The sequence below is a fragment of the Cynocephalus volans genome, chromosome 5 (assembly GCF_027409185.1).
Source record: "Cynocephalus volans isolate mCynVol1 chromosome 5, mCynVol1.pri, whole genome shotgun sequence".
Lineage (NCBI taxonomy): Eukaryota > Metazoa > Chordata > Mammalia > Dermoptera > Cynocephalidae > Cynocephalus > Cynocephalus volans.
In genome coordinates, this window is record NC_084464.1 from 18,893,581 (window position 1) to 18,965,669 (window position 72,089).

The following is a 72,089-nucleotide window of genomic DNA, read 5'->3' on the forward strand; positions in this document are numbered from 1 at the left end:
TTGTTCTTCCTGATGATGTTTTCCAGGACGCCTGTATCATAAAATTCCATGAATTGTTCTAATTTACCAACATTTGATTTTATCTGTCTGTCCATCTATATTCCATTTACCTACTATTTATCTATCTGTCCTCTGCCTACCTACCGATCTAACTGATGGAACTATTAATATGGACATTTCCAAGACACACATGTAATTTTGGCTTTGAAATCAGTAGCTACATATCCTTCTTGTGTGATGGTTTTCCTGTTTCCTATTTATTTTGAGTAGATTATCTGGCTTTTTTTTTTTTCTTTTAGCTAATTCTGCTATAATGTTTTGCTGAAATAGTGAAATATCTTGTTGGGGTAGTGTAGTGGATTGAATTATGTCCCCCCCAAAACTCACTGATGCTTAAACTGTGTCCCCCAAGTTGTATGTATTAGAAACTTCGTCCCCACTGTGACTGTTAAGAGTGTGGGAAGTCCTATTCCGGTAATTGAAAGGTGGAGCCTTGAAGAGGTGATTAGATTGTAAGACTGTGCAGTAGTGAATGGGTTAAAAATGGTGGTCAGGGGTGTGGTTCTGAGGGCTTTAAGAGAGAAGAGAGTCTGTTTCTCTGCTCTCTCTGCTTCCACTATCTTGCAATGTGAGACCCTGCATCACTGTCGCCATCATCAGATGGACTTTGGACTTCCCAGCCTCAGAAACAGTAAGCAATAAATTTCATTTATTTATTTACCACCCAATTCTGTATATTTTGTTATAATCAACAGAAATGGACTAATACAGGCAGTCTAGGTATGCTGCTAAGAAAATAACTGTCTGGCCAGCCACCAGAAAAAAAAAGACAGTAATTTATATGAACATGTGACTTTCTTTTTTTTTTAATGAGGTATATTTTATTTTAAATACACAGTTCTTTATGAATGTGAATGAAACCTGTGATAGACATTTAATACATTTAACATTTAAATTAATACACCTGCCTCTAAAATACCACAGGGAAACAGTTCTGCTTTCTCATGGGCTTTGTCAGTGTTCCCTCAGACCAGGCCCAGTGTTCAGGCATACACAAATGAATAGCTCCACTGTGGTGGTTCACAGAATCAATAAAGTTCAAAATTAAGAGAGGCCATGTTTTCATGTATACTGCATAGGCCGTAAAATAGAGTAATTAAGAGTATGGGCTCTGCCACCAGGTGGCCTGATTCAATTTCAGGCTTTAGGGCTGGCCAGTTAGCTCACTTGGGAGAACATAGTGCTGATAACACCAAGGTCATGGCTGTGGAGCCCTGTACTGGCCAGCTGCCAAAATCAAAACAAAACAAAAATTCTGGCTTTCTCCATCACTGTGTTACCTTGGACTAGTTATTTAATCTGTTTATGCCTCAGTTCCTCATTCTTAAATGATGGTGATAATAGTATCCAACTCATAGGATTCTTGTAAGGATTATGTGAGTTGATGCATGTAATATGCTTAAAATAGTGCCTGGTACCTAGAAAAAAAGTTAGCTATGACAATGACATACTTTAGCTACGACAATGACATACTTTATATTGAGATCATATTTAAAGTCGTGGGAATGGACGTCATTACTTAGGGAAAGAATAAAGAGGAGGGAAGAAAAGAGCCCAAGATTGAGCTTTGGTGAACTCCAACTTGTTAAACTCACTTTTTAAAACTCATAATCTAAGCTGTTTTCAGGAGTCAGGTTTGTAAGTAAATGCATGAAGTGACACAAATGCAAGTGGTGGGGACGTGTATGATTGGAGCGTGCTTATTAGAGCTCTGTACTGTGATGCGTTCCTGGAGGTTGGATTCTGTAACATTGGGCTGTGACCCCAGATTTAGAAGTCACTTTATCAATATAAATAATGTGTATATAAATATATTATTCATTGGTCTTGCTGGAGGCTTTTAGGAGCTCTCAGGCTTTTGCTTCCTTTGTGTGGTGTGGCATGTACTGACTGTCCACATGTAGGCCAAGGAGACCATTCCTAAACAGTTTCTGGTGATAGGAGAGAATCTCCAGAATGCCTGAGTCAGATTACATGTTCTAGAATGGGGCTTGCTAGTGAGTCTGAGAGGATGGGGACACGGCTCTGGATCTACGCATCTCAGGCAGGCCTCAGTTGTTGAGCATGAAACCTGATATCATAAAGAACCTCCCAGAGAAATGATTCTATTAGGAATAATCTCTATTCAAGCCAGCTTCTCATTAGCCTTCCGAATGAGGCAAGGCAAAGGAGCTGAGGGAGCTACCCTCTGAGCGGATCCTCTTCTAACCTTGCCAGAAAGAGTGATGAACCATCCTGGTCAAATGAGGAGGTTGGAAGCAAGCTGGTATTAAAGCATTATGGGGCAAATATATTGATAAGGGAAAAATGTAAAATATAAAATTGGATGTGCGTTATGATATCAAATTTGTAAAATTTAAGTATGACCTAGAAGAGAAATTTCCATATGATTAACAGTGGTTATTGCCAAATGACAAGGTAAGCGATAGTTGTTTTCTTCTACATACTTTTTCTTTTTTTTTTCTTTTTTTTAACTTTTATTTTGTCAATATACAATGTGGTTGATTATTGTGGCCCATTACCAAAACCTCCCTCCCTCCTCCCTCTCCCCCCTCCCCCCCAACAATGTCCTTTCTGTTTGCTTGTCGTATCAACTTCAAGTAATTGTGGTTGTTATATCTTCTTCCCACCCCACCACCACCCCTGGCTTTTTTGTGTGTTTGTGAGAATTTATTTATTTATTTTTAGCTCCCACCAATAAGTGAGAACATGTGGTATTTCCCTTTCTGTGCCTGACTTGTTTCACTTAGTACAGTGCTCTCAAGGTCCATCCGTGTTGTTGCAAAAGGCAGTATTTCATTCATTTTTATAACTGAGTAGTATTCCATTGTGTAGATGTACCACATTTTCCGTATCCACTCATCTGATGATGGACATTTGGGCTGGTTCCAACTCTTGGCTATTGTAAAGAGTGCTGCGATGAACATTGGGGAACAGGTATACCTTCGACTTGATGATTTCCATTCCTCTGGGTATATTCCCAACAGTGGGATAGCTGGGTCGAATGGTAGATCTATCTGCAATTGTTTGAGGAACCTCTATACCATTTTCCATAGAGGCTGCACCATTTTGCAGTCCCACCAACAATGTACAAGAGTTCCTTTTTCTCCGCAACCTCGCCAGCATTTATCCTTCAGAGTCTTTTGGATTTTAGCCATCCTAACTGGGGTGAGATGGTATCTCAGTGTGGTTTTGATTTGCATTTCCCGAATCCTGAGTGATGTTGAGCATTTTTTCATATGTCTGTTGGCCATTCGTATATGTTCCTTAGAGAAATGCCTACTTAGCTCTTTTGCCCATTTTTTAATTGGGTTGCTTGTTTTTTTCTTGTAATGTTGTTTGAGTTCCTTGTATATTCTGGATATTAATCCTTTGTCAGATGTATATTTTGCAATTATTTTCTTCCACTCTGTTGGTTGTCTTTTAACTCTGTTAATTGTTTCTTTTGCTGTGCAGAAACTCTTTAGTTTGATATAATGGCATTTGTTTATTTTTCCTTTGTTTGCCCGTGCTTTTGGGGTCGTATTCATGAAGTCTATTTCCAGTTCTACTTCCTGAAGTGTTTCTCCTATGTTTTCTTTAAGAAGTTTTATTGTTTCTGGGTGTATATTTAATTCTTTAATCCATTTAGAGTTGACTTTAGTGTATGGTGAAAAGTATGGGTCTAGTTTCATTCTCCAGCATATTGATATCCAGTTCTCCCAGCACCATTTGCCGAAGAGGCAGTCTCTTCCCCAGTGTATAGGCTTGGTGCCTTTGTCAAAGATCAGATGGCTATAGGTGTGTGGGTTAATTTCTGGATTCTCTATTCTATTCCATTGATCAGTGTGTCTGTTTTTATGCCAGTACCATACTGTTTTGGTTATTATAGCTTTGTACTATAGTTTAAGGTCAGGTAGTGTTATGCCTCCAGTTTTATTTTTTTTTCTGAGCGTTGCTTTGGCTATGCATGGTCTTTTTTTTTTTTTCCTTGTGGTTTTTTTTTTCGTGACCAGCACTCAGCCAGTGAGTGCCGGCACTCAGCCAGTGAGTGCACCGGAGGATCCGAACCTGCGGTGGGAGCATCGCTGCGCTCCTGGCGCCGCACTCTACCGAGTGCGCCACGGGATCGGCCCTGGCTATGCATGGTCTTTTCTTATTCCATATAAATGTCTAGATAGGTATTTCCATTTCTGAGAAAAATGTCATTGGAATTCTGATGGGCGTTGCATTGAATTTGTATATCACTTTGGGTATTATGGACATTTTCACTATGTTGATTCTTCCAATCCAAGAGCATGGGACATCTTTCCATCTTCTTGTATCCTCTCTAATTTCTCTCAGCCGTGGTTGGTAGTTCTCATTATAGAGATTTTTTACATCCTTGGTTAACTCACTTCCGAAGTATTTTATTGTTTTGGTGGCTATTGTAAATGGGCATGCTTTCTTGATTTCTCTTTCTGCATGTTCCCTATTGGAGAATAGAAATGCTATGGATTTCTGTGTGTTGATTTTGTATCCTGCTACCGTGCTGAAATCATTTATCAACTCAAAGAGTTCTTTTGTAGAGGCTTTAGGCTGTTCGATATATAGGATCGTGTCATCTGCAAACAGGGACAGTTTGACTTCATCTTTTCCAATCTGGATGCCCTTTATTTCCTTCTCTTCTCTGATTGCTCTGGCTAGTACTTCCAATACTATGTTGAATAGGAGTGCTGAGAGTGGGCATCCTTGTCTAGTTCCTTTTCTTAAACGAAAAGCTTTCAGCTTTTCCCCATTCAGGATGATATTGGCAGTGGGTTTATCATATATGGCTTTAATTATGTTGAGATACTTTCCCTCTATACCCAACTTATAGAGGGTCTTTGTCATGAATGAATGTTTTATTTTGTCAAATGCTTTTTCAGCATCTATAGAGATGATCATATGGTCCTTGTGTTTGACTTTATTAATATGGTGTATCACATTTATTGATTTGCATATGTTGAACCAACCTTGCATCCCTGGGATGAATCCCACTTGATCGTGGTGAATAATTTTACGTATGTGTTGCTGTATTCTGTTTGCTAGTATTTTAGTGAGGATTTTTGCATCTATATTCATCAAGGATATTGGCCTGTAGTTTTCTTTTTTGGTTGTATCTTTACCTGGTTTTGGTATCAGGATGATGTTTGCTTCATAGAATGAGTTTGGGAGATTTGAGTCTGTTTCAATCTTTTGGAATAGTTTGTAAAGAATCGGTGTCAATTCCTCTTTGAATGTTTGGTATAATTCTGCTGTGAATCTATCTGGTCCTGGGCTTTTCTTTGTTGGGGCCTTCTGATAACAGCTTCAATCTCCCTTATTGTTATTGGTCTGTTCAGATTTTCTACGTCTTCATGGCTCAGTTTTGGAAGCTTGTGTGTGTCCAGAAATTTATCCATTTCCTCCGGATTTTCAAACTTGTTGGCGTATAGTTGTTTATAGTAGTCTCGAATGATTCCTTGTATTTCAGATGAATCAGTTGTAATATCGCCTTTTTCATTTCTAATTTTTGTTATTTGAATCTTCTCTCTTCTTTTTTTTTTATTAGCCAATGCTAATGGTTTGTCAATTTTATTTATCTTTTAAAAAACCAACTTTTTGATTCATTGATCTTTTGTATTGTTTTTTGGGTCTCAATTTCATTAAGTTCTTCTCTGATCATAATGATTTCTTTCCGTCTGCTAAATTTAGGTTTGGATTTTTCTTGTTTTTCTACTACTCTAAGGTAAAGTGTTAGGTTGTTCACTTGCCATCTTTCCATTCTTCTCAGGTGAACATTTAATGCAATAAATTTCCCCCTTAGTACTGTTTTTGGAGTATCCCACAGGTTTTGGTATGATGTATCATTATTTTCATTAGTTTCAATAAATTTTTTGATTTCTTGCTTGATTTCTTCTTAGACCCATATGTCATTTAGTAGAATGCTGTTTAATTTCCATGTGTTTGTATAGTTTCCAGAATTTCGTTTGTTATTGATTTCTAATTTTAATCCATTGTGGTGTGAGAAAATACATGGGATAATTCCAATATTTTTGAATTTGTTGAGACTTGAATTGTGACCTAATATGTGATCTATCCTGGAGATTGACCTATGTGCTGATGAGAAGAATGACTATTCTGAGGTTGTTGGATGGAATGTTCTGTTGATATAAAGTCCAATTGGTCTAGAGTATTGTTTAGATCTTGTGTTTCTCTGCTGATTCTTTGCCTAGGTTATCTATCCAATATTGACAGTGGAGTGTTCAGGTCCCCTGCTATTATGGTATTAGTGTCTATTTCCTTCTTTAGGTCTAATAGAGTTTATTTTGTAAATCTGGCTGCTCCAACATTGGGTTTGTATATATTTATGATTGTTATGTCTTCTTGATGGATCAGTCTTTTATCATTAAGTAGTGTCCCTCATTGTCTCTTTTTATGGTTTTTAAAGTCTATTTTATCAGATATAAGAATAGCTACTCCAGCTCGTTTTTCTTTTCTGTTTGCATGGTAAATCTTTTTCCATCCTTTCACTCTTAGTCTATGTGAGTATTTATGGGTGAGGTGGGTCTCTTGAAGGCAGCATATAGTTGGGTCCTCCTTTTTAATCCAGTCAGCCAGTCTGTGTCTTTTGATTGGGGAATTTAAGCCTTTTACATTAAGAGTTGGTATTGAAAAGTGTTGATTTATTCCTAGCATTTTATTGATTATTGTTTGGTTGTCTTAGGTGTCTTTTGTTCCTTTCTTTCTGATTTACTGTTTGTTTTCCATATTTTTTAGTTCCTTGGGTTGTAGATAGACTTTTTGTTTGTTTTCTCTTCATGAATGCCATTTTTATTATACTAGTGTGTTTAGATTTTTCTTGGGTTTTTATGGCAGTGGTAGTTATTTTTCAGGAACCAAACCCAGTACTCCCTTGAGAATTTCTTGTAAGCGTGGTCGTGTGGTGGTGAACTCCTGCAGTTTTTCTTTGTCTGAGAAATTTATTATTTGCCCTTCATTTCGGAAGGATAGCCTTGCAGGGTAGAGTATTCTTGACTGACAATCTCTGTCTTTTAGTATTTTGAATATATCATCCCATTCCTTTCTGGATTTTAGGGTTTGTGATGAAAAGTCTGATGTTAGCCTGATTGGGGCTCCCTTATAGGTGATTTGATGCTTCTCTCTTGCAGCTTTAAGATGCTCTCTTTGTCTTTGAGTTTTACCAATTTGACTATAACATGTCTTGGAGAAGACCTTTTTGGGTTGAATACCTTCGGAGATCGTTGAGCTTCCTGGGCCTGAATATCTGTCATTTTTTCCTATACCTGGGATGTTTCTGCCACTATTTTGTTGAATATGTTTTCAATGCAATCTCCTTTATCCTCCCCTTCTGGAATACCCATGACTCAGATTTTTGAACACTTAGGGTTGTCTGATATCTCTCTCAGATGTTCTTCAATGCCTTTGATTCTTTTTTCTTCTTTTTTGTCTGCTTGTGTTATTTCAAACAGCCCATCTTCAAGTTCAGAAGTTCTCTCTTCAACTTCCGCAAGCCTGCTGGTTAAACTCTCTGTTGTGTTTTTTATTTCACTGAATAACTTCTTCAGTTCGGCAAGTTCTACTACATTTTTTTTCAGGGCATTGATTTCCTTGTACATTTCCTCTTTCAGGTCCTATATACTTTTCCTCATTTCATCATGATGTCTAGCTGAGTTTTCTTGTATCTCATTCTCTTTCTTTAGAATTATCACTCGAAATTCCTTGTCAGTCATTTCAAGGGCTTCTTGTTCTATAGGATCTAGAGCTTGAGAGTTATTATTCTTTGGTAGTGTACTTTCTTGATTTTTTGTATTTCTGGTATCTTTTCTTTGATGTTTATTCATTGTAGCATGGGGTTTCATAGTCCACAGGTTTGACACTCTTGACTGACTAAGATGTTGCTGTGGTTGCCAATTTGGCATGGCTACCACAGTGACTGCACATTTGGCCACTAGTGCCTTGCATGTGTGGCCGCCTTGGGTTTTGGGCCTCTCCAGGGAGCCACCTCTCTGGTCAGCTTGGACTCAGCTGGGCTGCTGGATCACAGGGCGGTACTGCAGGGTGTGTGGTCTCTGTTGAGCTTCCACCTCCCGTTCTGGACTTCTCCCTGTTTCCTGTGCTCTGAGCCAGGCTGCTGGGATGTGCAGAGGCACCGCAGAGCATGTGGTCTCTGGGGAGCTTCCCCTTCCCCTGCTGGATGTCTCCGTGCTCCACGTGTGCTAAGCCGTTCTTGGGATGGAGCCAGGTGGCAGTGGTGAAGCCTACCTGCTGCTGGATTGCATGGTGGTGGCCCCCCCATAAGGTGTGTGGACTCTACGGAGCTTCTATCTCCCTTGATGGATGACTGTTCTCCGTACACATTGGGCTGGGCTGCTGGATCACGCGTCTGCATGTGGTCCACGTGGAGTTCCCGCCTCCCCTGCCTGACGTCTCCCTGCTCCGAGTGCACTAGGCCTGGCTTGGAATGGAGCCGGGTGCCTGCGGTGAAGCCTACCTGCTGGATCACACAGTGGAGGCCCCATAGGGTGTGCGGTTTCTGTGGAGCCTCTGCCTCCCCTGCTGGACGTCTCCCCACTCTGTGTGCACTGGGCCAGGCTGGGAATCGAGCTGGTGGCGGCAGTGAAGCCTATCTGCCAGATCATGTGACGATGGCCCCGCAGAGCATGTGGTGTCCGCGAGCTTCTGCCTCCCCTGCTGGACGTCTCCCCATTCCGTATGATCTTGATGCTATGTTTTTATAGTTTAAATCATTGATTTGTGAGAGAGAGTGACGCTAGGGACCGTCTATCGCGCCATCTTGACTGGAAGTCTCTACATACTTTTTCTTTTTCCCCCAATTTTTATGAGCTTTCAGAGCTGTAGATGGTAGTGAGCTCTCGGGAGCCTAGGAGTTCTCTTCTTGGCTGTAGTGAGAGCAGTTCAGGGTGAGCTTCAAAAAGGTGCGGGAGGACTCATAGAATTGTGGGGGCTGGCAAGTCAAGAATTCAGGTAAAACTTGATGTTGCAGTCTTGAGTCCAAAGGCTGGAAACTCAGGCAGAACTTCTATGTTGCAGTCTGGAGGCAGAATTTCTTTCAACATGTGCCTTTCTATTCATTGTGGAGACAGCACCATCCTAGGATAGATCTGATTGTACAGTAGAATCATGTGAGAAGTTTTAAAAATGCTACTGCCTGAGCCCTACTCCCAGAGATTTTGATTTAATTGATTTGGGAGGGGGTGAGTGGGAGGCTCAGGCATCAAAAGTTTTTAAAAGCTTCTAAAGATCAGAATCAGTTATATAAACAAACCTGAAAAGGAAAACTATTATAAATGAATGCAAAGAAGCTGTTGAAAAATCCCCCAAATTTTGAAGATTAACAGATATCGTACTACCAGTTGAGTATTTTATAAAAAACTCGTGACAAAATATTTTTAAAATTGGTAACTTGAATACTGTACTGAGTCAAAATAAATTAAAAATTAGAATATTGCCATAAGAGAAAAGAAATTTTGGTATAGATAATATGAAAGGTATCTGTAACTTTTAACTAACTTTTTCACTGATTGTTACCCAAAATTTGCTCTTCTACAAATGACAACCTGAAAAGTTAGTACTAAATTTATTTTTATAGAAGACAATTTAGATAGTACTGGTATTAATCATAAAGAGAATTTATATTTGAGATTAAATCAAGAAGTGATACTTAAGTTTACAAGGTCAGAAAAGTGGTTATTTGTTCAACAACATTAGAATAATTTGATTTGGCAAAACCTACTTGAATATGAACATACTAGTAAAATTTTCCTCTTTTTGTTTTCTGACTTCCCATTAAAAAAGAAATGTTGTGGGGAAAAAAGTAATATTATGATTTATTTGCAGAGCCCAGTTGGCCATTATCCATTAGAGATGTAGGTAATTTTCCACTAATGTTATTATTTGATAAACAATAATAGACATTTTCGCCGTCTGTGTATTTCACAGGGGAGTGGGTAAGTCTTATTAATGACATTAGTAGCAGTATGCAAGATGTGTCATTTTCTAATTTAAGGCAGAATAAGTAGGAATGTAGGTGCTTCTCTTTCATGAAGATGAAAACAAACAAAATTCTTATCTGGAAATCCCATTTTTCCTCATGTGTAATTCTAAACTATGTGGATTTTTCCAATGCGAGTTTTCTCAGATGCAAAGTTTCAGAACAAATAAATGCTGGAGTTACTAAAAAAAAGAATGACTTGGAATTAGGAAAAGAAAAGACAGGCAGTGCAGAGACAAAACAGAAAAGTGGTTTTTGCAATGCAGCCTTAGAAGACATTAGAGGAAACATGTCAACCCAGGTAAATCCTGACCATTTCCCCCCGGGTGGGTCAGTCAGTGGTAGGAATCTGCCACAGTCAAAGAGGGGCTGGCAGAACCAGGGCACATGGCCTCATTATGACCTCACGTGCTCTCTCATGGTGATATCAGGGACAGTACTGGGGAACATCACCCTGAGCATAGGAAGAAAGCTGCAGACAACCTGGATTCAGCCCCCTTTGCACACGTGTGTAAGGATGCAAGAGGAAAAATTATGCAGGAAAGAGAGACTATAACTCCTTTCCAGAAAACTTTTTCTGTCAATTCCTCACTTTTCAGAATATTTCGTTTCTCATATGATTGATTATTGTCTCCAAGCAAGTTATTATAAAAATTTTAAACATGGAGAAAAGCTTCAAACAATGCATAACAATCCTCCATTCATTTACCACTAGATTCTATAATCTTGTCATCTCTTTTTGAACTTAAAATATTATTTCTTGGAGATAGTAAATACTCAATAAATATTTGCTAATTCCATCCCACTACGAATGTTAGACAACAGTGTTATCTGGAAGAAGAAAATAAAGAAAATTATAGATTGAAACAAGAAAAAAACTAATACATATAGAGCAAATGGCCGTATCTGAGGGAATTATGTAAATAGGTTAATATAAAGAAATGCATTTTTCATAATTCACAACCAAACAAAAGGTTCCGAAAACAGAATTATTGACCTTTTCAATTCTTCCAATTGTCTCATTGTTCTAAAGAAAAATTACCTGCATATGTAATATTGTCAACATTTTAGATAACAGATTTGTTTCTTAATAGGTGATTAAACTTCCTTATATTCAGATGAACACAAAAACAAGGAAAGCCACACTTGGCTTTCGCCTGAATTTTCAGTTTGTTTAATGGCTAAAGCAGAGAAAACAGAATCAGGCATCAATAATACAGCTGACTCTGCAGAGAAAGAAGCAGAGAAAAACACCTGTGCCCCAGTGGATTAAGAAGCTGTGTCTGCCCCACACTCTTCTCAGGGTTGATTGACTTTATTTCCCCCCAGGATTCTATTGCTAATGTTTCAGTTTGTGTTATATAAAACTGGGTAAGAAGTATTAAGTCTTTGTCAATGTTAATATTAATTATTTAATATTATTAATATTAATTATTTTATATACCATATCACTTAAAAAGAACGTAATCATTGACAGGAATATGAGTTTTCACATCACATCGTCTGTTACATAAGTAAATATAAAATTACTTCCTTGAAACATGAGTCTTTCACTACGGCCTTAGTATTTTAAAAATATGGACTTTTGGTCAAGATGGTGGAATAGATGGTCCCCAGCATCACTGTCTCCCACAAATCAACCAATTACAACTGTAAAGAAGCAACAACAGCCAAGCTGGGGCACCTAGAGCTCAGGGAAAAGGAGGAGAGACCCACGGAGTGCCCGAAGGCCGGAGAAGCCACAATGAGAGAAAGAAAGAACCGCTCTGACTGTTTTGAGCCGCAGCCATGTCCGGGCTGGAGCTGCTGAGTGCATGAAACAGGAGCTGGCAAAGGCCAGAGCTGGGCCCTTCAGATGAAGTTCTTGGAGGCAGCAGGGGAGAAGAGGGCCTTGGTGGCCCCCAGGCCAGCAAGACAACTAACAGGGTTCCTGTGAACCCACATAGGACAAAGGAGCAACAACAACTGAAAAAAAGGAGCCACTCAGAGGCTGGTGAGTCATTGCAAGGGACTGAAGCATGGCCCATCCCATGGGAAGTGTTTGCAGCACAGGTGGGGGGGGGAATGGGCCCACTGGGGGAACACTGGGTGGGGCACAGCAAGGACAGCTGATCTGCACCCCACTCAGCACAGGACCACTCAGAGGAGACTGGTCAGGAATATAGAATTGCAAGGGGTGCAGTTTGATGAAAAGACTCAGGCCCAGACCAGAGTTTCTACACAACCCTGATATACAGGATCTCATGAGAGCCAGAAGTACCTGTAAAGTCATCCATTAAACCCTGAGCTGCCCAGAAAGCCTTCCCTAGAGAAACAGCAGCAAAGCAGCAGTTTAGCTCAACCACACAGCTCAAGTACTGGTCCCCACAGGAAGATCCCCCATTGTAGACGTAAGCAAAGGACAGCAAATTAGTTCCAGTGCTGAGTTTAAGTGGTGGGAACAGCAAATAATCCAACACAGAAATGAAAGTAAAAACAAAGTACTCACAACCAGAGACAAAGTTTCATATTAACTAGCAAAAGTCCCATTTCATCAAAGAATACCTATAGCACCTAGAAGGACCGGAAGTCCCCTGAGATACCAAGCCAGAAATGGGGATGGCCAGGGGCCTCAGCCATGCCACCTGACACCCACAACTAATCCTGAGGGTGGGGGCTGAGGGCCTCGGCCACACTGGTCCGACATGCACAACCAGCTCAGTGACAACCACTGACCACTGAGTTGCAGCAAGAAGGGCCCAGGGTTCCCGAGCTGGAGTGGTGGGGGTGAGGGCTTTTGCCACACCTCTGGACATCTGCTCCCAGCCCAGCAATGACCAAGACACTGCAGGAAGCCACCTGGTCTCCCCTATGGTAATGCAGGGGTGGTGTGACAGGCCTCAATCCCACTCCTCCTCTTTCCTCCTTCTTCTATCCCATTTCCTTCCCCTTCCCCCCCACCAACTGCTCCACAACAACATCCTAGAATATTAAAAAAATGATATTAATAAAAAAATAAAAATATGTTTTTTAGTTTTTTGGGTTTTTTTTTTTTTTTTGGATAGTTTGACTTCTTTTGGTTCTTATTTTTAAATTTTAATCTTTCTTGCATGCTTGCAAGATTGGTAACCAAAACATGGCCACGAAAGAAAATGTTCTCAAAAGAAAGTTCTCAAATAATGTAGTTAATTTTATTATATAGTTCTTTGTTTTCAAAGACTGGTTTAATCAAGCACTGAATAAACAAGTAAAGTTTTAACAAATATTCCATCTATAAAAGTTCCCCTTTATAGAAGAGATATATTAGAGATTGTTATCTTTTTCACAAAAGGGTTATTTCCTTTATGGAAAGATTACAAGTTTCTTTAAGGAGGTGGGTCCTCTAGTAGCAATAGTAGGGGATAGATTGGCAATGACTGCAGTAAAGGAACAGATGTAGTGCTACCCGCATAGCACTGCCACTGCAAGTATTGCCACTGGTAATAAGCCCTGGAGTAAGCCTTTAATTTTATTTTTGAAATTATCAAATATTTCAAACATGTCATACAGAAAGTAACATAACATACACCAGTACCCAGTTCCCAGCTTTGCCAGTTTTTACTATTTTACCTTATTTGCTTCACATCTTTTCTTTTAAAACACGTCTTACATGTGATTAAGTCCCTGTGTGAACTCCATTCCAAGCCCTCTCTGATTTGTGACTGATAATTTCCATCTATATTTGAATATGTTTTCTGTATATATGTAATCATAAACAATGTATAATCTTTTTATCATTTTAAGCTTTATATAAATGTATCATACTTCACACCTTCTGCAACTTTTATTTTCTCGGAACATTGTCTTTGAGACTCATCTATCTCTATACCTGTCTCTTTCTAGTTTATTGATTTTATTGCTGTATAGATGTCCTTTGCATGATTGTAACAAAATTTATTTATTCTTGTGATTTACGTTGTTTCTGGTTAACTCTACTGTAAGCAAGGCTACGATGATTATTCTTGAGCATGTCATCCTGTGCACACAGGTGAGAATTTCACTAGAGAATATACATCCAGGAGAGGAATCCCTGAATCCCAGGGCACACATTTTCTAAAAGTGACACCGCACTGTGCCAAGAGATGTGTCAATTCTTTCCTAACAGCTATGTAGGAGAATTGCTTTGACCCACACCCTTTCCACCCATGTACTGTCAGATTTTTTAAATTTTGCCAATGCAATGAAATGATATCTCTTTAATTAGAATTCTCCTAAATACAAGCACATTTGAGCTTTTTTTGTCTCGCCCGCACCATATATTTCTGTTAACCATTTGGGTTTTATCTTCTGTGAATTGCCATTGCCTGTTCCTGTACTGTGTCCATTTTTTCCTTTGGGTCATTTTTTTTTCTTCTCATTGATTTGTAAGAGTTCTGGCGGTAATTTTTGTCATTTTTCTTAGGAGGAGTGAGTGGAGGGAAACACATTTTTTAATTTAATTTTTGATTGTTATTGATTATCCAATAATTCCATTTTTTAATTGAGTTCATATTTTAAAAAATGAGCTGAGTTGACTTGGTCATGGCATTATATTATATTTGTAATTTTTAAGCTTATTTTCTTCAGTTAAAGTTTTATTGAACAGACAATACATTCACATTGTTCAAAATAAAATCTGCCTCCACTTCTGCCTCTCGCTTCTGCCTCTCAGCAACCTAGTTTTCCCTGGAGGAAACCAGTGTGTTTTTTGTGTATTGTTTGATAGGTGTTTATGTATCTATTTAAAAAAATAAAAATATTATTATAATTTGGAAATACAACTAAATCTATAGTTACGTTCCTTTTTTCATTTCCAACATTGATTAATACTTGCCTTCTTTGCTTCTTTTATTAGTTTTGCTTCATTTGATCTTTTCACTCATTTTTTTCAACATACATCTGCTGCACTTATCTCCATGAAACCACTCCACTAATTTTTTTTCTGTGTACGATTTTGCTTTCTCATATTTATCTTAGCTTTTTTATTGGCCTACTCTTATTTTCCTCAGGGTTACTTTTTTAATCTTTTCGATTATCTCATTTCGTTTATCTTCAGTCTTTTTTATTTGATAAATCACCAATCATGTCTAGATCTGTTCATTATAATTATATATTTTTATATTATATCTGTTCATTATCATTATAATTCTGTCAGATAATGCTTTAGAAATTTTAAATCCATCAAGTGTGTACAAGTTTATAATTGTTAGAGTTTTGGGGATGTTATTCTTTTCATATAGATGTCGTCTCTTTCTTTATGTCTATTAATGCTTTTGAATTTACATTCTATTCTTCTGATATAAATACTCCCACATGAATTGTTTTTTCAAAGGTATTTTAATATTATTTTTCTGCACTTTATTTTAAAACTTTAAAATATGTCTATGGTACTGTTTGGGTTTGTCTTAGCAGCATGAATCTTGATTTTATTTTTATATTCAAGACAAGTAGATAATGTGTGTTTTTAATTGATAAGTTTAAATTTTTTGAAATTATTCTTGTTACTGTTGTATTTGTACTTGTTGAAAACATCTTCCTTACTTTGGTTGTTTTTGTCCTTTTGGTGGCTGGCCAGCACAGGGATTGAACCTTGGACCCTGGTGTTATCACCACCACACTCTAGCCAATTAAGCTAACTGGCCAGCCTGAAAACATCTTCTTCCCATTTTATATTTATCATCCTATTTCTTTGCTTTTTTTTTTTCAGTCCTAGCCAAAAATTTATTTATATGTAGACACTGTGAATAGAAAGGGTGTTATAAATCAGTGTAGAATAGATAAACTATGAAAAATTGTAAGGCTAGCCATGGAGGAAAAATACAAATATATATCCATACTTCACATCATACACAAAAACAGATTAAAAACATTAAGTGTGAAAATCAAAACTTTGAATACTTAACAAAAAAATATTGAAAACACTGTTACAATATTAGTATTAGGGAGAATTCTTTAAAGCACTATTCAAAAAACCCAACCCTTAAAACACTGATGATTGTGACAGATTAAAACCAAATCATGTATATGACCAAAAAAAAAAAAAAAAAACGGTAAAAATGTGTGAGAGGGTATTTGCATTAGATACAGCAGACAATGGATTAATGTGCAGACATATAAAGAAGTCTTACAAATTAATTAAAATTTAAAAAGGGTCTAATGGATTTGAAACCTGGTCCAAAAAACAAAAGCAAAAATGTTTAACATCACTAATAAGCAAAAGGTGCAATTTAATACCATAACCAATTATCACTACACATCCACCGAATGGCTGAAAAGATGCTGCTAAGGCCAAATGTTCACAAGGGGTGGGAGTGCAAGTTGATACAAGCTCCACGGCAATTTGGCAATAGCCCGATTGCTCTATATTTCTGGCAGGAGAAGCTCTGGCTCACGTGCTTAAGGACCTGTGCATTGCCTGCAAATAGCAAAAGACTGTAAAGAACCTAACTGCCTCGCCACTAGGGAATGGATAAACAAACTTATTTTCTCCCCTATATGAAAGAACTAAAATGAATGAATCAGATCTACACTATATGGAATATGGCTAAATTTCGAAAACTAATGGTAAGTGAAAACATTAAGTTGCAAAAGGTTACAATATACAACTTATATAAACTGTCAAAGCCCACAATATAACCATATAGTTTATGTATATAAATGAACATAGTAAAATTTTAAAATTATAAAGTGGCATGCTAACCACAGACTTTTACTACTTCTGGGGAGAGTGAGAAGAAAAAGAAATAAGGGCTCGATTTAGTCTCTAATGTTTTATACTTTAAAACCTAAAACAAAATGGTAACTCATTGATGGGAAATTGTTAATATCACTTTGAGAAAAGCGTGGGAGAAGATGTTTGCCTCAGATGTAACTGGCAGTGAGTGCTGGGTAATGATAATTTTCACCATTAAGATGAAAACATGAATATTAGAGCACATGAGGAGGAGAAAGCAGAGTCAGTGAGGTAAGGGGACCCACTAGGCAGGACGTAATTTACATACTGAAATAAAATGCAGGCCAATTTGATCTCAGAAGGTAACTTAGACACTGAAATAAAATGCAGATCAAGAAGAAATGCCTTCAAGGACCAACTATAATCCATTGATGCAAATCCCAATTCAACAGAACGAAATAAAACCCAGCAACCTATCACATTCCCCCTTTCTCACCACATAGCCCCCACAGATTTTCTAGATGACAGTTAGTTGTGTGGGTGAAGTTCACATTTCTTTTTTATCCTGAGCAAAGTACTGACACCTCATTTCCTGGTTAATTTGCATCACTTCCCCCCAAAACAACTATACCTATCACTCAGTGAATAAAACATGTGTTGAATCTCTGAATATAAACAGCATTTTGCTAGGGATTATGGAGGAAAACAAGACAATTAACTTTTCTTCTGGCTCGTATAATCTATATAACAAGCTATAACATAGTTATTATTTATCCCATTTAACAGAGAAAGAAATTGAGATTCAAAGAACTTAAGACCTAGCCCCAAATCACCATGCTGGCGAGTTAGCATGAGCCATAACTCAAACCTGGTTTTTTAGACAACCTCAAAACACACCCACTTTTCACTATCTATAATGCTCTCTCAAAGCCTGGGGGAGACCTTCTAGCTTTCCTACTCTTATTGTTCTGTGAGGGCTGTACTCACCATACCCGTCATATTTTTCTATAAAACCATAAAATGGAGCCAGACTAGAAAAATACAGTCGTAACTTTTCAACCAGTAATTGCTCTTCTAGCAATGATTTAGAAGATAATTAAAGAAGAAGAGGAAAAAAAAAAAAAAAAAGCAGCTCCAGACCAAGGAGAATAAAAAAAGATTTTTAAAAAGTTTAAGGAACAAGTGCTGGCCCATGGCTCACTTGGGAGAGTGAGGTGCTGAGTCAAGGGTTAAGATCCCTTTACCGGCCATCTTTAGAAAAAAAAAATTTTTTTTAAGGAACAAAGAACTAAATCCTCCACACCAAGGACCATGCCAAGAACTATATAAATTTCCATACATAATTATCACACTAGCACACATAATATAGGCATCATCAGCCCATTTTACACATCAGGAAATGTCGGTACACAGGCTAAGGAACCTACCTCAACTCATATCTGAACCCAGGCAGTCTGATTCCCGAGCAGGCTTCGTTAATCACTTTGCCACTGTTTTATAAACTTTTCTGGGACCCACAGTGAGAGATTAGATTTTACATCATGATCCAATATACATACATACATATACGCACATATACACAAAGTAAAGCAACTTCTAAAACACACCACCTTAATAACATGTAGCAAAAACTTTTTTTAAAGATACTGGTTTTGAATTATAAAATTTTCTCATGTCCTACAATTTAATAAACTCTGCTTACCTGCTTCAAAATACAGTATTTATTATAACTACAGTAGCAAAAAAAGAAAAAAAATGGAAATAAGTCGTCAGCAACAGAGCTGAGTAATTGTGAATATAAAAAAATTATCTAGAGAAAATATATTATGTACATTATAAAGACTTTTATTTTTGCTCACAAACTGAAGTAGTCAAGAGACCAGATAATAGCTACTTTGCTTTTATTTTCCTGGCACCAAAGCAATTTACTCGTGTTCTTTCCTAAATATCTGTTCCAGATCATAGTACAGTTTTCCAGTTACTAAGCTAGCAAAAATTTTATACCAAAAAAGGTAAAACAAATCAAAACAAAATAAATGCTCTTCTAATCTGTTTATAAGTGAAAATTTGGAACCAAACAACTCACAATATTAAACAAACAAAACTCTGCCAACACATCCTAAAGCTACACACATTTAGGCGTTACAGAAATATGCTCCCTCCGTCCCTCCTATCCCTAATTCCTTCAGCACTGTGTCTTTGGGTCCCAGACCCTTGTCCCAGGAGTCCCTCTGAATCCATTTCAGATTTCAAGAGGATGGGGCTCGGCCACTAGGCCCAGGCGCAGGTCGGGCCCTCTTCTCCTCATCTGACAAAGCTTCACAGGCCTCGGGGTCTTGATTATGCACTTTGGCCACAAACTTGAGAACTTTCATTTTGCTGGTTTCTAGGTTGGTTCGCGGGCCCCACTGGAATTCACAGTCTACAGGATCAGTGTGGGGTATCCGCCGGGACTCCAGGTAACGCTGCTGCACAAAGTCTTCAGTAAGGAGTTTCTTTGGATCCCCCCAAATTAAGTGCTTCTTGGTGGGGTACACCCCCAACCGCCGCAGAAAGTCCCAGACTTCGGTCTCCTTGATAGTGTTGCCCTTCATAAAGATAAGCCCTAGAGCCATCCTCAGGAGGCCGGTGGTGGGTGTGCCCTGATCGCCCCTCACCTCGGCATCCTCCTCCACGGGTTCCAGGGCGTCCATCAGGATGTAGGGGTTGCTCTCGGGCTCAAGCTCCACCAGCTGGTACCCGAAGACGTACTGGAGGCGCTGGGCAGCCAGTCTGGGGAGGTCCGGGAAGAGGTCCTTGTAGTCTCCGACGACGTGCTTCATTACGTCGGTCCGCCTGACCGGGATCTTCTTCCGGTCCTTAACCAGCAAGAACTGCACCAGCTCGGCGGCCTTCAGCTCTAGCTGCTTCTGGGTCCTGGGACCCGCGGAGGGGGCGGCCTGCGACGCGGAGCCCAGGGCCTCCTGCGAGCCGCCCGGCCCGCGGGACGTGCTCGGGGCCTCCTCAGCGACGCCACCGCTTGGGACCCGGGGGACGCGGCCGGGGCTCCGTTCCTCGTCCTTCTCGGCCTGCGCGCTAGAGCGGCCCCGGCGCCTCCGTTTCTGCAACAGTCACCGGCGCCGGCTCGGTCTCCGGAGGACGCGCGGGCGGCCCGGCGCTCGCCCTTCACGGCAGCGGCAGCAGCGGGGACGGTAGGGCGAACCTATTTCGTTGCTTTTGAAAAACACTTCCTTTCCTGACTTTCTCTTTAACCCCAATTTTTCTTTATTTTGTTTAGCTTCTTCTGTTTGTTATCTGTAGATTTTATTTTATTTTTATTGGATATTATCCTTAATTTTCTCATCTACATATTTAACTATAAATTATCTTTAAAAACTTAAGTTCATTCCATATTTTTGTTCTCTCCCTGGAATGACAAAGACTTTTAGAAGCTTCAACTACCCACTAAACAATTCCTCTTACTCTTGCTATTGTTACCTATGCTGTCAATTCCACTTTTCTATTAAACACAAAATTTAGGAATTTTTTTTTTTTTTTTTTTTACTCAATAGAAAATTAATTTACTGACTCGTATGATCCGATATCTGTGCTTTATAATATTTTAAATATGGCATGTCTTCACTCTGGTTCCATTTTTCTGCGTGCCAAAATAAATCTTTAGCAATTCATTTGGAGTTTGGATCTCTCTTAGTCCTTGTATGGCTGAAAGTGGGGGTTTTTTTGTCCCCCACTTTTGATAGATTGTTTATTTATGTATAAAGTTTTAGGTTAGTAATAATTTTCTCTTACTATTTTTTCCACTGTCTTTTTGTGTCCATAGTGGCTGTTCAAAAATCGCTCTATACTGGGCAACCACTGGAGGATCTTCGGAAGGGAAATGATATATTTTAATTTCTATTTTAGGTAGATCTCTCTGGTAGCTTTTAAGAGGCTTTATTTGAGGATGGCGAGTTGAGCACCAGGTCAGTTAGGAAAAGTTTAGAATAGTCAAAGTAAAAGATGAGGTCCTCGATTAGGACAGAGAGTAAAGTTGGAGAAGAGAATATAAATTCATAAAGTATTAAAGAGGTGCAATGGAATGACCATAAGAATAAGAACAACACTGTTGATTGATTGGATATGGATGGCAAGGAATCGCAAAGGATGATTCCTAAGCTTTTAACATGGGCAGATGTGGATATCAACCAGCGGGTGATAGGAAATAAAGGAGGAGAGAAAAGATTAGAGGAAAAAACATGAGCTTGATTTTGGACCTACTGGGTTTGAGGTTTCTGCATTATATTCAAATGGAAATGTTCAGAAGACCATTGGGAAAATGGATGTGAAGCTCAGGAGAGAGCAGGAGAGAAGGGAAGGACAATTTGTCCATAAAGGCAGCATAAGCATGGAGACTGTAGCTGAAACTGCTATGTGGTTGAGTCCGGCCAGGCAGAGTGTGTGGAGTGATGAGTGTGGGGCTGAGGGCACAGCTCAGAGAAACAGTGATGCTTTAGGAGAAGGATGCTGGGTCCCTATCATTATGACCAGATCCAAAGCCTACACTGCTTGTTTTCCTGGATGACATCTGCCTTTCTGTCTTGTTCTGCCGATCAGATGGCAGCACAGAGCTTCATAGAGAGTGAGAGATATTTCCTAAGTTGTGATTGGAGCTTTCCAAGTCCCTTGGAGATTATGCCTTGTTGGGCCAAACACAACTCCACTGATCACCAGGGTTAAGTCCTAGAACTCTTGCTTTCATTAGAAGCAGGTCTCCTATAAATCTCAGGATTCCTTCTTCACACCTGACCTGCTTCCTTGTGTGTAAGTCAACATCATCAGCTAACGATACCACCACATTCACCTTCAGACAGCTAAATATCATATGATAGACTGGTGTATACCTGGAAATGTTGTGTTGAAATTTTATACACAGAATACATGTATATCAAATTATGTCACTGGCTTTAAACAAATATTTGTAAAAATACATTAGAAATGAGATATATCTTGAAGCTTGGTAATAAAGGCCCGAGTGATAAAACAACTTGATCAAAGCATATTGTTTCTCACACTTTACAACTTGGATTTGATTTACTTGTAGCCAGAGGAGAGAGGAGGTGACCAATGGCGTGGTCTGGTTTTGGTGGGTAATGAGTACAGCTAATTGTCCTCAAAATGCACAACCTTAAGCTGACTTTAAACATTTTATGTTGGAATTTAATAGATTTAAGGCTTTAGTTTTTTTTAAGGCAAATATCTGAGGTGGATCACAATGAGTGTCTCAATATGCTTAGTGTGTGTATTAGTCCGTTTCTGTTGCTTATAACAAAATACCCGAAACTGGGTGATTTATAAGAAAACATAATTTGCTTACAGTTTCTGAGGCTGGGAAGTCCAAAGTCCATCTGGTGGTGATGACAGTGACCCAGAGGTCTCACATTGCAAGATGGTGGAAGCAGAGAGAGCAGAGCAGAGAGTAACCTCCTCATTCACTCTCCTTTTAAAGCCCTCAGAACCATGCCCCTGACCACCACTTATAATCCATTCACTCCTGCCTGGTCCTACAATCCAATCACCACTTCAAGGCTCCACCTTTCAATTACCATAATAGGATTTCCCACCCTCTTAACAGTCACAGTGGAGGCTAAGTTTCTAATACATAAAACTTGGGGGATACAATTCAAGCTTCAGTGAGTTTTGGGGGGACACAATTTAGTCAACTACATTCCACCCCTGGCCCCCCAAACTCATGCCCTTTTTACATACAAATACACTCATTTCATCCCCAAAGGGGATGAGGCAAAGGTGAGAGGGTGGGGGCATCATATAAGGCCAAGGCACTTGATAGTTCAAAAAGGAGCAAAGGGTGCCATAAATGGGCCCTAAGCCAGAGACCACCAATGTAAGATTTAGCCTTATTCCGCACATTTTCATGGGGCATTTCTGTTGAGGACATTCACGGACATTGTGGTTAAGCCTCATTCAGTTGTCTCTGCAGGAGAATGACTTTTACACCATGCTTTTATGTTCAGTCACATAGTCAGGCCTTCCAGCGTGAGGGTCTGGGATGTCCTCATTCTGCAAAGACAAATTACTTCAACATCAGCATATCGTCTGTGCAGCCTGGGAATCTGCAGTGTAAACGGGGAAGAAAAAGTCCAAAACTTTGCTGATGATTGAAGATCATCTTCCTAAGACAAAGTTAATACATCGAGAAATGCAAAAGGCATGATTATGGTTTCTCTAAAAATGATGAAAAACATGCCATTGATTTTTGTTTAAATATCAAGTTCAGAAGTTTTCCGCAAAGTGCTATAGGAGACATTGTAAAATATGTGCATTTACAAAGTCTATTTCTTTCTCTTTTTTTTTTCCCCAGTGTTTTTGGATTAGACATGGAGCTAAAAACCTTATTTTAATTTTTTGAACTTTTGAGAAAGTGGGTTGTGACTTAACTAATAATATTTTAGTGTTACTGACATTTTAACCTAGTTTTAGATTATGGAGCATAAGATTAGAAACAATTACTCATAGACCATTTTTTACCAGATCATTTTGCTTTCTAGCCTTTCCTTGGGGTAATGCAGCTATATTTTCGACACCTACTGCACTGGGCTTTTAGAGCATTGCCCCCAGTTCTCCTGAAAGGAGGACAGGTCCCACTCTAGGAAACATGAATACTGATCCGCTCAGTATGAGAACAGTATATACGATGATAGGAAAAATTTTTTATGCTTTAGGAAAATGCTTTAGAAAAAACTGATTTTTCATTTGCTCTGCTCTGAGCTTGGAGAGTGCTTCAAGACTCCCATTCAAAGACTGTAGAGGGACCTTCTGCTCCTATTTTGAAAAGATTTATAGAAAAATGGAACATAAAAATCTCTTTGAATACATTTCTCTGCTATTGCTTATATTTATTTATTTTTCCTAAGCATATTATTAGCAGTTAATATCCCCCATGGGTTTGTTTTCTAATATATCAGAGCTGTGATACAGTATGCTGTTTCTGCCTTGGATATGTTGCTAAGAGATTTAATAATGGGTAAACAAACACAACATATGGTAATTCATTTCAAATTAAAAGTTTATTAAACTCTGGCTTGATGGCTTTCTGGCTATTTACAATTAAAGGAGCAAACCTTAGGGAAGGGGTGACCACGTGGTGTGCTCGTGGCTACAACGTTTCTATATGAAAAATGTGTTTATGATCTTGCACAAGCTGTCCCTCATTGATAGGCTCCATACTTAATCTGTTGAATCTATTACTGTCCTCAAATCATGAAAAAGTCACTTTAATGTTCACTTACAAGCACACACATGTATGCACGTGTGTATATGTGTATATGTGCATGTACACCCATGCACACATATAACCACACACACCGCAAAAGGCTCCCAATTTAACCCCATGGTTGATGTTTTAAGAGGTGGTCTGCCTTACAAATGGGTGGATGCCTGAGGTCCAAAAATATTTATGAAAGCTGGGAAGAAAAGGTCCATGATATAACTTTTGGGTTATTACTAACTTTTAGGCTGTTTTACTTTTTAGGGGGCAGACTAAGGAAATATTTTTTATACTTAACAATTTTTTTTGAATATGTCTACATCGCATGAACAATGGTGCCTGACAAGGTCTATGTATATGTTCTGTGATTCAGAATTCAGTTCAGAACAGTTTTTTTGTGCTACCATGAAGAGCAAATCATGCTGCTAAATGCTGTGAGATTATAAATCAAAACAACATCCAGTCCTTGACCTCCATAGGCTTACATGAGCCCATGCCTACTCCAACAGGAGATACCTGTATGTCCACATGTCCAATAGATGACGAGGGGACAACCCAGCACTCTGTTTACATAAAGGACCAGCAGGCCTCTGGGAAAAAATTCAAACTTGGAGAAAAAGTGAAGAGATGCAACTGGCTAAATAACAAAGATTTAGTTGTTAAGTGAGAAGGGCAGTTGTGGGCAATGTTTGTCTGCCCAGTTATTCCACAGTGGGATTCCCAGGGAGAGAGGGATGTGCGTGGCAACTCTCCCCAACTGCTAAAAGAGAGAATCATTTCACTGAAATTCTGTAAGACTGGAAAGTATATTAATACATTACAGCGCATACTACCCTGCAAGACAATGAGGCATAGCATGCACTTATACCATGTTCTATATACTACAACTCTACAATCCAGGGTGTTCTGGAGGCCACTGTGGGGCAGTAGACATGAGCAGAAATGAGTGCTTCATGGGCTCATGTGAAACATGCCTCTGTACTCCCAGAAATAAATGGCTGAGCTTCTGGAGGCTTTAGAAATGTGTCTGAACTGCTTTTTAATATAATTTCATTTTTAATCCTATATTGGCATGATCTGGGGAAATGTGTTTTAATTTCACAATTTTGTTCTGGCTTTAGAAGGATAGTTTGGAGTTCGAAAGGCAAGTGTAGATGGAAATTCTTTTGACTAAAAGGAAAGCTGAGGGCTAAGTTAAGAAGTTAGAATTTTACAAGGCATGTTTAAGGAAGTGTAAAAAATCACCGGACTTATACGTACTGGGATGGATTTGGGCAAGGAGAACTTGAAGGCAAGAAGTCCGTTAAGGAGGCCATTGCACTAACCCAGAAAAGCAATGGTAAGGGCCTGAGGTGGAGCTTGTACGGGATGCATTCAGGAGTCATGCTAAAGCTGATTCAACAGTTTTGGAAAGTGAATAGTTGTGTCATAATGAAAGACATGAAGATCATAGGCTAGAATATTTTTATCTCAGTATGCAAAAAAAAAAAAAAATAGTGTTGCCTTTATCAGAGATAAGGAACCCAAAGGAGCAGGTTTCAGATAAAAGTTAACCAGTTGGTTTTGGTGAAACTGAATTTAAAGTGCTGGAGAAATTAAGAAGACAATGACTAGCTTGGAGGTGAAAAAATAGATTTAAAGCTCAGGAGGGGCATATGTGTGTCTTCCTGTTAGGGGTGGACACTAAAGCCACAGGAATGAATGAGTTTACCGGTGAAGAAAAGAGTGGACCAAACTGTGGGAAAACTTTAATTTAAGGGCAGACGAAAGAAAAGGATAAAGGAAATTGCTAAGGAGCAATCTGAAAAAGCAGGAGAAGAAATAGGAGGTGCAGCATCATGGAGACCATGGAGTATACTTTAGAAGTTTACATTTTTTTTCTCAGTTGTCAGACGGAAAAGGGTTCAAATATACTTTCACCAAAGCAGTGCAACCATTCCAGAAAATTCCATCATTTGACTGGAAGTACACATTGTCAGGGGTATAGATATTGGAGGAGGCCAGGCTCTCTCTTTTAGAGCTTTCTCATCAATTCTTATAATATAAACACTATCAAGTATAAGAGGAAACAAATCGCCACTATTGATTATTGCATTATGTACCACATTTGTGGAAATTAACTGATGTTAGGTGAGCTTTTCAGTATAAAAACAGACCACCCAAACCTAGCTAGCATTAAAAAAATGTTGTTACATTCAATTCTGAAAAAAGCCTATTCATACTTAAGTTTGTCTATTTCTGTCATTGAACAAACCTAATAACACAATGCTTCTTAGCCTTGCTGCACCATTAGAATCTTCTGTGGAGCTTTTAGCAGATACTGATGCCCGGGCTCTGCCCCAGACCAAGTGAATCAAATTCTCTGTAGGCAGGGCATGGACATTAATATTCTTAAAAAACTTCTCCCAGTGATTCCAAGTTGTGAAACACCATGTGAAGCTGTTGAGTGCTTTGAAATTTCTTGAAACAGAGCAAGGTGATTTCTACCTTAGGGTATTCTTCCATGCTGTTCAATCCATCTGGAAAAGCCTTTAACAGCCACTAAGTTTTTGTCCTTCCTAACCCAGGTTAAAATTTCCTTCTCAAAGAGGCCTCCATGGCCCTCTTCAATGCTCTTTCACTTTACAGTAATTATACACTCATCTGTGTGTCTCCCATCTAGAATATAAGCCTCACAAGGGTAGGAAGCAGGTCTACTTGTTCCACCCCTGTGCCTGATACATATCAATGGCTCAAGAAAGATTTGCCAAATCATTGAGTAGATTAATATATTCTTTAGACAGAAAGCAATCAAGCAGACAGCTTATTTATTTTTATTTTTTAAGTAACATACAGTAAAAATAACTTTTCTTGGGTGTACGGTTCTACCAAATTTAGCACATATATAGATTTGTATAACCAGAAAAAAGAACCATTCCATCATTCCTGAAAAATTCCTTTGTGTTATCTTTGTGTAGATACAGTCTTCCTCCCTGTCCCCTGCCCTTCATCCTATGCCCTGGCACTTTACTGATCTATTTATCATCACTATAGCTTTGTCTTTTCAAAATTGTCATACAGTATGTAACCTTCTGTTGAGACTGGCTTCTTTCAGTCAACATAACACCCTTGAGATTCATCTGTGTTTTATGTATCAACAGTTCATACCTATTCATTGCTGAGTAGAATTCCACTACCTGGATGTACCACAGTTTATCTGTTCACTTTGGATTGTTTCCATTTTTGGCAATTATGAGTAAAGTTGCTACAAGTTTTTGTGTGAACATAGTATTTATTTCTCTAGGATACATACTTAAGAGTGCAGTTGCTGAATTGTATAGTATGTGTATACTTAACTTTATCAGAAACTACCTAACTGTTTTACAGAGTGGCTGTACCATTTTGCTCTTCTGCCAGCAATGCATAAGAGTTTCAGTTGTTCCGCATCCTTGTCAGCACTTGTTGTTAGCAGTTTTTTTAAAAGTTTTAAAGTATAGTCTGTGTGTAGTGGTATATCATGAAATCAATTTGTGTTTATTTAATGGTTAATGTTATTAAACATCTTCATTTGTACTTAGTTGCTATCAATATATCCTCTTTGGTGAAGTTTCCATTCAAATCTTTTACTCAATTTTTAACTGGGTTGTTTTCTTACTGTTGAGTTACGAGGGTTCATATAAATTATGGATACAAATCCTTTCTAGGATATGTGATTTGCGAGTTCTTTCTCCCTGTCTTTGGTTTGCCTTTTTATTTTCTTAACGGTGTCTTTCACAGAGCTAAAGTTTTGAATTCTGGTTAAATGCAATTTATCAATTTTTAAAGTGGATTGTACTTTTGATGTCATCTCTCTCAACTCTTTGCTTGACCCCAATTCACAAGATTTTACCATATGTTTTCATCTGAAAGTTTTATAGTTTTAATTTTTGTTTAGATTGCTGCTATATTTGGAGTTAGTTTTTTAATGGAGTATGAAGTTAATGTTGAAGATGTTTTTTGTTTTTGCATGTGAATGTCCAGTTGTTCCAACAGTAATTATTGAAAAGACTGTTCTTTCACTGTTGAATTGCCATTGTACTTTTGTAAAAATTCAATCGGCCATACATGTGTGGTTCTAATTCAGTGACTTATTAGATGGCCTGGTGAGAGGACTCTGCCCAGCACACACTATGTCCAACATACACCATGAAGTAGGAAGAATGGAGGGCAAATTAGTTAGCAGCAGTGAGAGCAGTAGAGGCACAGATGGAGAGTAGCTGATGGCCCAGGGACAGGCACGCATGGAGAGATGGTCGCCAGAACTTAGTTGGTGTGCCTAGTCATTAAGAGACCTACTCTGTGGCTGTGGGAGCTCGAGCATCTGTGGCCAGTTTTAGCCAAGTCTCCGCATCATATCCCCTGAAGTCCTTAGGCCATCCTTCCCACATGTGTAAGATAAAGAAAGCAAGTTTTTCTCAGGCACTGTTAATTATCCCAGACCATAGAGATATGATACCTATTTTTAGTTAATGATTTGTCAGTCAGTTACCCTGGAAGTTTCCAGTGGAAGAATCAAGAATCTCATATTTGAAAATAGTACTCAAGACTTTGCTGTAGACAGTTGCAGCTGAGTTTGGGGACAGACTGTTCCAAATAATTTCATGTTGTGTATATCTCTCATCACTTTCAGATAGCTTTTAAGGACTGAGCACTTCTATAAAATATATCCAAGATTTTAAGAGTTTGGAATGGCCACTTCAGAATCACCATGTGGTGAAACATTGAGACATTTTTTTAGATTTTAACTATGACATTTGTTCTTTTGGATTTTTTTTTTTTTTCTAAACAGCATAAGTGGATCTGAGTCCTTCATCTGAGTGCAAAATTGAGCCTCAGGGAACCACAGTATGTTTCAAAGTGATTAATCTGCATAAAAAGCTAATTACCTGCAATTTTAAAATGCCTTTATTTAAGATATGGAAATGCATCAAAATACTGTGTCACAGAAATGCTTCCAATTATTTTAAAATAATTTAAATCTTTTCAAAGTCATCAATTGGTCAGCAAATTCCTTTTTTCTTTTTCTTTCTTTTGTTCAGAGCAATGAAGTTGTCACCTTGTAACTTTATTTACAAACTGAATAAGACTTCCAATAGCTACGACATTAAATTCCCCAAATTGGGGCTTAGCTGGGGAAAATTCCACACAGATGTTAATTGGAGATATAGTAAGTATTGTACTGTTAATGGGTTTCTTTTAAGACATTATTATAATCTGTTTTAATCTATGGCGTATTTTGTGATGTTCTTCAGCATCCATCACAGTTAATGACAACTATGGGTTTTTCGTTTGATCCACTTCAATCTCAAGTCATTTCTAAAAACTGCTGGAATTGAAAAAGCTTTAAACAGTCACACAGGTCTTTCATTGTAAATTAGCTTTGACAGGACTACGATGCAGAGTCCTGCCCAGCTCCAAAGTGATGCTAGATGACAGCCCCTCACTGCTCCGGGAGCAAAGGGACATTGGAAAGAATTGTTCTTCTACATCTCACAGCTTGTCATTTCCTCTGCAGGGCAGCCCCTGACCCCTCTGAGAGACCCTGACACCCATAAGGGAAGCGTTCCCACTGATGTAAAGGAAGTGGAGAAGCAGTTTAACACTAAGAAGGAAGGGAAGAGGGTGTGTCAGAAAGATCTGGGATGGAGGGACGCGAGGGGCTTAAAATGTTTCCAGCAGGCTAGAATCCTTGCTGCATTGTTTCCTTGGGCAAGTAAACACCAAAGATCTGTTTATCTGGAAGGGTTCAAAACGTTAGGGGGGTTTTAAGCTACCTTTTTAAAATTTCTTTTTTTCTTAAGTGAGAGCAACAATGAATGTGTCACATGTGAATGATCAAAATAAAAGTTTGAGGAAAAGGTACAACTACATGCTCTCTGCCCTATTCCTATGTGCTGGTGCAGAGGCATGTTTCTAATTACAGGGTGTGTGTGACTAGATCAACAGCATCAGATGACAGCTTGTATTTTCAGGACATTCCACACCCTCAGCGTTTTATTTAGTCTCGCATATTCATCACAGTTAATTATTCCTCTGCACTTGTGCTATTGAACGGTGCAGTAAGGAAACAGGACGGGCCTTTGGGTTGTACTGTCACTGAGTTTGGTTTGCCATTCTTTTCCAGTGAATAGACATAGACGACTGCAAAAGTCCTCAAATTATTAATATTTCAGGAGCTTCTAATAAAGTCAGTTTTCAAAGTACTTCTTTTCCTTTTGAAACACTTGAAAACCTTTCTAAGAATACACACTTTTCTGAATGTACTCTTTAAAGCAGGAGCAATAAAGACTTACTTTCTCTCCACATCCCCCAAACCTATTGTGTGTGTATGTGTGTGTTTGTGTGTGTGTGTGTGTGTGTGTTTTCTAGGGTGCTTCAAAAAGTTCACAGAAAAACAGAATTAAAAGCTAAGAGTCTTTCCATGAACGTTTTGAAGTAACCTTGTGTGTATTCCTTAATCTATTGCTGTGAACATGTCAACAAGAGAAAGCATGCTGTGTGCATTCAGCAATCACTCATAATAATGTACGATCTGTGAACAAATTACTATTTTTCTTTGGCCAGTTTCTCTCATTTAACCTGTGGATACTCAGTGCCTTTGAAGTAGACAAACGTCCTTGCAAAATGATAGTGCAGAAGAAGATATTGATGACAATAATATTGTAGTTCTTGACTGAATATGATCCACTGCAGTTGACCCGACAGGTTAGGAATATTGGAGAACTTCTCAATAGCCCCAGGAGCAGTGCTGGAGGAGGAAAGAGCTACTGTGGAGCTATGACAAGACACACTCATCTTTGGCCCCAGTATTCAATCTGGGCATTCCCAGAAGTACCCATAGCTCAATACACATAGTCTGGATAAGGTGGAAATAAGGGACGGTAGGGATAAAATGTACTTTTAGTCTATTTTTAGTAATATGTGAATTATGATGAAAGAAATCATGACTGGCTGGTGAGAATTTGCTCTTCAGACATGACAGAGTAGCAGCCTATCCAACTTGGCTTTACAATGGCTCCAGTTTATATTTTTGGTTTCTATTGTAGGCTCTTTCTGCAAGTCCACAGCAGGTAGCATCTCCTTTGGTTCAGTACTGACCTCAAACTGAGGAAGCTAGAAGTGGGAATGAAAAATAAATAAAATTGCGAGACCTCACATGAATAAATGTGCTCCTTAACTCTTTCTAAACACGAGGCTGGCTTTGGATACTTGAATGGTGTGACTGAGTTCTCCCTTCTCCAGTATCCTACTTGTAAGTAGGCAATTGACTTTGTTCAGTGTGGAAGTAATTGAAATCAAAATTGGCAGAAATGGACAGTATTTTTATCCATAATTGCCCACAAAATCTAATTAGATGAGCCATACGGAATAGGAAATAGGAAATTCAAATTAGAAAAACAGGATTTTGAGTAAAATGGTTAAAGTTGGTGTCCTTTGGCATGAGGTAGGAGAAAAATCAGTCTATTTTAAAATTGTAATCATTTTCTTAGATATATAAGTCTGTTCTTGAATGCTGATACCTTGGCAATGATGCATATAAATAGTTCATGTTCTGCAGCACTGGTACATGACACACGGTCCTTGAATATTTTGCATTAGTAGAAGACAGAAGTTTGGCCCACCTTTATTTGCAAAGCCATAGCCATTTTTTAGATTATTTGCTGTAACTTGTTAAATGAGCACCATACTGTAACTATTTCATCATAATCTTGAGCATTTATTTATTTATTTATTGCGACCGGTAAGGGGATCGTAACCCTTGGTTGGGTGTTGCCCGCACCGCGCTCAGCCTGTGAGCGCACTGGCCATCCCTATATAGGGTCCAAACCCGCGGCCTCAGTGCTCCCAGCGCCGCACTCATCCGAGTGAGCCACGGGGTCGGCCCAATCGTGAGCATTTATAATTTTGTAAGTTTGAAGTTTCAGTGACAATACGTGGCAGTGCATTGGATGTGCTTAGGAATAAGTGTATAGGAGGCATAATACGAGTCTCAAAGATGTCAGTGGCTCCTCTGATATAGTTGAGAGAAAAAGATTATGGAAACATAATTTAGTGAAAATCAACACCAAACCCTAAAAAGCACAAATATTTCTCTTTACATTTTATTCACCTTCTCTCTCTCCAGATTCTTATTATTTTGTTTCTCTGTAATTAGGTTGGCATATTGTCTTTGTTAGCAAGTGCATCTTCATCAGCATTAAAATTAAATTAATTACACAAACACACACACACATGCACTCACACACACAGGTAAAACTTCCTAAGGGCAATTATTTGAAAGATGTAATCATCCTCTTAAAACACTGTGGCATTTTCTTCTTGAACCGTAACTAATAGTATCTCCATGTACCTTCTCCTAGGTTTTTAATAAAACATCTTTTCCCCACCTTTTTCATACTTACAGATCAGGTGTCATGTGTGTGACTAATTTCTATGAAATAAAGTTTTTGTCAAGTGTGGTGAACTAGTTGTTGGGAAAACCAAGAATTCATTATTTTCACCCTCTTTTTCTGCACAATCCACGTCACATTCGATAAGACCAATAGTTGTTGGATATGTAGTTTGCAAATGTTTTCTGCCAGTCTGTAGTTTGCCTTTCATCGTCTTAACAGGGTCTTTCACAGAGCAAAGATTTTTAATTATAATCAAGTCCAATTTATCAATTTCTCTTTGTATGGATCATGCTCTGGATGCCAAGTCCAAGAACTTCATGCCTAGTTCCAGATTTCTTTCTACTCTTTTTGTTCTAAAAGCTAATGCATTCCAAATTATTTTTTATGTAAGGAGTGATGTTTAGATAATTTTTTTCCAATAAATGTGTAGTGGTTTCAACATCATTTGTTGAAAAGGCTGTCTTTGTTCCACTGAATTACTTTTGTAGCTTTCTTAGAAATCAGTGCTTGGGCATGATTTTGTGGACTTCTTTCTGGCTTCTTTGTTCTCTTCTATACCACACAGGCTTGATTACTATAGCTACATACAGTAAACCCTAATATCAGGTAGGTTAATTTCTCCCATTTATTTTTCTTTTTCAAGCTTGCTTTATCTATTCTAAGATCTGTGCCTTTTCATATAAATTTTAGAATAAGTTTGTCTGTGACTACAAAAAAAAATGCTAGGGTATTGATAGGACTTACATTAAATTTATAATACAATTTGGGAGAAGTGACATCTTTACTATGTTTGGTCTTCCAGTCCATGAACATGGTATGTGACTCTAGTTACTTAAGTCTTGTACTATTTCTTTCAACAACATCTGATTCTGAGCACAAAGATCCCATACTTGTTTTGTTAAGCTTATACCTAAGTATTTTATTTTCTCTGGAACAATTTGAAAATGCTATAGTGTTATTTTGTATCTTGCAGCCGTGCTCAAGTCACTAATTGGTTCTATGAAATTTGGGGGTAGATTTCTTAAAAATTATTATGTAGGCAATCATGTCATCTGCAAAGAGCAATAGTTTTATTTTTTTTACATTCCAAGCCGTATGCTTTTTATTTCCTTTTCGTGCCTTATGCTGAATAGCAGCAGGGAAAATAGACGTCCATATTTTACTTCTGACCTTTGGAACAAGCATTCAGTCTTTCACCATTATATGTGATAATGACTGTCAGCTTTTCAGAGATGTTTTTTATCTAGTTGAGGTAATTACCCTCTATTTCTGTTATCACAAATGAGTTCTGACTTTTGTCAAATTTTGTTTTGTGTGGATACATATGATCATATGATTTATCTTCTTTAGACTATTCATATGGTGGGTTTTGAACAATGAAACCATCTTGTGTACCTAAAATAAATCTCACTTGGTCATAGTGTATAATTATTTTCATACATTGTTGAAAATAATTTGTTAATATTTTGTTGAAGATGTTTGCATCTAATCTGCTGGGAGATAATGGTCTGTAGTTTGTTATTCATGTCTTCTCTTTGGTTTTGGTGTCAGGGTTATAAAGTCCTCATAAATGAGTTAGGAAGTGATCTCTTCTCTATGTTTTAAAAGATGGTGTAAGGGATACTGCAAAAGCATTATTAAGGGGGAAATTTATTGCATTAAATGCTCACCTCAGAAGAATGGAAAGATGGCAAGTGAACAACCTAACACTTCACCTTAAAGATCTAGAAAAACAAGAACAATCCAAACCTAAAGTTAGCAGACGGAAAGAAATCATTAAGATCAGAGCAGAGCTTAATGAATTTGAAACCCAAAAAACAATACAAAAGATCAATGAATCAAAAAGTTGGTTTTTTGAAAAGATAAATAAAATTGACAAACCATTAGCATGCCTAACATTAAAAAAGAAGAGAGAAGATTCAAATAACAAAAATTAGTAATGAAAAAGGTGATATTACAACTGATTCATCTGAAATACAAGGAATCATTCGAGACTACTACAAACAACTATACGCCAACAAGTTTGAAAATCCAGAGGAAATGGATAAATTTCTGGACACACACAAGCTCCCAAAACTGAGCCATGAAGACGTAGAAAATCTGAACAGACCAATAACAATAAAGGAGATTGAAGCTGTTATCAGAAGGCTCCCAACAAAGAAAAGCCCAGGACCAGATGGATTCACAGCAGAATTTTACCAAACATTCAAAGAGGAATTGACACCGATTCTTTACAAACTATTCCAAAAGATTGAAACAGACGCAAATCTCCCAAACTCATTCTATGAAGCAAACATCATGCAGATACCAAAACCAGGTAAAGATACAACCAAAAAAGAAAACTACAGGCCAATATCCTTGATGAATATAGATGCAAAAATCCTCACTAAAATACTAGCAAACAGAATACAGCAACATATACGTAAAATTATTCACCACGATCAAGTGGGATTCATCCCAGGGATGCAAGTTTGGTTCAACATATGCAAATCAGTAAATGTGATACACCATATTAATAAAATCAAACACAAGGACCATATGATCATCTCTATAGATGCTGAAAAAGCATTTCATAAAATTCAACACTCATTCATGACAAAGACCCTCTATAAGTTAGGTATAGACAGAAAGTATCTCAACATAATTAAAGCCATATATGATAAACCCACTGCCAATATCATCCTGAATGGGGAAAAGCTGAAAGCTTTTCCTTTAAGAACAGGAACTAGACAAGGATGCCCACTCTCAGCACTCCTATTCAACATAGTATTGGAAGTACTAGCCAGAGCAATCAGAGAAGAGAAGGAAATAAAGGGCATCCAGATTGGAAAAGATGAAGTCAAACTGTCCCTGTTTGCAGATGACATGATCCTATATATCGAACAGCCTAAAGCCTCTACAAAAAAACTCTTGGAGGTGATATATGACTTCAGCACTGTAACAGGATACAAAATCAACACACAAAACTCAGTAGCATTTCTATTCTCCAATAGTGAACATGCAGAACGAGAAATCAAGAAAGCCTGCCCATTTACAATAGCCACCAAAAAAATAAAATACTTAGGAAGTGAGTTAACCAAGGAGGTGAAAAATCTGTATAATGAGAACTACAAACCACTGCTGAGAGAAATTAGAGAGGATACAAGAAGATGGAAAGATATCCCATGGTATTGGATTGGAAGAATCAACATAGTGAAAATGTCCATACTACCCAAAGTGATATACAAATTTAATGCAATCCTCATCAAAATTCCAATGACATTTTTCTCAGAAATGGAAAGAACTATCCAGACATTTATATAGAATAAGAAAAGACCACGCATAGCCAAAGCAACGCTGAGCAAAAAAAATAAAGCTGGAGGCATAACACTACCTGACTTTAAACTATACTACAAAGCTATAATAACCAAAACAGTATGGTACTGGCATAAAAACAGACACACTGATCAGTGGAATAGAATAGAGAATCCAGAAATCAACCCACACACCTACAGCCATCTGATCTTTGACAAAGGCACCAAGCGTATACACTGGGGAAGAGACTGCCTCTTTAGCAAATGGTGCTGGGAGAACTGGATATCAATATACAGGAGAATGAAAGTAGACCCATACCTTTCACCATACACTAAAGTCAACTCAAAATGGATTAAAGAATTAAATATAAACCCTGAAATAATAAAACTTCTTAAAGAAAACATAGGAGAGACACTTCAGGAAATAGGACTGGACAGAGACGTCATGAATACAACCTCAAAAGCAAGGGAAACCAAAGAAGAAATAAACAAATGGGATTATATCAAACTAAAGAGCTTCTGCACAGCAAAAGAAACAATTAACAGAGTTAAAAGACAACCAACAGAGTGGGAGAAAATATTTGCAAAATATACATCTGACAAAGGATTAATATCCAGAATATACAAGGAACTCAAACAACTTTACAAGGAAAAAAAAGCAACCCAATTAAAAAATGGGCAAAAGAGCTAAGCAGGCATTTCTCTAAGGAAGATATACAAATGGCCAACAGACATATGAAAAAATGCTCAACATCACTCAGCATCTGGGAAATGCAAATCAAAACTACACTGAGATACCATCTCACCCCAGTTAGGATGGCTAAAATCCAAAAGACTCTGAATGATAAATGCTGGCGAGGTTGTGGAGAAAAAGGAACTCTCATACATTGTTGGTGGGACTGCAAAATGGTGCAGCCTCTATGGAAAATGGTATGGAGGTTCCTCAAACAATTGCAGATAGATCTACCATATGACCCAGCTATCCCACTGTTGGGAATATACCCAGAGGAATGGAAATTATCAAGTCGAAGGTATACCTGTTCCCCAATGTTCATTGCAGCACTCTTTACAATAGCCAAGAGTTGGAACCAGCCCAAATGTCCATCATCAGATGAGTGGATATGGAAAATGTGGTATATCTACACAATGGAATACTGCTCAGCTATAAAAACGAATGAAATACTGCCATTTGCAACAACATGGATGGACCTTGAGAGAATTATATTAAGTCAAATGAGTCAGGCACAAAAAGAGAAATACCACATGTTCTCACTTATTGGTGGGAGCTAAAAATAAATAAATAAATTCACTCACACACACATACAAAAACTGGGGGCAGGGGGGAAGAAGACATAACAACTACAATTACTTGAAGTTGATACTACAAGCAAACAGAAAGGACATTGTTGGGAGGGAGGGGGAGAGGGAGGAGGGAGGGAGGTTTCGGTAATGGGCCACAATAATCAACCACATTGTATATCAACAAAATAAAATTAAGAAAAAAATAAAAATAATAAAATAAATAAATAAATAAAGGATGGTGTAGGATTCTTCATTCTCTTGTAAATGTTTGGTAGGATTGTCTAGGGAAGCTATCTGTGCCTGAGATTTTAAAATTACAAATTCAATTTATTTAATGGTTATAGAACTATTCGGATTATTTTATCTCAGTTGAGTGTTTGTAGTTTGTAGTATTTGAGGAATTGATTCATTTCTTTTTAGGTAGTTGAAGGTATGAGCATAAAGTTGTTCAAGTTATTCCTTTATTTCATTTTTCAATGGCTGCAGTACCTGCAATGATATCCCATTTTATTTCTGATATTGGTGAGCTGTATCTTCCCTCTCTTTGTCTTTGTCAGTCTTGCTAGAGGTTTATCAACATTACTGATTTTTTGAAGAACCAGCCTTTTGTTTTATGGATGTTCTTTATTGTTTTTCTGTTTTCAGTCTCCTTGGTTTCTGAGTTTTTCACTGCTATTTTCTTTCTCCTACTTGCTTCAGATTTATTTTGCTCTATTTCTAGGTTCTTGAGGAGAGATCTTAGGTTGTTGATTTTTTTTTTCTGATGTAAGCATTTAGTGCTAAACTTTTCCTGTCAGCATTGCTTGAGCTGCATCCTACTAACGTTGATATGCTGCATTTTCATTTTATCCAGTTCTGTATCTATTTTTATTTTTTTTTTTGAGACTTCCTCTTTGACATACAGATTATTTGGAAGTGCATTATTTAATTTCCAAGGGTATAAAGGTTTCCTGTTGTCTTTCTGTTATTAACTGCTGGTTAGATTTCATTATGAGAAAATATATTCTGCATAATTTCAATTCTTTCAAATTTGGTGAGCTTTGGTCCAGGATATGATATTTGTGAATGGTCCATGGGCACTTACAAAAATGCATACTGAGCTGCTGTTGGGTCAAGTGCTTTACATATATATGTAGGGGTGCATGTGTGTTTGGTGTGTTTGTGTGTGTATCTCAATTAAATTCTGGTTGTTGATTGTGCCATTCAGATCATTGATATCTTTTCTGATTTTCTAATAGTTCTATCATTTGATGAGAGCAGACGGTTGAAATTCTTAGCTGCAATTGGAAATTTTTCTGTTCTCCTGTTAGCTCTGTCACTTTTCATTTCAAGCATTTTTGAGGCTGTGATGTTTGGGCATAAAAAGTATTTACGTCTACGGCCATACCACCCTGAACACGCCCAATCTCATCTGATCTCAGAAGCTAAGCAGGGTCGGGCCTGGTTAGTACTTGGATGGGAGACCGCCTGGGAATAAAAAGTATTTAAGATTGTTATGTCTTACTGGTAGATTGAAATTTATTCATTATGTAAGATTTTCTCTATTTGGTAATTTTCTTTGCTCTCAAATCCATTTTATCTGATATTAATATAGCCATTCCTGCTTCTTAAATGTTAATATTGGCATGGTATAGCTTTTTCCATTTTTAAAACTTTTAATCTTCTTATACCATTGCATTAGAAGTATGTTTCTTTTAAATAATATACAGTTCAGTCATGCGTTTTATTTTAATTCACTCGCCAATATCTGCTTTTTAATTGAAAGGGACCATTGACATTTAAGGTAAGCACTGAAATATTAGGGCGTAAGCCAGCCGTTTTAATATTTGTTTTCTCATTGTTTCCTCTGCTTCTCATTCCCCTCTTCCAGTTTACTTGCTTCTCTGTGCATTATTTGAACAGCTTTTAAGATTCCGTCTTGATTTATTTACAGTTATTGGGCATATCTAGAGTAGTTTTCATAACGGTTGCTCTGGGTGTAACTATAGGCGTGTGTGACTTCTCAGTTTCCTGGTGTCACTATTTTCTGGAGTAACACATGGTGTTATAATCTTTGTTCCAATCATCAAATATAATTTATAAAACTCCTGAGGGAAAGGATTGTATGTCATATATGCTACATTTGATGCTCTTTCTGGTTTTTTTTTCTTCCAGATGCTCCAAGATTCCTTCTTTTACCAGTTTCTTTCTATTTGAGAAAATTTCTCTAGCCATTCTTTAAGAATAGATCTGCTAGTGACAAATTCTTTTAGTTTTCTTTCATCTGAGAATGCATTTTTCCCTTCACTGCTGAAGGATGGTCATTGGGCATAGAATTTGTGGTCAACAATTTTTTTTCTTTCATCACTTGAAAAATGTTGTGCCGTTTGGGTCTGCATGACTCAGGGCTCCCACGGGGTCCTGCTGGTAATGCTGGAGGGGACAGAGTTTCCCCAGTCTGGGCCACCTGGTGTCTCTCGGTGGGGGAAGGCAGTCTCCGGCCCCAGGATGTTAAGAGGCTTCCTAGGTCAGACACCAGTGGTGGGATCTCCCCGCTGGTGGGACTGGGCCAAATGGTGTCTCTAGGTGGGGGCGGGATGGATGTCTCAAGCAGCAGTGAGGAAGACTGCTTCCCCTGGATGCTTGCTTCAGTGTGGATTCTGGGCTATTCTCCTCACATGTGCTGTGGGACCCACCTGGTGTTGTCTGTGCAAACTTCCCTTCCAGAGAGGGTTGAATGAGCCTGCCTGGACTACTGCCTGCTGACAGGAGGAGGTTGAGAGATGCTGGGTGAGAGTGGCTTTCTTCTGCTGAGTAGGGTGAGGGTGAAGTGTTAGATGCCCTGCCCTGCACTGTGGCCCCAGTTCTGAGATCTCTAATCACCTTTTCTACCTATTCACACCTTTTGGAATTCTCCTTTGGCTGCCTCTTGCATTAGTTCCAGGGTTCACAGTTGTACTTAGTGGGGAGGACAAGGGAGAAATGAGTTTATGCCATCTTTTCCGAGCTGGAAATCCTCCCATTCTTTTATGTTTGTTTGTTTTTTGTTTTTACTTAGGTCTCTGCAGCATTTAAAGTTTGTTAAGCATTTCATTTGGGGCTTGAGGAATATGAAAGTAGAAATAAAATTAATTGCGGTAAAATGTCGGTAACATAAAGTTTACCATTTTAACCGTTTTTAAGTGCACAGTTCAGTTGCATTAAATACCTCCACGTGGTTGTGCAACCATCACCACCACCCATCTCCAGAACTTTTTTTGTCTGGCACAACTGAAACTCTACATTAAACAACTCCCCACAGCCCCCTCCCCTAGTCCCTGGTAACCTCCGTTCTGCACTCTGTCTCTATGAATTTGCCTACTGTGGATACCTTGCATAAATGGAATCAAACAGTATTTGGCTTCTTTCACTTAAATAATGTCTTCAAGAAAAGAGTTACAATTTAAATAGTAAATTTTATTACTCACTGCAGTGTTTTAAACAGTTTTGTGGTAAAAAGTTTAAAGTTAGTAGCTAACTTGAGACTTTAAAAGCTGTAAAGCCTGGTATGAGCTCAACAAAGTTAGCTCACACTGTTATTTTCTGCCGAGTTTTATTATTCATTTTTTCTTCTCTATAGCATGAATAGCTGAAGGTCTGCAGGTAGGTCTCTGAGTCATAGTTCTGTTTTTGTTCCTTTGTGCCAACTAGTTTCACTCTAATATCATCTGCCTGCAGCCCTAATCTTTGTCTTCCTATTGGAAATGTTCAACAGAGGATCACCAGAGGGAACTCCGAAGAGTGCAAATTTAGTGGCTGAGTAGAACCTGAATAGGAGAGTCAGGGGGGCTTAAATTCAGATATTGACTCTGTCATTTAATGTCTTTTGTCAAGTTTTCTAATCTCAGAGTCTTTGTTTCTTCACCTATAAAAAGAAGAGATGACAGACCCTTCTTGAGTATTAGTAATACTTTATGTAAAGTGTCATAAACATAGTAGGTGCTTGCAAAATCATCCCTGCATTATTGAGTTGATTTCCATAAAGTTAGACAAAATCCACTTAATTGTGGTAGTGGGCAATGACTCCCTCTATCCCTCTCTGTAATTTTCTCTTAGCAATAGAGACTTCCTATTGGATAAAATAATTCATTATTCCAAATAGCTTTGGATGTTCTAAGTTCAGTGAAAGTGTTAATTGATGATAACCAGGGAAAGCTCATGAGCAGCATATTAAAATTTCTGAATTCTTTCATCGTGCTTAAGTTGGAGAGTTTAATACTTTTAAGAATAAGGAAAAAGGAAGCTGATTTTCATAAAAGGATAGAATCCTCTTAACTGTGGAAGAAATGGGTGCTGTTTAAAGATTATTCTTGAGAAGAATCACCACATATCTTTCTGCTCTTACATTAGAGTAATATTTTATTAGGAAAGGCATGTATGTATGAATCTAGTTTTTATGCTATGAATGCAAAATATCCAGACACTGTTACTAGATCAACAGGATGATATAAATATTTACAGTTCTGTACTGGCAATGAAGTTAATCAAAATAACTCGAATTAAATAACACATAAAAATGTTTTTATAAACTGAACATTTTTGTATAATTATAGTATATTGTTTTCAATCAACTAACTGCCAATACTCATAAATGGTTCCAAAATGTGACATAGTTTAAAGTCGCAGGTAGAAAGATTGTGGCTTCATGGTTTGGACAGAGTGAATGCAGGGATGGTTTGTTGCATTTCTGCTGCCAATTATATTAAAATATCCCCAAATATTAAACCATTAAGCTTTTTAACATTTCTAGGAAACAGCAAAATGTTAGATACATTTTACCTATAACTAAACACTTTGGGCTTTGGAGGGAATAATCCTGGCCAAACCTAAATTCCTATTTTGCTTGCCAACAGTTAAATTTCTGAATATCAATTTGTTCATTTGTTGACTAGCTAAGAGAAAGTCTCGTTTCTTGTCATGTTAACAAATATTTATCTATTTATGTTTGCAGTTCCCACAGAGTTACCATTCGCAAGTTCTAACCATGCCACTAGCAGAGAACATTATCAACTCATTACCTGCATTTCTGTAATTTCTCATTTATTCACTGCTAATATCCTCAATTAGATGATTGACTTCAGTCTTGAATGTAGTTAAATAATTTTTGTTTTCTTAACCAGAAACTAGATATAAAAAAATCACATTCCAAAATTTTGAGTATCTATTTCTGATGTGGATGGAACACATTAATACTAATATTTGGATCTGTGGTTGCAGCCATGGTCACTGTAACATGTCATTGAGAATTCGTAGTTTAGTGCTTATTTTGGCCTTTAAACTGTTCGTTTGTACTGTGAACTAGATTATGTGCTTCTAACTGTCAGCTGGCTGAATGCATTTTAAGTCAGTTTACTAAAATAGTCACTGTTAAGCGGTATATTTGGACAGAGTTGACACCTTTGACACTTTCTAAAATGGCAAAATAACTGTATTTAAGGGTATGATTTATGAATGCTGTGTGCCTCCAGAACTTCTATTTGATTATGGCTTTCAGTTTAGCTGCTGCAACTCTTTCCACAAACTGCTGAAAGGACAACTAATTAGTGCTATGTGATCAGATATTTAACACAGATAGACATGTGCACACACACACATACACAGACACAAAAAACCATAATATTGATCCAAAAACGATGACCTTCTTGTTGATTCTTAGAATTGCCATTGTCTCATGAGAGTAGAACGGTGGGGACAACAGCAGAAGCAGAGAGAGTATGAAAGAAGAAATAAGATTAATAGTATAGAATTGCCTTTATGAAATGCATATTCTTTGTTATAAATAAGAAAAGCAACTTGCAATAATTAAAAAGTATTTTGAATCTTTAGTTGTCTTCCAGATTGCTGACCTCTATTAAAAACTTCTTAAAATAATAGATAGGTTTAATTCCTCAAGCAAAAGAAAATTGAGATCATTTTAAAGATTTTGCATGTTTATTATATAGACGTGACTTGACTACAGGGGAAAAAAAGAGCAAAATCCAGTGTATTGCAAGTATAAATGTACCAGGCTAAGGTTTACTTAATTAGAATCTTGAGGCAATAAAGGAGCCCTTTTTAAAATTCTGTGATTCTTAATATGCTAAATAATGCAAAGCTTCGACTCTTCAAGCATGAGACACACATACGGCAGCTTAACATTTAAATTACAGGGGGAAAAACCCCCTCACTTCAGTAGTAATTTTCTCAAAGAAAAGAATAAAAAATGTATTACAGACTAAATTTAATTTCTTTTTAGTTTTCCATCTTATCTAATTGCAGTCATTTTTCTAAGTTCTTTGTATTTATATTTTTTACACATATTTTCTGTGCATTTTATTAATTTTATTTGAGATGCTTCTCATTGTTACAGCTCTTAGAAAATTGTGGTGTATTATACCTAGCAAATTGTTTTGAAAAATCTATCTGATCGCAAGTAATAAAGACAATGATTTGGAAAATAAAGAAAAAATGGAATTTCAGAGACCTGTAGAAATATTACTACCAAAAAGGCAACATTTTTCAGTTGGCTCCACTTTCAAGCTTTAATTTTTTTAGTATTAATATTCTCTGTGTTTGTTTGTCATTTTCTGGTTGTTTTTCCACACAAAAGTTATTATAAGCAGCATTCTTTCTTTGTATTTCTCCAAAAGACAGTGTCAGATCCTTGATTCATTTTATAAAGGTCATTTGGAAAACCATTAAAAATATGCCAAGTGAAAAAGATTAGCACAACACAGGGGAAATACACTTTTATAAACATATGCATTTATATATAGATGGGCTATGGTAACATTATGCAATTTTGACAAGTGTTTTTCTTGTGTACCTCATGTATTATTAAAAATGACTGTTTTATTTATTTTTTTCTGTGTGATATCAGCTGACACATTCCACAGACATCAACAGGTTAATATTATTTGTAAACATTTTTTTTTCTCAGTATAAGATCTGATGGTTAAATTGAGTAGTAGTTCCTTAAAATGGACTTTCAACATAATTAACTTACATTTGTATTACTAGTATGCAACGTGGGTGCTAGTTAGCCCATGACAAACTCATGTATTCATTTCTACTTTTTAATTAAAAAATTAAACAATATCACAACTTTTAATTTAGTGATGGTAGAAAAGAGCTGGTCCCGTTCTAGCTATTTTGCTATAATCAACCATTAAACTGGAAAGAATATAGAAAACAACTTTTGGGGCACTGCCATCATGAAGCATAAGACTGTAATCCCTGAGAGAAGAGAAACTTATGATGGAATCCTATAAGGCAAACACTGGCCCTCTACCTGGGCACAGTTTCAAACTAGAGGAGTGAAGTGGAGTCCAAGCCGAGAAAGTCTCACTGAACTGAAGGGACAAAGTCCTGCATTCAGGGCAGCTGAAGCAGCTGGAATCTGCAGAGTGGAACAGAGAGCAGGGAGATGTCAGTACAGAGACTCCACCGTGAGTCCTCAGCTGAGGGCTGTGCTGTACATAACCATAGCAAGACTAATTGAGGCTTTGCTTAGTGGCTGCTTGCTAGTGGCTACTGTGGTCCTGAGAGTGGAGCAGAGATACTAGAGTTCAAACAAAGGTGGAGTTCAAGCCCAGCTAGGAGAGGCACGTTAATTCCTCATTATCCGTTTGCTCAGCAAATTGAGACAGCAAAAGTCTGTATATTAGGAATAAAGACCACAGTCTAGAGTGGCTTACTCTAAACCTGCCCAAAGAAAGCTCTAAACAATCCCTGAACAAGGTAAGCAGAGGGGTTAGAGTTTTGAGGTTGAATGCCGTCAAATCAGAGTGACTTGGAAACCCTTGGTTTCTCACATATCTGCTGTAACAAAATGTAAATTCAAGCCTACATGAGTTTAAAGGGATTAACCAGTAATGCTTACTAAAAAAACCAAAAACCAAACCAAAACAAAACACCTTTCAGAGGAGTATGACAGAATCCAGTCTTCTGTGATGTCCCTCATGCAATCTACAATTACTAGACATCCAAGGGAACAGGACAATACTAACCTCAAGCAAAGAAAAACATGAAGAAAAATAACCACAACATAATTCAAACATGAAATTTAGCAGGGAAACATATTAAGACATCTAGCATAAATTTATTTACAAATTTAAAGCAAATGCTTTCAAACAATTAAAGATAAATATGGTCATCATGAGAGAATAGTTACGGCATCTCAGCAGAGACATAGAAATTATAAACAAACAAACACAGAACTGAAAATCCAAGAATTAAATGAAAAATTCACTGGATAGGCTTAACAGAAAACTAGAATGGCAGAAAAAATAATCAGTGGACTTGAAGACAGAATAATAGAAATGAACCAAATTAAAGTGCAGAAAACAAAAAGATGAGAGAAAAGTGAATAGAGACTGACAGACCCATGGGACAGTATTGCAGAATTTGACATAAATGTAATGGGAGGGGGTCTTAGAAGGAAAAGAGTAATAGAGTGGAAGGAAATACATAATGAAGATGTAATGACTGAAAATTTCCCAAGTTTAAATAGTTTGATTATAGGTTGAATACCCTCATTAAACCTCAAAAGAATAAATACAAAGGAAACCACACCTAACAATACTGTAGTGAAACTGCTGAATATGCAACATAAAGTGGAAATCCTGAAAGCAGGGAGAAGGAAAAAAACAAGTTACAGACGAGGAAATGATGATATGAAAATGTCTGACATTATCAGAAACAACGAAGACCGGGAGTTAATGCAATGATATATTTAAAATGGTGAAAAATGTCAACCCAGAATTCTATATTGGCAAAAATATTCTACAAAAGTTGAGGGTGAAATAAAGACACTTAGATGACTTGCACTATAAAAAATGTTGAAGAATTTTTTAAGCTGAAGAAAAATGATACAAGTGATCTGTACAGGAAAACAGAGGATACCAGAACTGCAAGTAGATGCGTAACTATGACAGCCTTAGTCTTAGAAATAATTTTCTTAATATACATTTTACTGTCAAAATAAAATAAAATGTCATTGTAAGGTGGGTTATAAAGCATGTGCAGGTAAAAGATATGATGGCAGCTCAAAGGAGGAGGGGTGGAAACTGGGATCAAACTATTGTAAGGTTGTTACATTTGTGACGTGAGAAGTGTGAATGATCAGGTACAAAGTGTGAAATTCTGTAACACTGACTCTTAGATGGGGATTATTATAGGATGCATGCTATTAGCCCTAGAGCCAACAGTGTCAATCTCAAAGATATAGCTAAGAAAATAACAGAGGAAATAAGATGAAATACTAAAAACATATCTGACTAACCCAAAGGAAGGCAGGAAAGGCTCAACAAAGGAACAAAAAACAAAAGAGACAAAGCAAAAATGAATAGCAAGATGGGAGGCAAACTCAGCCACATGAATGATTGCATAAAATCTTGAAGACTAAATAATTAAATTAAAAAGCAGGTATTGCCAATCTGGATGAAAAAGCAAGACAACTAAACACCAACTGTAAGAGATGCACCATAAATTTAAACACAAGTACGTTGAAAGTGAAAGGACAGAGAAATATATACCATGGAAACACTACATACAAGAAAGCTGGTATGGGGCCGACCCTGAAGTGCACTCAGGAGAGTGCGGCGCTGGGAGCGCAGCAGCACTCCCGCCGCAGGTTCGCATCCTATATAGGGATGGCCGGTGCACTCACTGGCTGAGCGCAGTGCGGCCGGTCACAAAAAAGACAAAAAAAAAAAAAAAGCTGGTATGGCTACATTAATATCTAATATTAGAAACTTGATGGACTTCAAAGACAAAGATAAAAGGGGAAACTCAAAAGGAAGCATAACAATCCTAAAATATGCACTGAATGAGATTGAAAATTCATGAAACACAATCTGACCAAAAGATGGGAAAAATGATAATTTGGAGGAAACTTTCAAATGTTACTGATTAAGTCCGTTTTGTGTTGCTGTAACAGAAATACCTGAGACTGGGTGATTTATAAAGAAGAGAGGTTTATTTGGCTTACGATTCTGGGACAGCTGCATCTGGCACAGGCCTCAAGCTGTTTCTACTCATGGTGGAAAAGTGGCAGCAGCTGGCAGATAGGAGCAGATCACATGACAAGAGGAAGAGAGAGAGAGAGAAGAGAAGAGAGAGAAGGTGCCAGGGTCCTTTAAACAATCAGGTCTCGCAGGAACTAATAGAGCGAGAACTCACTCATTAATCCCCCCGCCCCAGGGACAGCATTAATCCATTCATGAGGGATCCACCCCATGACTCAATCAGTTTCCAACACATTGTAGATCAAATTTCTACATGAGTTTTGGAGGGGACAACACATCCAAACTCTTTCACTGATAGAAATATAAAATGCTACAGTACTTTGAAAAGCTGGCAGGGTTTTTTTTCCCAATTAAACAAACATTTATCACATGACCCAGTAATTCAACTGCTATATATTTACCCAAGAAAAATAAAAACATATGTCCACAGAAGACTTGGACATGAATTTTCATAGCAGCCATCCTCACAATAGTCAGAACTTTGGAACACTCAAGAATCCATCAGTAGATGAACTAGTAAACACATTGCTGTCCATTCATAACGGGGAATACTACTCAGCAGTAAAGTGTAATGAACCTCTGTAAAGCGAGGCGACCACGCCAGTTGTCAGGCTCTTTTACCTGCTGGTAATCCTACACAGACTAGGCCGATTGTTGAGCTAGGGCTGGGTCTGGAGCCCACAGACCCCTCAAGCCTGTTCACAGACTGGGTCACAAATGCTTTACACACCACACTGGGTCCCCAGACCCCTTACACACAGGTCTATGTGCTAGGTAACCAGCCAAAAGGTCCTTGGAGCCATAGGTTGGAAAGCATGGCCACGCAGGGCAGACACCCGAGGCAGATGCCCACCTGCTTCACTGAAACTCCTTTCTCTCTCTCTCTCTCTCTCTCTCTCTGTAGAACACAAGAATAGCAACAAAACTAAAAAGACACATTGGGGCGCATGTGCACTAACTCCACACACACACACACACACACACACACACACACAGACAGACACACATACACACACACACACACACACACACACACACACACACGCAATTTGCTTACAATGGATGTGCTAAACCACACCCAACGGGACCCATGGAGAGGGCCCTGACCAAACTATTCTATTTTCCCAACAACCTCCCACACAAGCAAGAACTCAGAAGAATTTCAGAATACTGTTCTGAGTGGAAAAAGCCAGAAACAAGAGGGAAAATACTGCATTATCCCGTACATGTAAAACAGTGTAACAGAATTCTAATTTATAGTGATAGAAATCAGATCGGTGTTTGCTAAGAGTGTGTGTGTGTATGCATGTGTGTGTGTGTGTGTCTGATGTGTGTGTGGCGGGGTTGTGGGTGAGGAAGATTGACTGCAAAGGGTATGAGAGAATTTTTTGATGTGATGCAAAAAGTCTATTTTACTTGTGGGGGGAGTTACATGGATGCATACATTAGTCCAAACTCATTGAACTGTACATATAAAATGTTTCATTTTATTGTTTGTAAATTGTAACTCAACAGTTTGACTTAAAAAATACCAATTTAGGACCCCACCCCAAGGATGCCCCCAGGGGAGCCATGGGGAGGCCGCTACTGCTGCTGGAGGCTGTTGCTGCAAGCTGTTGCTGCCAGGGCCCCCGGGACCTTCTGAGAGGCTGCCGCCACCACCAGACCTGTACTGAACTAGACCCTGGGAATGCTGAGTGATGCTCAAGACAGTTCTGGATCTTGTTTTCATGGATTTTACAGTCAAATCCAAAAGGTAGACATTGAACACATTACAAATGTGATGAGGGTTTTAAAAGGGGGCAGTATTGATCCTATGGGAGCAAATAACATGGTGACCTAGCCTGGTGGGGAGAGAAGCTTGGAGGTGTGCTGCAGTGGATGCTGAGGTCCTGGGGATGCTTTAGCTCCAAAGATGGAGATTGTGTGTCTTTCCAAACATGAGTGATTTGTGGGCTATAGTAAGGAGTTTGGACTTTGTTTTAAGGGTACGAGAAATCACTGAAGGGTTTTAAATAAGTCACTGGCATGCTGAAATATAATGCTAAATGAAGAAAAATCTGGAATTGTATATGAAGTATGATCTCAGCTCTGATTACATATGTGTGTGTGTGTGTGTGTGTGTACACGTGTGTGTGTGTGCGTGCGTGTATGATATTGACTCATTTATTTAACAAAGACTTGCTAAGTACCTTCTATGTGCCAGGCACTATTATAGGACCTAAGGTTGCAGCAGTGGACAAAACATAGTCAAGAAGATAGAAAGTAGAGTTAGTAAATAAATAGGACACTGTTTATTAAGTAAAAGAAATTATGGTGAGGGGATAGAAAGTGATGAAAATCAGTATGAAGGGAGGTTCTATTTTAAATAACCAAAATGTTAACAGTGGTTGTTTTGGGATTGTAGGCAATTGCTGTTTCCTTATTTATATATTTCTGTATTTTTATAAGCTTCCAAAATAAGCATTATGATTCTACAAATAAAAACAGTCCAGGTCAGTTAAAGAATTAAAGGGAAAAGGAAAACTATCACACCAGAAAAAAAGAAAAAAAAAAAAACCAATTAGATTGAGGTGCTCTGGATTTAGCCAGGGGTAATGCAGAGTGTGAGATAAAACAGCTGCTAGTGATAGCCTCATCTGATCCAAACTTTTAGAAGCTTCATGGAATGAGGTGGTCCTTGCTCTTGATCTTGACCATAAACATATTATGCAGGGTTAGAGTGACAAGGAGAGGGTCTCTATGAAGGAAGTTTGTGGTGAACCTGCAGTCCTCATGTATGTTAGCATCCCTGCCTCCAGTCATAAACCACTGACTTGTATGGCTAGTAATAAAAAGATATTTTCAACATCTTTAGAGGCTTTGCCCTGCCCACAGCGTTTCTCAGTCTGGCCCTAAAAGCTGAGCAGGAAGGGCAGAGCCTAGTTCCACTCTTCTCTGTTTCAGACTCTGTGCTTCTGTACCTCCTCCATCTTGCAAATTGTGGCTTTGATCCATTCAGGATCTGGTTAGGGGCAGGATGGGAGGCAGAGAAGGTCTTATTTGTCTGGTGTTGTTATGATTACAGGAGTTGTCTGGGTTTTTTAAGGAGACCCCTTCTTCCAAGGGGCACTGGTTCACTTTCCTTAGACGCACCCTTTCTATATCCTTCTTTTTGCTGGGGCTCTCTCCCTTTGGGCTGGTCTCTTACCACTCCTTGATTCCAACCAGGCACCTGGCAGTACACATCTAACTTCATGCCCTATGTATGTGACTCTGGTAGTCATAACTGAATGGAGAAGCCCAGGAGAACACACACATTAAGGAGCAAAATGAGAAGAGAAATGAGTATCGACCCCAGCTAACTGCAATGAAAAGAAACAAAAAGGGGACGGCAGAAAGGTAAAATAAATAAAAACAGAATAAATTCAAATAATTATTTATAATAATATGATAATTCCTCAAGTAAAAGACACTGTCAAACTGAGTAAATGACAAAAACCCAGCCATATAATGCTTACAGTAAATAAAAAATAAGACAATGAAAAAGAAAAGTTGATCCCTATTTATTGCTGAATCAAGTGACCAGAAATGAAAAGCAGAAATAAACCTGGAGAGGCCATAAAGGAAGTTGCTGTTTAGAGTTTTAAAAGGTCTAAACAGTAAAAGAACATTTTATAATGATAAAGGTTTAATTTAGGAAAGTGATGTTATAGTGACACGACCTACATACGGCAAATAACAGCAGCTGAATATAAAATCTAACAACATTTGTATATTTGTGAAGGAATATGTACTCAGTACAGTAATAAATGCCACCTCTCTGATCATAATCTAAGAACATTATAAGTTAACAATTCAAATGTGATCTATTTTTGGCAAGGATTTGGGGAAATAGATTTTCTTATATATCGTTTGCCCAAATGTATTTTTTAACAAGTTTTTTGAAAAGCAGCCTGGCAATATCTATTAACATTTAAAATATGCAAACTCTTCAACCCAGTAGATCCACCTTGAAATCTATCCAGAGGAATACCAGCACCGGTATGAATGGATCAGGAACAGGGATTTTATTGTAGCATTCCTTTTGATAGGAAAATAAAAATGACGATTAAAAGTGACTGTCTGTTAGTAGGGAATGGTGAAATAAGTCATGTTACAACTGTAGCATAATATATTATACAGCCTTTGAAAAGAATAAGACGAAACTGTAATTACTGACGTGAAGAAAATCCCACCAGCTCTTGTTGAGTGAGAATGAATGTAGGGAGGTGTAGACAACACACAATCTCTCTGTGCAACAGTGGAAAGTTCCTCTATAAGGGAATATGCCATTTGTTCATAGATATGTGTATGCATATATTTTGTTACTTAAACATGAAGGAAATAAAATGGGTTATGTGAGGGAAGTGTAATGGACAGAAGCAAGGGGACTGTGGATAGAAGACGTGAAGGGGGATCAAGGAAAAAAAGGCCATTTAAGAAAAGAAATAAACTTGTATTTTATGACTTGTAAGGATGACCATGATTCAATGAAAAACACAAGTTTGCATAAAAGTATATGGTATGCTTCTGTATCAGTTAAGAGTCCCCCCCGTGTGTCTCTCTGTCTCTCTGTCTCTGTCTGTCTCTCTCTCTCTCCTTCCCTGCCTCCCTCCCTCTTCCCCTCCATCGATCTCACCGACCTTAGCTGCGAGGTGGGGAGTGACAAAGGTTCAAGCGAGGATTATGGCAGAAGGGAGGAAAGAATGGCCATGAAACTACTTAATGAGATAGAAGAGCATGTAGCCAGTTACCAGATGTGGGTGACATTAGAGGAAGAAAATCCATGGGTGGCAGAGAGCTTTTGAGTCTGGGTGGCTTGGAGAATAGCAAAGTCATGAAAAGAAATAGGAAGTATGGGGAAGGAGCCCTGTGAGCAGAATGAAGGTCAGTTCTGGTTTGCATGTCTGAACCCGAGGTGTTGGCAGGACCCCTAGGGGTGGTGGCTGCTCACCTGGGAGCGGGAAAGTAGGAAAGAAAGCCATGCAGGAACCCCTTGAGTTCTCTTATTGCCTACAGTTTGACTACATAGTGTGAACAGATTTTGTAAGCTTATAAGCAAAAGGAGCAACGATGAAGGGGAATGTTGAAGCAAGTGACGACACGAGACTGAAAGCGATGTCTCACACTCACGCACGTGCACACGTACACACGTGCACACACACAACCCTCAAAGAAATGGAAAGGCATATTGTGAACAGAAAAATATTTTGAACCATTGTGTCAGACAAAGAGTTAGTATCTTTAATATGGAAAGATGAAAATTACGAAGAAAATGTTCAATATTCCAACTGAAAAAAAATTGTGGAAATAGCATGAAAGGGAATTTACAATATAAAAAGCATAAATGCTCAGCAAACAAAAATATTTAAATTCATTAGATTTACGGGATTAGGTATTAATATAACAATGAAATATTATATTGTCTACTATGTAGGCAAAACTGAAAAATAGGGTGACAGTTTTGGCAAGCATATGAATAACTGGATATTTTCCTACATTGCTGGTTGCAGTATGAATTTTGATAAATTTGTTTTTGTAGTGCAAAGGCAAGAATTCCAACTGTTTGATTTAGTGTTCCTGATCCTAGATATTCATTTTAAGAAAATAAGCAGAGATAAACATCAACACTTTTGTAAAACTGTTTCAACAGGATATAAATATCCAGTCAAAGAGGGCTGGTTAAATAAACCCACAGTATGTACTACTATTCGTTTTAGCGTTATGTATCTCCTCCCCCTCCCAGTTCCTTTTGTCTGTCTGTCTCCTTCTGGCCTCAAGGTGCTGCTTCTGTGACATTTGATATTTTTGTGTATTTCCCTTCATTCGTCAAAGCTATCAGGAATCGGGCTTAACCACATTATAGTAACATCAATTTCTGTTTATTAAAGTGAGCACTGATATATGTAATTTTTTAAAAATCTAATTTGTAGCTTTGCTTTGTGAAGAAACTTCTAGTTTTCTTAATATGGAAATGCACATATTATAGTCTTGAGTTCTGTTTTTATGCCAGTACCATGCTGTTTTGGTTATAATAGCTTTGTAGTATAGTTTAAAGTCAGGTAGTGTTATGACTCCAGCTTTATTTTTTATTTCTCAGAATTGCTGTGGCTATTCATGGTCTTTTGTTATTCCTTGTAAATGTTAGGATGGATCTTTCCATTTTTGAGAAAAATATCATTGGAATTTTGATGGGGATTGCATTGAATTTGTAAATCACTTTCAGTAGTATGGACATTTTCACAATGTTAATTCTTCCAGTTCAACAGCATAGCATATCTTTCCATTTTCTTGTGTCCTCTTTAATTTCTCTCAACAGTGGTTATTAGTTCTCATTGTAGAGATTTTTCACACCTTGGTTAACTTAGTTCCTAAGTATTTTTTTTTTTTTTTCTTGGTGACTATTTTAAATGCACTAGCTTTCTTGATTTCTGTTTCTGCATGTTCACTGTTGGAGTGTAGAAATGCTACTGATTTTTGTGTGTTGCTTTTGTATCCTGCAACTTTGCTGAAATCATTTATCAACACCAAAAGTTTTTTTGTAGAGGCTTTAGGCTGTTCGATATATAGGATCATGTCATCTGCAAACAGGGACAGTTTGACTTCATCTTTTCCAATCTGGATGCCTTTAATTCTTTCTCTTCTCTGATTGCTCTGGCTAGTACTTCCAACACTGTGTTGAATAAGAGTGGTGAGAGTGGGCATCCTTGTCCAGTGCCTGTTCAGGATGATAGTGGCAGTGGGCTTATCATATATGGCTTTAATTATGTTGAGATACTTTCCATCTATACATAACTTGTAGAGAGTCTTTACCATGAATGAATGTTGAATTTTGTCAAATGCTTTTTAGCATCTCTATAGATGATCATATGGTCTTTGTGATTTTATTGAAGTGGTTGGCACTTCAGCTCTTACCTTGGAAATTTCTACATGAAGAATCTGTCCTGAAAGTATAACAGACTGTAACAGACTCTTTGAGCATGAGGCTACACTGATTCAGAAAGACCAAGAGGGAGTGATGAAATTGTCTCTTTTTGTCAAATATTTTTAAAATATTTTATTATTCTTGGACATTATTCACAGACTCAATATTACGTTTTAATGTACAGAAATGTGTACAGATTTAGTGATATAAATATGCAGGGCTTTGTGTTTGATTCCTTTGCACAGCTCTTAGTACCTAGAAAATCTATGGAACAAATTGTTTCTCATGCAAAATTAAATTTCAGAAGACAGCAAAGAATAATATCAAGGTTTATTGATAGGATGTTCTGATTCAAAATTGGTCTCCCCCCAAAAATATGCTGACATCCTAAGCCCCAGTACCGCAGAAGGGGAACTTATTCAGAAGTAGGGACACTGCAGTTGTAATTAAGATGAGGTCACACTGGATCAGGGTAAGCCCTTAATTCAATATGACTGGTGCCCTTGTAAGAGACAGAGACACAGAAGGAGCAAGGCCATGTGACATACAGACACACAAAAAATCAGATGAAGACAGAGGCAAAGATGAGCATGATAACTTTGCAATTCAAGGAAACTCTGGGAATATCAGAAACTGGAAGAGGCAAAGAAAGTTCCTCCCCCAGAGGTTTTGTGGGGAGCACGGCCCTGCCAACACCTCGATCCTGGACTTCTAGCCTCTAGAACTGTGAGACAATATTCTGTAGTTTTAAGCCTCCCAAACTGTGGTACTCTTGTCACAAAAGCCCGAGGAAATGAATAGAGGAAGAAAGTCAATTTCTCTGTTTCTTCTTATAATAAACAGATTAATATATTTCTAGCTTTCCTGGGGTTTGGACTTTTGAAAGGAAGATTTCTTATATCTTATGAGAATTATGATATTGTCACCCACTGATTGGCTTCCTGCTTCTGTGACAGGCTTGTGTTCCTGCCTCCCACTGCAATGCGTATTATGTTCCTCCAGCTGCCATATTTGCCTTTGAGGAACCAGTATCATTGCTTTTTTCTTTCATGAACTCTTCCCCAATCTTTCCAACAGGAAGTAGGCCCTCTCTTCCCTACACTTTCATAGTGCCATATCTGTGCCTCGTGTGGCCATTTTTTCTTATCCTTGCATATCTGTGGTTATTTATATTAATGACATCTTCTGTACTTGGTAAACCACTGGATGGAAGGGTTGAGGCTTTTAGATCTTAGGAGTTCCCACTACAGTTAAGACAGTGCCTTCTATTTAATAATTGTCGAATAAATATTTGAACATTGGCTGAAAAGTTTTATGAGATTTTATGTGATGAAGGTGTCCCAAAGCAAAACTTACAAGTATGTTTAGACTGGAAGATTACGATCCACATCTTTACTACCAAAGTCATTGCTTTTCACGACTTTGGAGGCACTGCTTACACCATATACTATGTGAACGGAGCCCCATAGAGCTTTATAATGAAGCATCCCCTTTTACTCCCCAAACCTATCATTATGACAGGGTTACATTCCTCACTACATACCCTTAAAGTATGAGGCCCAGAGGGAAGCAAAATAGAATGATTACCAGCATGACTTTGGGACCAGACATCTTGAGTTCAGTTGCCCTGTTCAGAACCTACTACAGGCGGCAGAGCCCCCAATTCCTGCTTTGGGTCCCCAGCAGCATGCATAGCAGGTCACGCTTTTCCTAGACTGCTCTCAGCCAATGACTGAGCAACATGGGGCAATTAAACTAGGCCATCCACGCTCGGGTTTTTTCTCCACCCACTGGAATCCCCATCCATTGACCTGGCAGAAACTTTCTCAGAGCTACACGGCAGTCTGCGGGTCCGCCTACCCATCTTTCCCTCCCTCTCTCTTTTCACACATTTCACGCCTGTATCTCAGTAGGAAGCCTCTCCCCACCCACTGCTCCTGTGTGTCCCCTTCATCCCTCATAGATGTTGTTCCAATAAATGCAATGAACTTCCAATCTCACCTTGGTGGTTGCTTCTGGGAGGACAGTGGTTCAAAACTTAGCTTTTTATTTATAACCTTTGGCTATAAATGTGACTTTGGGCAAATAATTAAGCTCCTTTTTTTGACTCAGTTTTCTCATTTGCAAAAGTAGGGAGAGAATAGCACCTACTTCCTATGGCTGTTGTGAGGATGAAATAAATTTCTATGTGTAAAGCATGTAGGACCATGTAGTGAGCACGCTGCAAACGTTAGCTATCACGGATGCATCAGTGCCTGACTTGAAAAGCATTTGATCTGTGTGTGATGACGGTTAAATCCCTGTTTGAAGTAAACATCTTTATTATATCAATTGTCAACCAAAAGTATGCCTGACTCTGTGTTATGTGGATGACGTTAGTCCTTCACTCGCCTTGATGGCTAAAGCTACATTCTCAATATCCAGATAGACCCGTGGAACAGCATTCTGAAGCTATTCCAGGATGAGCATGTGGCCATTGGAGGCTCTTCTTTAAGAATCTGACCCCATGAGTACTTTGTAGGATTCCATTTTGCAAGGACACCAATACCCCGCCTTACTCTGACTTCAAGTTTTACCCCATGTGTTGGCTACGTTTTTTAAGATTGTAAGGAACAGAATTGTGCTTGGATTCTTTTAAATCATTAGTTGTATTCTTTTTTTTTTTTTCCATAAGGATGCAAGGGAAAATAAGGAAGACAGGACTGAGCTGACCCCAGCCAGAATGAAGCCCTGTTCAGGATACTGCGATTCTCCAGGGATCTGATCATCTTGTTTCTGCAAGAAGAAGTCCATTGTTCTCTGCTCCAGGTGACTTCAGGTAACAGAGCGACCTGTCCCTTCTGTCTTTGCCTGTACTGCTCCCGCTGCTACCTGCATCTCTCTGGTATCTTTGAGTTCCAGCTCCTTGACCTGGAAGCTGGGTGGATTGGTCCATCAGCAATCAGTGCTCACAGCCTCTACTGGACAGAGCCCTTCCACCAGGCCACTTCATCGACCATTAGTCAGTCTGCTGTTGGCTGACTTCAATGAATTGTCTCTCTCTGGTCCTATCAACCTGGTGATGAGGCCACATGACTCTAAAGAAGGTGGCCGATGATCAAGAACTTCCTTTGAAAGACTCTGAGTGCTCTCAGTACTCAAAGATTTTACAGAGCAGAAAGTCCAGCCTGCGTGCACTTCACTAAGTATCCCTGATGCGTTCTGCCTCTTTCCTTCCATTTACCAAGAAGCCACGGACTAGCTTGCATTCATTGCCTTCACTTTCTCATCTTCACTTTTGGTATCCTGAATCCCCGAAATCCTGGTCTTCTGATTCCCAAACCCACCTTCCCTTCACTTAACTCCAACTGGAAGTAACTCTCAAGTTAGTATCCATTTGTTTTTCTCTCCTCAAACTTGCTGCTGCATTTAAAACCATCGATCGGTCACCCCCACTTGCAAAGACCCCTACCACAGCTTCTGTGACTACATTATCCTGGGAGTGGAGGTGCCAGTGGGGTGAGGAACAGCAAACTGTGGGAAAGTCTTGGCAACAATGGGCCTAGAGATGAATCCTGAATCTTCCCAATGCTCAATATCTATGTACTATTGTGTATGTTAATTCTGTACAGTTCAATAAATTTTATTTCTGTGCATATGTTTTAGTCCTTGAGTTGGTAGGGGTCCCTCCAGAAGCTGATTCTGACACAATGATTCAAATGTTGAGAGGTGACCTCAGGAGTCACCAATAGGGGAGGTGGTTCGTAAGACCAGGTAAACTAAATCCATTAAGGAGGCGTTATCAATTCAATTACCGCTGTGCGGGACTAGAGCTCAATCCCTTTGGGGGACAATATCGAACACACTTATCACAACCAAGGTCAAGGGGGCTGGGGTGTTTATTCACCAATGCCTTGCCCGTTATAGACTTGAGGGATGCTTCTACAGAAAACAATTCTTGGGCATTTCCATTTTGTCCTACATTTAGGCTGTATTCACCTGTTTCTGTTTGATGGAGTTTAGATGTGTTGTCCCTGTCAAAACTCATGTGGAAATTTGATCCCCAATGTGGCAGTGCTGGAAACTGATTGAGTCATGGGGGTGGATCCCTTATAAATGGATTCATGCTCTCCCTGGGGGAAGGGGAGTAATGAGTGAGTTCTTACTCTGTTAGTTCTCACGAGAGCTGCTTGTTTGAAAAGACCCTGGCACCTTTTCCTGCTCTCTTGCTTCCTCTTGCCATGTGATCTGCTTGTACCCACCGGGTGCTGCCACTTTTTCGCCATGAGTAGAAACAGCCTGAGGCCTGTGCCAGAAGCAGCTGTCCCAGAATCGTAATCCAAATAAACCTCCCTTCTTTATAAATTACCCGGTCTCAGGTAATTCTGTTATAGCAACACAAAACGGACTAAAGCACTGTTGCTAATAACAAAATACCTGAAGCTGGGTAATTTATAAAGAAATAAAATTTATTTCTCACAGTTTCAGAGACTGGGAAGTCCAAAGTGCAGGGAACACATCTGGTGGGGGCTTTGAGCTTGGTGGTGGCTCTACAGCGATGCAGGGTGCCACATGGTGAGAATGGCAGGAGCAAGAGAGAGCAAAGCTGCTCACTCACTCACTGTCCCTCTAAAGTCATCATAACCACACCCATCACCCCATAAATGGATCAATCCATTCACAAGGACGCAGTCCTCAAAATCTAATCACCTCTTCAGGCCCCACCTTTCAATTACCGTAATAGGATTTCCCATCCTCTTAACAGTTACAGTGAGGATTAAGCTTCAATCAGTTTTGGGGGGACATTCCTTCCACAGCACAGGCCAAGCACACTTGGCCAGAAAAGAAAATCCCTGCAGCAGAGAATTGCAGATACTCATAGCAAGAAGCCTTTCCTGTGCAGCGGCGGATGCTGAGGTGCTATGAGAAGGACATCAGACACGGATGCGACAGCATCCAGGAGACTGGAAGGTAGGTCCTTGAGAGCTCACGCCATCTGAGTCACTTATGCGTGTCTTCCTCAGTGACCTAACATGGGCTATCAACTAATAGTAGTTCAATAAATGAACACATTAACCCAAGGGTTTTAGGTACTAGAGAAGAATTGTTAATAGAAACCAGTGGTTCAAATACCTGAAATTACTCACTGTCAATCCAGATAATCTCTGAATAGACCCATACTTAGGGTTTTCTGTTGGCTTTGACATTTAGTACTTATGGACTACACATCATAGAAGTATGGGCATTTGCTCAGGTAACTGTTATGCAGCTCTGGGAGTGCACTGGAAGCTTCCCTGAACAAAGGAGGTCATATCTAGAGAGAAATACTCAGTGGAACATGCACTGCAGCACCTGCTTCTTGCCTGATGATGCCTTTGTCACAGCCACCAAAGGAACCAGACTTTTCCACTTCAGCAATGCTTGGACAGATTTGGTCCTTTGTGTCAGTCAGGAAAGGTAAGGGAACAGAGTAAGAACTGGGAATCAAGGAAGAAAGTGTGTGTGTGCCCGTGGTGTGTGTGTACATACATGTGATGTGTATATGTGTATGTGTGTGGTGTCTGTGTGTAATATGTGGTTATGGATATGTGATGTGCATATGTACTTGTACGTGTGCACTCTGTATCTGTGTGTTTGTGTGCACGTGGTGTGCATGTGGTTGTGGTATGTATTTGTGTGTGTGGTGCATACATATGTATGGTGTGTGTATGGTTGGTGTGTGTATACAGGGTGTGTATATGTGTGTGGTGTGTATGTGATATGTGGTTGTGTATGTGACATGTATATGTACTGGTATGTGTATAATGTGTATCTATATGTATGTGTGCATGTGGTGTGCATTTGGTTAGAGTTTTAAAGAGAAGAGAGTAAAAATGTGAGAAAAGGGGCCAGGCAAGGAAAAGATCATTGCAGTGTCTCTGGGTAAACTATCTGCATCCAGGTGGTCAATGCCCGATCCAATGTGGTGGCACCCTCTGTGATGTCAAATTCCATGTGTGTTGGAATAATTTTTTGCAAGGCTGCATTTTGCAAAATCACAGGAAGAGAGCACAGGTAGCTCAGGGAGCTGAGTGGAATTCTAGATGTACAGAAAGAGACTGGGTTGGCCTGCCTCTGAAGACATTCTAGTGTTGGCAGGTGGAGGGGATGGTGTTAAATACTCACCTTTTGTGTATGTGGGGACAGAGCCCTGGAGGTGTGCTTGTGTGTTTCCATCCTTCCCAGTCTCAGCAAGCTGCCTCCACCCCAGAGGGGCTATCCTAGTGGAAAACTCCATCCACTGAATCCATCCCTTGGAGTCACACCCATTTGAAGAAGTACTATCCCACTTAAAGGTTCTAAATCCTGCCTTAATCCACTTCACATTAAATTATTGCAAAAAAAAAAAAAAAAGGTAATTACTCCGAGTCTTTCACCTGTGAAACCAAGGTGTCCAGAAGCCATTTATCCATTGTAAATGTAGACGTGTCAGGGCATAGGGTGGGGAGGCAGTACCAAGGTGGGCTCTCACTGGGGTTTTATTAGAAACCTAAAAATCTTAAACAAAATGATTGTACAAATGTTATCTGGGATCCCATAAATCAATATTCAGAAAAATCTTCTTACTGTCAGAAGCTAACTGGAACACAGACTGTTTTTGCCGTGTTTCTAGATAATGGCAGAGATTAAGTCCAGCATTGTTTAGAAATCATAGGCTTGCAGATCCCTTCTTTTCAGGGATTAAAGAAAATATAACATCCACTGCTGCATTTAAAAATGGGGGGGGGGGAGATTTTCTTCTCTTTTGTCTGCACACCCAGCCTGGGGCAGAGTTATTCATCAAAATAAGGTTTCTTGTGTTTTAGGGTTTGTTTACAGAGTGTTCTCTAACACATTTTGGTTCTGAAGAGTTTTTTCCATTTTGCTGAGTTCATCTTCTAAAAAGGGAGGTCAAAAATTAGGAGCTGGCTCCACCTAGTGCTTTGGTTAGAAAACTACACCTCCATTTCAACAGATAGTTCGCCCTCTAGTGCACGAAAACAATAAAGATAGTAATTAAATTCTAATTTAAAATACTACAAAATACTAAAACTACCCCAAAATATGGCCAATTAACGCACCTGCCAAGCACTGTGCTAATGTACTAAATGTGCTAACGTACACTGTACTAATGTACTGTATGTATTATTGTTTTAGTGTCTATTGCTATGGAGCAATTATCCTAAAACAGAGGAGCTTAACACAACAGTCATTTATTATGTCTGTGAGCTAGGAATTTGGGAGCAGCTCAGCTGGATAGTTCTGCCGGAGGTTTCTTTCTCACAAGGATGTGGTAGGACAGTGCCTGAGATCATCTCAAAGCCTCGTTCATGCACATATCCAGTGGCTGAGCTGGTAAGATGGAACGAGCAGGGTAGGAACATCCAGCACCTCTTCCTGTCTCTGTGTGGTCCCTCTGTATGCTTCCTCCAGTGTAGCCAGACTTCTTCCATGTTGCCTCAGGGCATCCAAGTATTTATAAACCCAAGTATTTGTAGGAATTTTGCTTATGATATAGCAGGTATTTTAGGTTGGTGGAAAAATGATGGATGATTCAATAAATGTTTTGGGACAACTGTGTAACCTTCTAGAAAAAAATCAGGATCTCTACTGAACTCCTTAAATTTAAAAAACTTTCCTTCCCTTCCCCCCATCCCCCACCCTAAAAATTTCAGGTGGGCCAAAGGTGTAAACATAAAAACAAACAAACAAACAAAGCATAATATTTCTAGTAAATACATAGGCGACTTTAAAAAAATCAAATCTGAGAGAAGGGAATATACTTTAAGAGCGTGTGAGAAGCCTCAGATATCATAAGACTGACAACATAAACATCAGATATTTCTGCATGACAAGAAAAACTTTGTTAAAAAAGTTAAAAGACAATTGACAAACTGAAAAAATTCATACAAAACATGTCACAAATGGTTTATTTGTTAAATATATAAAACCAACTACACATATTTTTTTAAAAGATAAATTACCCAAAAGAAGAAAGAGCGAAATTCATAAAAAGTCTCTAGAAAAGGTAATCTAGTGTTCCTATACACATGAAAAAAATGTGTAATCTCACTTAAAATCAGTGAAATACCATTTTACCCATTTTGTTCTTAGAATACGTTTCTTTATTTTAGCTCAATAATTAAATAATTTATGAATCTAATCTAGTGTCGGTTATGTATCATGAATATTCAGGTGGTGTTTAATCAACCCTTACTTTACGTGAGGCCTTCTAGCTGTAATACAACCAGGTTCGATGCAGGGTAATTTTTAGAGATGATTTTTTTAGGGGAGAAACTTAGTCTCCTATATTGCCAAATACAGGATTCTCTCTGTGTGTATGATTTTATTGGAATCTTTTTCTTTTTATCCTCAGATTCCGACTTCAGAGTATAAATTCTCAGGATTCAAATGGCATTCTGTATTCTCCCTTTTTAAGACTGTGGTAATGGGCAAGGAGCTATGTTGGGCAGAGGGAGTGGTAGCTGGCAGAAGATGGAAGGCTAGTGTCTTGCACCCACAGGTAGAGAGAGGGCACAAGAAGGAAGTGGAAAACAGAGGGAGAGGCACAGGCTGTCCTTCCATCTCGAACATGCCCCTGATCCCTACAAAATTTATGGAGAACAAGAAAAATGCTGACTTATCTATGAAGGTCATGTAATTATTCATTCAACAAATATTTACGGAGCATCCTGTGCCAGGCACTGTCCCAGGTTCTGAATGTTTAAAATGTATGCTATTGTGTTTTAAATAATAGTGTGTAATCATTAGAACCCCAATCAACTCCATGTAAACTAACTAAACGTTCCTGACATGAGAGATTACTGAGCTCCTGCTCAGAGAGTTTGCTATGAACCTTTCATTGAATGTCGTCATATCCCCCAACATCACTAATCATATAATGATGCCAAATCCCTTAATGACACCATTAGATAAACTGCACCTTTCCATCCAGAACCTTAAAGTTAGGAAGTTAATAGTGAATTAAGAAAGATAGTATGGCTGCTAGAAAGAATAACAGACTAGGAATTCAGAAAGTAGATTCTGAATTGCTATAGTATCTGTCAAGTCACTTAATTCCAGAGTCAGTTTTCCTATTTGTAAAATAAAATGAATCAGAAAAATGTTAAAGCCTCTTTAATGTCTGATATTCTATAATCTTTTTTATTGAAAAATAAATTATTATACATATTTGTGGGGCAGAGTTGAATATCAATACCAGGGTACAATGTGCGATGATCAAATTAGGATAATTAGCATCTTCTGATAATCTATAATCTTAAATTAACAAATCTAATTAAATCTAAATTATAGGAGGAAGACAAACTCTACATTATGAGTTTTGGCTCAGTTCCTATTAATGATGAAAACATTTCCCTTTCCTCTGCTGTGACATTAAAAAGACAACACATATAAATTTTAAAAGTATATGAGTGTGTAATTATTATTTTTTAAGTGATCACCAAAAGTACCATTTTACAGGAGATTCAGCCCTTCATTGCTTTGCCAAATATCCTTGATGATATGGCTATAGGATGTATTTCTTCATTTCCCTTTGCAAATTTTCCTACCAGATGGCAGAAGATTTGAAAAAAGACAGAGTTGGGGCGGGGCGGTGAGCCGCTGGCCAGTGCATACTTATGTTATCGCCAAAACTTAATTTTTGTTTCAAACTTCAAGCAGGAGTGTAACTTGCTGTAGTTGGATTTTAGACGCTTCCTCGGGCGTTGGACATAAAGGACAGCAAACCATGGGGGAAAAGATGAGTTTAAATCCTGGGGTGGGGGGGAGCGGGGAGATAAGATTTACAATTTAGATAAGAGGAAGACCACGCGAAAAGAGCTAGAGCCTGTGATGGCGCTGAGGATTGGGACACCGGCCCAGTCCTGCGTCAACAGACGATTTCAGACCCTGGAGCCACGGGAGGCCCAAGTTCTTGCTCCGGGAAGAAGGACCGGTTGAATGGTAAGGTGAGTCCATTTCTGTTTCAGTGGCTTTAACATATATTCTGCAAGTAAGTGACCTATCCAGATCACTTGACAGACTTAGGAAAAACCCGGAAATTAATACATCAAAATGTTGAGATTTTTAAACCATTGAACAAAGTTGTCTGCAAACATCCTTATCAAAAGCGAAATGCAAACATCGGGAAGGCAAATATCTGAACTGATACAACATGCACCTCACCACGGCGGGTCACGACTGCCCCCGTCACCTTGGGCCTTCCGGCGTGACCTCGGCCTCCTAGCGTGTTCGGCCCCGCGGCGTGGCGCTGCCCCTGAGAGGGAGCGGCGACAGCGGCCTCCTCCGCCCCGAGTGCTCGCTGGGGAGCCCCGCGGGGACAGCGCCCGGCCCCCCCCCCCCCGTCCGCTGTCCTCAATGTCACCCCGGCTGGGAGGGGGCAGCCTGGGAGACACGCTGAGCGGCTCCCCCCGAGGCCCGTCGGCGACAGCAGCAGCGCCCAGCCCGGCGCCCCGCAGCCTCCCCCGGGGAAGATGAAGGCGGAGGGGGGCGACCACTCCATGATCAACCTGTCGGTGCAGCAGGTCCTGAGCCTCTGGGCCCACGGGACGGTGCTGAGGAACCTCACGGGTCATTGATGCGCCCGGGCTGGGGACCGGGGTGCGGTGCCGCCCCTTGCCTCCTTTCTCCCTGCAGAGGAGGGGAAGCGCTCCTCGCCGCCCCAGCCCCGTGCGCGCCCCGCTCGGGAGCTCACGGCCCGAGGTCCTGGCGAGGAAGGAGTTAATCGCCTCGACTGTGCGCGTGTTCCGGGGGCGCCGGCGCCCGCCACCCTCTTCCCTGAATCGCCGGGGGATCGTCCACAACCCCTGCCTCCAGCCCTGCACGGGGAGGGCTCCAGGCGGCCCTGCCCCTGTAGTGCGCGCGGAGTAGCCTCAGTGCTAAGACTTGAGCACAGTTAGCTTTTATTTCATTACACTCCTCCCCTCCCCCTTTCTCCCTCACACACCGCTCCTGGCTGTTTATATCTTTTACTGGTTTAGCTTTTTCTTTCTCACAAATCTGAAACCAAATGCAGGATTTACATTCCCTGCTCTCAGTGATCAATTTGCTTCGACCGTTAATTTTTGTGGCAATAGAGATGACTGCGTAGATTATAGTGGGTCAGGAGCTGGGCCAAGGTCTAGTTCATTCTAAGCATTTTAGCGTTATGTATCTCCTCCCCCTCCCATTTCCTTTTGTCTGTCTGTCTCCTTCTGGCCTCAAGCTGCTGCTTCGGTGACATTTGATAATTTTGTGTATTTCCCTTCATTCATCAAAGCTATCAGGAATTGGACTTAACTACATTATACTAAGATCAATTTCTGTTTATTAAAGTGAGCACTAATACATGTAATTTTTTAAAAATCTAACTTGTAGCTTTGCTTTGTGAAGAAACTTCTGGTTTTGCTCATATTATAGTCTTGAGTTCTGAATTTTAAAAATTTCTTCTAAAGAGTAGTATTTTCAAGAAAGAGATTCGGTTGCAATTGGTGACTCTTCAGTGCCTGCTTTTCAGCAAAAATACTTAATATACTCAGAATTTAATTCTTGAAAATGTGTAAGGCAGTTAATTTCAATAGAACATTAATATTTCAAAATGCATTTTGTCTGACTGTTAGGAATATTTTACAAATACAATCTGTGTCGACAGGATATACGAGTGCACATAAACTATATGTATAAAATATGGCATGATGCAGAATTCAGATGTTCACAAAGAAAAATTTATGGAATGATATACCACAAGGACAACATTAAGGACACTGGTTTCCATGACTTTAGAAATTACAATTGAGGTAGATTCTGGATTGATTCATGGTATCTCCATCGCACTCAGCCAGTGAGCGCACCGGCCATCCCTATATAGGATCCTAACCTGCGGCCTTGGTGCTCCCAGCGCCGCACTCTCCCGAGTGAGCCCCCGGGTCGGCCGGGTCCACATTTTGAGTCACCTAGGGAGATTTAACAATTACAAATGGCCAGACCTCATCTCTATACCAAATGGGTCAGAATCTGTGGAGGTAGAAGCCAAGCACAGTGGTCTTTAAAGCTCCCAGCTGATTCTGATGTGCACTCATGGTCGAGAACGTTGCTCTAAAGCAGTGGTTCTCAAAGAATGGTCTCTGGACCAGCAGCGTCAGCATCACCTGCGAACGTGTTATAAATGCAAGTCTTCAGGCCCTATCACAGACCTATTGAACCCCAAAACTCTGGTAATCAAAGTAGAAGGTAGTGACTTGGTTTAGGGTAATAATCAATGAAGTGAAGTGGGTGAAAAGTGGACAGATTTGGAAAAGATTTTAGAAGGTGAATCATCAGGATTAGCAGAGGGGTTAGATGTGGGGCAGATGAGGAAAAGAAAGGAACCAAAAATGACTCCCAGGTTTTTAGCCTGACCTTCTAGGTGAATGGTGTGCCATTTCTGGAAATGGGGAACACTGTGCAGACATCTCCTCAGAATGCTTTAGGAACTCCGATCTTCACAAACTGATCTGTAGAAGAGATCCTTAAATACCTGCCTGTCTTGTTGGGCTAGGGCTCACAGACCCTTCAAAACCCATTGTACAGTCTGGGTCACCAGATCCCTCACATGCAGGTCCATGAGCTAGGTAATTGGGAAAGATCCTGGGAGCCATTGGCAGGTTACAAGAGCTCAGTCCTTAGCTGCAGCAGCAGCAGTGGTGGCCTCTTGGAGCATCCCGGGGACCCTGGCAGCAACAGCCTCCAGCAGCTGTAATGGCCTCCCTATGGCCCCCCGGGGGCATCCCAGGAGCAGGGGGCCCTGCAGATCAGAACCACTCATACTTTATACTTAAATCCATAACCCAGGACACCTGGGTACACATGTGCAATTACATTAGACAATAACCAAGGAACACCTGGGCGCACATGCATATTTACATCAAATGCTCAGCAAGATTCTGAACATGTAAGGGGCCCTGGCCACTTTCCTTCACTTTCCCTACACTGCCTTTGAGGAAACTAAGGGTAAAAGATACTGTGACTGGGGCAAATTCACACAGCCAGGAACCAAAGTCTCCTAACTCTTGAAAGTCCAAGATCTTTACTGCTAAATCATCTTGTCATGTCTTCTCATCCACTCTATTAGCATAGGTCATTTGTCCATGGATATATTTTGTGAGCGTTTTCAAGAATAAGGTCTTGAGGTTATTCTTGAGCCACAGTTATTTCTGGACTCCTGCTACTTACTACTGTTCTCTTCCCTGTATACTGTTCTGCTCCCTCCTTTCTGACTACCTCAGTCCTATTTACCCTGCAACGTCTGTCCACTTTCCTTCTCAGTAAGACTTTCCTGATTGTTGTTCACGTGTCTGTCTAGCTCCTCTGAGCCAGTGGTTTTCAGCCTTACCTGTACATTGTAACTGTCCTGGGAGCTTTAAATACAGATTTGCAGGTTTCACACCAGGTGTACTGAAGGTGGGGAAGGGATATAGATGAACTTTAATTTATTAATGTCCTCCAGGTTTTGCTACACAGACTTGAGAAACACTAGCATAAAGTACATTTAGCAATTAATTACGTACCTTTCTAATGATGTTCCTTGGATTATTTTTGTTACTTAGTACTTCATATACACATCCAAGGGGTCTTCAAAAAGTTCATGGAAAGATTCATATTATCTTTTAATTCCATTTTTTAATGAACTTTTTGAAATACCCTCATATATGTAAATACCTTCATCTGTTTGGGCTGCAGTAACAAAATACCGTAGGCTGGGTCATTTATAAACCACAGACATTTACTGCTCATAGTTCTGGAGGCTGGGAAGTCGGAGATCAAGGTGCCAGCATGTTCAGTGTCTGGTGCCAGCTCTCTGCTTCACAGATGGTGCCTTGTTGCTGTGTCCTCATGCAGTGGAAGAGGCAAAGGAGCTCGCTCGAGCCTCTTCTAAGTCATGGAACCGTCACGACTTAATCACTTCCCAAAAGATCCCAGCTCTAAATACTAAGACATTGGGCATTAGGTTCTAACATATGAATTTGGGGAGGACACCAATTCAGACCATAGCAGTATGTCTACATACATATAAATGTAAATATGCATATATGTCTTGTTTCCCATATGCTATGGTTTGAACGTCCCCCCAAAGCTCACTGAAGCTTGATCTCTACTGTAACAGTGTTAAGGGGGTGGGAAGTCAGAGTATGGTATTTAAAAGGTAGAGACTTTGGGAGGTGATTGGATTGTGAGGACTCTGTCCTTGTGAATGGATTAATCTGTTATGAAGACAGAGCTTTATAAGGACAGAAAGAAAGCATATGGAAATGTTCTCTTGCTCAGCCCTCGCCATGTGATGTTCTGCACTGCGTTGGGACTCTGTAGAGAGTCCCATCAAGAAGAAGACCTTCAATGTGCCTCCCCAGGCCTTGGACTTTCCAGCCTCCAAAATTGTGATAAATAAATTGTGTTTCTTATAAATCACCCAGTTTCAGGTACTCTGTTACAAGCAACAGAAAACAGACTAATACACCATATCGGTTCTTAGGGGAGACACTTACTCCCCCTGTTATTTCCCTCCACGAGGGAGGAAGCTCAACTGGTATAATATGTCTGGTCTCTCTCCGCTCTTTCATCTTTTATCCCTCTGTCCCTGGTCAGGAGAGGAGTGATGCATATAATCGTGTTAGTGACAGCATGTTAAAATCTTTTCACTGGGGCCAGCCCGTGGCTCATGGAGGAGAGTGTGGTGCTGATAACAGCAAGGCCCTGGGTTCGGATCCCATATAGGGATGGCCAGTTAGCTCACTGGGAGAGCGTGGTGCTGACAACACCAAGTCAAGGGTTAAGATCCTCTTACTGGTCATCTTAAAAAAAAATGTTTTCATTGATCAATAAATGTTTCATTTTTGGTTCCTTTCTTTTCCTCATCTGCCCCACATCTAACCCCTCTGCTAATCCTGATGATTCACCTTCTAAAATCTTTTCCAAATCTGTCCACTTTTCACCCACTTCACTTCATTGATTATTACCCTAAACCAAGTCACTACCTTCTACTTTGATTACCAGAGTTTTGGGGTTCAATAGGTCTGTGATAGGGCCTGAAGACTTGCATTTATAACACGTTCGCAGGTGATGCTGACGCTGCTGGTCCAGAGACCATTCTTTGAGAACCACTGCTTTAGAGCAACGTTCTCGACCATGAGTGCACATCAGAATCAGCTGGGAGCTTTAAAGACCACTGTGCTTGGCTTCTACCTCCACAGATTCTGACCCATTTGGTATAGAGATGAGGTCTGGCCATTTGTAATTGTTAAATCTCCCTAGGTGACTCAAAATGTGGACCCGGCCGACCCGGGGGCTCACTCGGGAGAGTGCGGCGCTGGGAGCACCAAGGCCGCAGGTTAGGATCCTATATAGGGATGGCCGGTGCGCTCACTGGCTGAGTGCGATGGAGATACCATGAATCAATCCAGAATCTACCTCAATTGTAATTTCTAAAGTCATGGAAACCAGTGTCCTTAATGTTGTCCTTGTGGTATATCATTCCATAAATTTTTCTTTGTGAACATCTGAATTCTGCATCATGCCATATTTTATACATATAGTTTATGTGCACTCGTATATCCTGTCGACACAGATTGTATTTGTAAAATATTCCTAACAGTCAGACAAAATGCATTTTGAAATATTAATGTTCTATTGAAATTAACTGCCTTACACATTTTCAAGAATTAAATTCTGAGTATATTAAGTATTTTTGCTGAAAAGCAGGCACTGAAGAGTCACCAATTGCAACCGAATCTCTTTCTTGAAAATACTACTCTTTAGAAGAAATTTTTAAAATTCAGAACTCAAGACTATAATATGAGCAAAACCAGAAGTTTCTTCACAAAGCAAAGCTACAAGTTAGATTTTTAAAAAATTACATGTATTAGTGCTCACTTTAATAAACAGAAATTGATCTTAGTATAATGTAGTTAAGTCCAATTCCTGATAGCTTTGATGAATGAAGGGAAATACACAAAATTATCAAATGTCACCGAAGCAGCAGCTTGAGGCCAGAAGGAGACAGACAGACAAAAGGAAATGGGAGGGGGAGGAGATACATAACGCTAAAATGCTTAGAATGAACTAGACCTTGGCCCAGCTCCTGACCCACTATAATCTACGCAGTCATCTCTATTGCCACAAAAATTAACGGTCGAAGCAAATTGATCACTGTGAGCAGGGAATGTAAATCCTGCATTTGGTTTCAGATTTGTGAGAAAGAAAAAGCTAAACCAGTAAAAGATATAAATTCATGTCATATTTATTTCAGGGCCCTTCCAAGTTATATCAGTTAGGGCACTTTCCTACTCTTGTGTTTATAGAGCTAGAACCACTCCCTTTTTCAATTTAATGAAATATTGGTGAGAAAAAAAAACTCTCAGGCATTTTTTCTCTCTTATTCCTTTATTGCAGTGACAGAAAAAAACCATGAAATAATATCTTAAGAAATAGACGAGATGTGATGTGACTTTTTAGATCTCCTTCTGACTGTGGGTTAATGTGTTTTTAGATATTAAAAGTAAAATAAAGATTATCAGGCTAATTGGTAATGCAGAAGAAGAGGGATAATTCAGAGTCTAACAGTTCCTTCTACATGTTAACCTGGTGTGCTTTGCAAAGTATAGATCACACAAGTGACACAATTCCTGTAAGCAAACAGCAGCAGAGTGCTTGGAAGTCAGTGGTCACTTTAAACAATTTTGTTTTCCTTTGTGTTGTCCAAAAAATAGACTAAAACTTTCCCTGAGTAGACGATGGACTTGTGTTTCTCAAAACAAAGTCCATGGACCACCTGCCTGCATAGCCTCATTTGTGGCATGTGTTAAAAATTCATGTTCCTGATGTGTACCTGAGAGCACTGGATGGGTCCCAGGTATCTGTATTGTATTAAATCTTCTGCTGCTATCCATACAGAATAACGCCAGAGTCACTATCTGGATTAAGAACCCACATTCTACTACACCAGATTAATGACAACAGGATTTTCATAGTTCCGTATAGGAAGAATTTGTAAGCTATTTTTAGAGCTTTAAAGATATAAATAATACAAGTAAAAATATGAAAAATAAAGAGAAAATATTTTAAAAATAATTCTTTCATGTTTTTATCCCAGGAAAAAACACTTAATATCTGGTGAATATTTGAGTAAATTTCCTTCCAGTCTCTGGATGTCACAGATCATCACAGGTTCTGAAAACTCCTAATGGCAGGGGCTGTGTTTGTTTCTGTTCATCACAGTATCCCCAGCTCTTACCACAATGTCTAGCACATAGTAGGCACTCAAATATTTGTTGAATGAACAAAGTGAATAAATGAAACTAATGTCGAATAGTATATTTGAGTTTGGCCCTCTGGACACTTTTTATGAAAATATGCCAGCATTAGATAGAATATCACTTTCTGATTCTCATAGGCATCAACTCAACAACCCATCAATAAGTAGTGCTTTTTCTAGTATTTTACTCATGTTCATTTAATCCTAACAACAACATACAATGTAAGTGCTCTTTTATCCCCATTTTATATATCAGGAAACGGGAGCACAGAGAGGTTAGGTAAGTTACCCAATACCACACAGCAGAGCTGACTCCTGAGATTTTAGGAGACTTGGTTAACAAACACCTATTTGTTCATGAATTTTACGTGATTATAGGACAGTTCAGACGCAGCCCCGGCTCCTATGGTTTTGCATTCTGCTACTTTCCACAACTCTGCAAGTACGGCCGCACCACTCGGCGGTGGAATGCTGAGTGCACGTTGTAGGTACCTCCGTGCACACCCAGACCTGCTGTTCTCGACCCCAATCAACATGTTCTCCTTCGAGTGCATTTCAAGCGTACCACGTCCGCCAAATAAAAAAGCAGGCACACGTTGTTAAGGCTAAAGAGGAGGGAAGGTCATGCAACACTCACACAATGCTGCGTTTTCAGAAACCTTTCACTCTGCCACACCAAAAATATAAAAAAACCCAGGATCTAAGATCCCATACATTCTGGTCACAATGAACTGTTGAGTAAACTAACCATTGGTGCCATTCGCTGAGAAGCCCGTGGAATAAAACCCTCCGGAGGAAGCGACCCGTGAGACACAATCT

General features: G+C 39.1%; 1 protein-coding gene, 1 non-coding gene and 1 pseudogene across 2 annotated transcripts; 1 reads left to right on the forward strand and 2 right to left on the reverse strand.

The window, feature by feature from the left end:
• Window positions 1–18,888: 18,888 nt before the first annotated feature.
• On the reverse strand, window positions 18,889–58,251 carry LOC134378895 (non-structural maintenance of chromosomes element 3 homolog). Its single transcript, XM_063098203.1, has 2 exons — window positions 58,228–58,251; window positions 18,889–19,846 (listed from the first exon to the last, which is right to left on the reverse strand). The coding sequence occupies exons 1-2, from the start codon at window positions 58,249–58,251 to the stop codon at window positions 18,995–18,997; spliced, it is 876 nt and encodes a 291-aa protein (XP_062954273.1). The 3' UTR covers window positions 18,889–18,994.
• On the reverse strand, window positions 25,880–25,963 carry LOC134379371 (small nucleolar RNA MBII-202). Its single transcript, XR_010023770.1, has one exon. It is a non-coding gene; the product is annotated as a small nucleolar RNA MBII-202 (small nucleolar RNA).
• LOC134379305 (5S ribosomal RNA) lies at window positions 38,389–38,507 on the forward strand (annotated as a pseudogene).
• Window positions 58,252–72,089: the final 13,838 nt, after the last annotated feature.

What these genes read in the sequence shown, in the direction of transcription:
- LOC134378895 (XM_063098203.1), bottom strand. Translation starts at nt 58,251, where the DNA reads ATGGCGAAAAAGTGGCAGCACCCG. An exon ending in CGAAAAAGTGGCAGCACCCG is followed by an intron (nt 19,847 to 58,227) that starts GTGGGTACAAGC and finishes TGACTGTTGCAG; the next exon opens with AAACGGAGGCGCCGGGGCCG.